General features: G+C 56.0%; 4 protein-coding genes across 14 annotated transcripts; 2 read left to right on the forward strand and 2 right to left on the reverse strand.

Moving 5' to 3' along the window:
- The first annotated feature begins 10,664 nt into the window (after positions 1 to 10,664).
- On the forward strand, positions 10,665 to 15,432 carry PLA2G3 (phospholipase A2 group III). The gene is made up of 7 exons (XM_007128695.3): positions 10,665 to 11,289; positions 12,311 to 12,443; positions 12,699 to 12,833; positions 13,127 to 13,434; positions 14,059 to 14,188; positions 14,297 to 14,413; positions 15,046 to 15,432. Exons 1-7 carry the CDS (start codon positions 10,776 to 10,778, stop codon positions 15,257 to 15,259), a joined length of 1,551 nt encoding a protein of 516 aa, XP_007128757.2. The 5' UTR covers positions 10,665 to 10,775; the 3' UTR covers positions 15,260 to 15,432.
- Positions 15,433 to 16,312: 880 nt separating this feature from the next.
- Positions 16,313 to 26,012, reverse strand: INPP5J (inositol polyphosphate-5-phosphatase J). 2 transcript variants are annotated; one of them, XM_007128693.4, is made up of 13 exons: positions 25,794 to 26,012; positions 23,058 to 24,145; positions 22,588 to 22,704; positions 22,358 to 22,466; positions 22,031 to 22,147; positions 21,522 to 21,697; positions 21,015 to 21,126; positions 20,765 to 20,874; positions 20,445 to 20,628; positions 17,721 to 17,858; positions 17,495 to 17,572; positions 17,264 to 17,368; positions 16,313 to 17,065 (listed from the first exon to the last, which is right to left on the reverse strand). In XM_007128693.4, the coding sequence occupies exons 1-13, from the start codon at positions 25,896 to 25,898 to the stop codon at positions 16,559 to 16,561; spliced, it is 2,946 nt and encodes a 981-aa protein (XP_007128755.2). In that variant the 5' UTR covers positions 25,899 to 26,012; the 3' UTR covers positions 16,313 to 16,558. The 2 variants fall into 2 exon arrangements, with proteins under 2 accessions (XP_007128755.2, XP_054938436.1); XM_055082461.1 differs by lacking the exon at positions 25,794 to 26,012 and having other exon boundaries at positions 23,058 to 24,230.
- Positions 26,013 to 32,831: 6,819 nt separating this feature from the next.
- Positions 32,832 to 35,715, forward strand: SELENOM (selenoprotein M). Of its 2 annotated transcripts, XM_007128692.4 has the most exons (5): positions 32,834 to 33,376; positions 34,576 to 34,611; positions 34,817 to 34,851; positions 35,212 to 35,290; positions 35,374 to 35,715. In XM_007128692.4, exons 1-5 carry the CDS (start codon positions 33,257 to 33,259, stop codon positions 35,530 to 35,532), a joined length of 429 nt encoding a protein of 142 aa, XP_007128754.2. In that variant the 5' UTR covers positions 32,834 to 33,256; the 3' UTR covers positions 35,533 to 35,715. The 2 variants fall into 2 exon arrangements, with proteins under 2 accessions (XP_023976905.1, XP_007128754.2); XM_024121137.3 differs by lacking the exon at positions 34,576 to 34,611 and having other exon boundaries at positions 32,832 to 33,376.
- Positions 35,716 to 35,885: 170 nt separating this feature from the next.
- On the reverse strand, positions 35,886 to 58,015 carry SMTN (smoothelin). 9 transcript variants are annotated; one of them, XM_007128687.4, is made up of 22 exons: positions 57,883 to 58,015; positions 56,016 to 56,146; positions 51,218 to 51,366; positions 50,751 to 50,844; positions 50,586 to 50,664; positions 50,381 to 50,478; positions 49,147 to 49,470; positions 48,986 to 49,058; positions 48,294 to 48,365; positions 47,692 to 48,213; positions 47,325 to 47,497; positions 45,315 to 45,407; positions 44,076 to 44,228; positions 43,914 to 43,989; positions 42,684 to 42,848; positions 42,522 to 42,584; positions 42,249 to 42,315; positions 41,178 to 41,351; positions 40,858 to 40,975; positions 40,027 to 40,178; positions 38,903 to 39,066; positions 36,052 to 36,190 (listed from the first exon to the last, which is right to left on the reverse strand). In XM_007128687.4, the coding sequence occupies exons 2-21, from the start codon at positions 56,064 to 56,066 to the stop codon at positions 38,922 to 38,924; spliced, it is 2,841 nt and encodes a 946-aa protein (XP_007128749.1). In that variant the 5' UTR covers positions 56,067 to 56,146; positions 57,883 to 58,015; the 3' UTR covers positions 36,052 to 36,190; positions 38,903 to 38,921. The 9 variants fall into 9 exon arrangements, with proteins under 9 accessions (XP_028339917.1, XP_028339916.1, XP_028339919.1 ...); XM_028484116.2 differs by lacking the exon at positions 38,903 to 39,066 and having other exon boundaries at positions 35,886 to 36,190; positions 40,858 to 40,972; XM_028484115.2 differs by lacking the exon at positions 38,903 to 39,066 and having other exon boundaries at positions 35,886 to 36,190.
- Between the last annotated feature and the right edge of the window lie 9,117 nt (positions 58,016 to 67,132).

Consider the following 67,132-nt stretch of genomic DNA (forward strand, 5'->3'; position numbering starts at 1 on the left):
GATTAGGAGCACAAGACAAGTAGGAGGCCATTGCAGAGCCTCAGAGAGAGTGGGGACTTGTGTCAAGGGTTTTAGGGGGCCAGGAAGGTTGAATAGTGGGAAAGGGCAAGTTATTGTGAAGGAGAAAAGTGTGATTAAGGACCTGAGGCCTCACAGGTGTATATCTGCCGGGTGAGGAGAGGCAAGGATTCTAGGGGACCTTCTGACCTATGTGATCTGTTAAGGCTCACAGATCCCTGCCGTTCTCTGGGCCTCAGTGTTTTCCTCTGTTCAATGCAGGGAGAGAAGATTCCAGGATCCCAGGAACCAGTCCAGCTTGGGTAGGTGGTGAGGAGATGGCATCACTTTTTCCTTTGGTCTCCTCACCTGACATGGGAGAGAAGGTTCCCTGAGCCTGTCCCATCCCCATCCCAACCCCAGGCTGGGGTTAGTCTCCCCAGGAGGCTCAGAGAGAAAGACCATGTATGCAAACAGAATGGAGAATAAGCCAGAGAAAGCACCCCCAGTCCTCCTCAACTCCAACTGTTCCTCGGAGGAGGTGGGCCTGTTAGAAGCGTGGCCTCATTGGTTACCCAACCCAGAGCAAATGTGCAAATCCTTGCTGTGTACCTTCAGGCATGTCACCTAACATTGAGCCTCAGGCTCCTCTCATTCTCTGTGCATGGGTTCTAAGGTTAGGCTGAAGTCCTCTGCACCCCTGCCATCAATCCTTCTGCTCCAGGGCAGCTCACGGTCCTTTTCTTCTGCCTTCTGCCAAGGCCTGGCCTAGGGCTCTGCCAACATGGCAGTCCTGCTGGCCGAGGACAGTGTCTCACTTGGGTCGAGGGCAGAGTGAACCAGCCTGACTTCTCAGGTTCAGGTCTGGATGGTATTATTTGTTTAGGGACATGGCCACTAGATGGTATCAGGGCTATATTCTGGACTCTTCTGAGAACTGGGCAAGGAGGACCCTATTCCTGGGAGTTAGGCTCTTCCCAGAGCATTCTGTAATATTCCCAACACAGATGAGGCTTGGAGAAAAGTCTAGAAAACCAAGGAAGGTTTCCTAGTGAAGGAGAGGAAAATCAAGAAGGCACCAAGAAATCATGGGGTCCAAACCCTGGGCAGTGTGGGGAGGGAGGTGGGGTACTCATCCGGCAGCCCATCTCTGCCCTGCACCTCTGGGAGCCCAGGAAGGAAGGGAGGAATATTTACTCAGGGTGTACCATGTGCCAGGCATTATGGGGAGATTTTTTTTCTTACATTTTTCTCAGTGAGTCCTGGTTTTTTTGTTTGTTTGTTTTGGTTTTTTTTGGCTGTGCCACATGGCTTGTGGGATCTTAGTTCCCCGACCAGGGATCGAACCCCAACCCCCCAGCAGTGAAAGCGCCGAGTCCTAACCACTGGACAGCCAGGGAATTCCCATCTCAGTGAGTCCTCTTAATAGTTAATTGAGGAAAGAATTATCGGCCATTTTACAGAGGAGGAAACTGAAGGAATATGACGAATGTCACGCAGCAAAGTAGAACTGTATTTTGCACTTCCGAGTCCTAGAGGATGAGCTAGAAGTTGGGTGACCAAATAAAATACAGGATGCTCAGTTAAATCTGAATTTTACATAAAGAATGAATGGTACATATTTATACTAAAAATTATTTGTCATTTATCTGAAATTCAAATTTAACATGATGACTTTTGTTTTTTGCTAATCAAGCAATCCTAGATAGAAGGGATGCCCATGGCCAGGACTGTGAGGTCTAGGAGAGAAGTTTGAGAGACACCATGACCCCCTCTCAGGTGTGGGGAGAAGGCCCAGGCACCAAGGTCAACAATTGCCTGACACCTGCTACCTGGCCACCAGGGGGCAGCCGAAGTTTGCACAGCTCCTGTTTGGGTGACTGGAAACTTTCCCAGGGCCCGGGAGCAGCAAAGACCTAAAGGGACCAAGATACTCAGACTCTCATTTTCCCCCACCCTGCACCCCATCTGTCACGTTGGCTCCCACACCCCAGGAAATCGCCCCGCCCTTTTTCCACCCACGATCAGGCCAGAAACCTGGGAATTATTTTTTTTTCTCAAGACTATATATAATTTGCATACAAAAAAAGTCAAAGTCTTAAGTGTTTCGCTGCACGAATGTTTACATATAAACACACTTGCGTAACCACCACACAGATCGAGACAGAGCCGTGCTGTCCAATTCAGAGCCCTCTAGCCTCATGTGGCTACTGAGCGCTTGAAATGTGGAATCCAAATTTACATGCGCTGTAAGTATAAAATACACACCGATTTCAAAGACTTAGTATGAACAAAGAATGTAAAATAGTTCGTTAATAATTTAAAAGTATTGATTACATGCTGAAATAATATTTTGCACATGAATTACATAAAATATATCATTAAAATTAAGCTCACCTGTTTCTTTTATTTTTTAAAACTGTGGCTAGAAAATTTTAAATTACATTTGTCGCTTGCATTAGAGTTTTATTGTTCAGCACTGGTGTAGACAGATCTGACTTATTCACCTGTAAAATTGGGACTCAGGGAATTCCCTGATGGTCTAGTGGTTAGGACTCCATGCTTCCACTGCAGGAAGCCCGGGGTTCAATCTCTGTTAGGGGAACTAAGATTCTGCAAGCTGCATGGCATGGCCAAAAAAGAAAATGCAACTCTTGGAGACTTACCTGGCTGTCCAGTGGTGTGCGGCGCAGCTCAGCCAATAAATAAATAAGATAAAATAAAATTGGGATTTGGAGAGGTGGAATCATTGGTTGATGTTTACACTGCCCAACCATGGCAGAGTGGGATGGGAAATCAGATCAGTTTGAACCCTGAGCCCATAGCTTCCACAGTGCCTGCTCCCCCAGTCCCCTGTCCTGAATGGGGGTGCTGCTGTTGGGTGTTGAGCAGTGTTTGGGTGCCCCAGACTCCAGCAGCACATCCCTTCTCTGCCGTGAGCCCATCCTGGGTTGCAGGAGTCAGGGAGGAGGGCTTCCTGGAGGAGGTGATTAAACCAACACTTGAAAGATGAGTAGGAACAAGCCCAGGTGAAGAAGAGGGAAGTATTTTAGGTAAAGGGAACAGCATGTGCAAAGGCCCTAAGAGGGCCTGGTGATTGAAGAAATGAAAGTAGTTCTGTGTGGCTGGAGCAGAGAAGTGGAGATCTGGTGAGGTCAGCCAGGCCCAGATTCTGCAGGTCATGACAAGCTTCAACCTGAAGGCCAGAGAGGGTCAGGGGACTGACCTGGCCAGGTTTGTGTGTGGTTGTGTGCGGTTTTTTTTTTTTTGGCCGTGCCCTTTCGGGATCTTAGTTCCCCAACTAGGGATTGAACCCGGGCCTGGGCAGTGAAAGCGCCAAGTCCTAACTAATGGAGACCCCCCCCAACCCCCCGCCTGGGGAATTCCAGGCTTGTGCTTTAGAAAGATTAGGCCTGCTGCCATTTGGGGAACCCTTATTCTAAGAGAGAAAATGAAACCCAGAGAGGCAAAGGGCTTTTCAGCTTCACACAGTGATTGTGACCAGGCAGGTACCAGAAGGGACGGGAAAGGCACAAAGACAGACTTCCTTGTTGAGGAGTTTTCCCTAGGAGGCACTGACTTTAGATGCCCACTAGGTGACAGCAGAGGAGGGACCAAAATCGGGGGGCTTCTGGGAAGGCCCTCCCTGCTGTCCCACAGGCCTTTCTGCTCCCATCTCTCTGGTCTGGGCGTGAGAGGGCTCCTCCCTGGGCCCTCTCGTCCAGATCCCAGACCAACAAAGAGAGCCTTGGTGTCAAGAAGCTCAAGGTCTGGTCCTACCTCTAACTCCCCTCTGCTGCTGTCCTTGGGCAAATTCACATATAAAACAGTGCTTGAGGGCTTCCCTGGTGGCGCAGTGGTTGAGAGTCCGCCTGCTGATGCAGGGGACACGGGTTCATGCCTCGGTCCAGGAAGATCCCACATGCGCGGAGTGGCTAGGCCCGTGAGCCATGGCCGCTGAGCCTGTGCGTCCGGAGCCTGTGCTCCGCAGCGGGAGAGGCCACAACAGTGAGAGGCCCGCGTACCAAAAAAACAAACAAAAAAAACCCGAAAAAAACCCCAGTGCTTGAGGACTTCCCTGGTGGCGCAGTGGTTAGGAACCCGCCTGCCAATGCAGGGCACACGGGTTCGAGCCCTGGTCCGGGAGGATCCCACATGCTGCGAAGTAACTAAGCCTGTGCACCACAACTACTGAGTCTGCGCTCTAGAGCCTGCGAGCCACAACTACTGAGCCTGCGTGCCACAACTGCTGAAGCCCACGTGCCTAGAGCCCGTGCTCTGCAACAAGAGAAGCCACCACAATGAGAAGCCCACGCACCTCAACAAAGAGCAGGCCCTGCTCACCGCAGCTAGAGAAAGCCTGCACGCAGCAACAGAGACCCAACGCAGCCAAAAATTTTAAATAAATAAATAAATAAATACACAAATAAATAGATAGATAGGTAAATAAATAAAACAGCGTTTGAGAACTTGGGTTCTTGGCTGGAGAAATGGAGATTTATTACTTAGTCTACCAGGGGCCAAATTCTTCTGTCAGACCTCCCTCTGGGCCTCTTGACCTGCCCTCTTCATCCTGTTGAGTGAGTTAGACTCCCAGGGCCTCCCCAGGCCCCACGGGCCAGGCCAGTCCCAAAAAGGAAGGAGGGGATGTGAGCTAAGTTCTCTGAGTTACAGCCAACAAACAACCCAGGTTTCAACCTCAGCCAAAGAGCCCTGGGTGGGATGGAAGGGTGGGTAATCAGCAGAGCCTCCCTGTGCCTCCAATGTGAAGTGGGGTGAAGAGTTGCTGCCCTGCTTCTCCTCACCCCACTGCTGGGTAGGGTTACCAGGTATAGTGAGTAAAAACACAAGACGCCCAGTTAAATTAGAATGCCAGATAACCAAAAAAAATAACTGCAGTGTTTGGGGCACATACTTACACTAAAAATGATTCCCTGATTTCTGAAATTCATATTTAACTGGGCATCTACATTTTATTAGGCAATTCTACCACTTGGGCTTGGTGAGAATGTAAATGTCAACTGCATTCTGAACGGGAAGGGTGTGAATCTTGCACTCAGCATCATTCCCTCATACCCCAAGGCCTGTTGTGGCCCCCATGTCTAGCTAGACAGGGCTTTCAGGGCCCATTCTGTCCCCTTGTTGCTGTTGGGTTTCCCTACAGTTCTGGAGATGGGGTCTCATGCTGCATGAAGGACTCATTTGGGCTATTTGCAGCCTATTGTGAGGTTTTCCCCTCAGTGAGCTCCTTTTCCATTCTCTGATCCTCACCACACCCCCTGAGAAGTAAGAAAGGTGAGTAAGTAGGGATGCATGAGCATTCCAATCAGTAGATGATGTCATGGGTATTCGGCCAAGGTAAGTGATTTGCCCAAAGATACCCAGTGAGGGGAAGTGGAGCCAGGCGTTGAACCCAGGGTGTGGATAAGGATCTGCTGAGGCTCTTAGGACCCTACTAGCAGGCTGGAGTCAGTTGGGGGAATGGAAAGAGCCAACATTCTGCAGCTTAAGAACTGGGCATCAAATCAATCACATTGCAATTCTGCCTGGCTCCTGCCTTCAAATCCCCTCCTAAATGGAGATCTCACTTATCAAAGGCTATTATATGTCAGTCCCTAAACACTTTATATACACTCACATTAATCCTCATGGCATAGGTACTACTCTTATCTCCATTTTACCAATCAGGCCAAAAGAGGCAAAAAGACTTACCCAAGATGACAGAGAAAGTAAGGGAAAAGCTAGGACTCCAGTCTGGGTCTGGCTTGGGCTTATTATATTCCACTACACTGCTTTCCCCAGGTATTGGATACACCTGGAATTTCTAGGTAGAAAAATCAATCTACAATCAACGACAGTTTTGTTTCTTCCTTTCCAAACTTGACAATTTGTATTTCTTTTTCTTGTGTTATTGCATTGGCTGGGACTTTCAGTAGCATTAATAGTAGTCATTCATGACATGTTCCTGAGTGCTTCTGTGTTAGTTATGTATTGCTGTGTAATAAATATCCCCAAACTTAGTGTCTCAAAACAACAAACATTTATTATCTCACATAATTTCTGAAGGTTAGAAATTCAAGAGTAGCTTATTAATTGAGTGGTTCTGGCTCAGGGTCTCACCAGGTTACAGCAAAAATGTCTGCCAACTTCTTCAAAGAAAATATGCAAATGACCAATAAGCCCATGAAAAGATGTTCAACATCATTAGCCATCAGGGAAATGCAAACAAAAACTGCAATATGGTACCAATTCACACCCACTAGGATGGCAAGGACGTGGAGAAATCAGAATTCTCATACACTGCTGGTGAGAATGTGAAATGGTGCAGCCACTTTGGAAACAGTCTGACAGTTCCTCAAATGGTTAGAGTCATCACATGACCCAGCAATTCCACTCCTAGGTATGTGCCCAAGAGAAATGAAAACATATGTCCACAGAAAAACTTTTACATGAATGTTTATAGAAGCATTATTCATCATAGCTAAAAAGTGGAAACAATACAAATGTCCATCAGCTTGAAGCATGGATAAACAAAATGTGGTCTATCCATACAATGGACTATTATCCAGTCATAAAAAGGAATGGAGTACTGATACATGCTACAACACAGATGAACCTTGAAAACATTATGCTAAGAGAAAGAAGCTAGTCACAAACAACCATATATTGCATAATCCCATTTATATGAAATGTACAGAATAGACAACTCTATAGAGACATAGAGTAGATGAGTGGCTACTTGGGGCTGGGGGAGGGAGGAAGATGGAATGACTGTTACTGGTTATAGGATCTCGTTTTGGAATGATCAAAATGTTTGGAATTAGGTAGTGGTGATGGTCGTACAACTATGAATGTACTTAAAGCCATTAAATTGTATGCTTTAAATGGGTGGATTATATGGCATGTGAATTATATCTCAATAAACTGTTACCAAAAAAAAAAAAAGGTCAGGTGGGGGTGTACTCATCCTAAGGCTTAACTAGGGCTTAAGGATCTGCTTCCAAGTGATTCACTCATACGGCTATTGACAGGAGGCCTCAGTTCCTCACCATGTAGGCCTCTTCATTAATGTCCTCATGACACGTCACCCACTTCCCCAGAGAGAGTGGTCCAGGAGAGAGCAAGGAGAGAGCCATAATGCCTTTTGTGACTTAGTCTAGGAAGTAATGTCACTTCTGCCACATTTTGTTAGAGACAAGTGACTAGGTACAGCTCACACCAGAGGGGCAGGGTGGTAGGCTCCACCATGAGAAGGGAAGAGTATCAAAGAAACTGTGCACATCTTCAAACCACCACAGCTTCTAATGTTGCTCGATTAGGTAGAATGGCTTCCATAGTGTCTCTGAGCCCCCACCTCTCCCCTCTCTCTTTTATTCATATTTTACTAAGTTGATTAAAAAACTAAAAATAGAGTTGCCATATGATCCAGCAATTCCACTCCTGGGCTTATATCTGGAGGGAACTCTAACTCAAAAAGATGCATGTACCCCAATGTTCATAGCAGCAATATTTACAATTGCCAAGACATGGAAGCAACCTAAATGTCCATGGACATAAATCCCTTGCACTTCTAACTCCGTCATGGTGGCAGCTTCCTAGAGGACACAACTGACACCCAGGCCCTGGCTCCTCCAAACTGCCAGACCCCTTACCCCCAGGGATGCCTTCCATCTCCATCTCATGACACTAGCATCCTCTGTGCCCCCTCCCCTCCTCTCTCTGTCCAGGGCCTTGCCCTGTGTCTGGCACATAGTAGACTCTCAGTTACTATTTGTTTTTGAATGAATACAGAATGCTCTGGAGCTAGGCACTGCCTGCACCATTCTCCTGGCACAGAGAGCTGCTGAGAGCCCTCCAGGTGGGGCCAGGAGGCCAGCTACACTGGGCAGAGGGAGGGTGCCCTCCAGGCAGTGGGGAGGAAGGCCCTGAGGTGGAGAGGCTCTTGTGGAGCTGGGTATCTCCCAGAGCCAGGGGAGGCCCTCTCCACAGGCTAGGGGACATCTGACCTGGCTTCTCCCCAATCTACTGTGTGACTATGGGCAAGTCACCTCTCTTCTGGGGCTTCACTCCATCCATCTGGACAATGGGATGAGAAGCCCTGCCCTGCCTGTCTCCCCAGGGAGGGGCAGGGGTTGTGAGCATCAGATGAGATCATGGCTGGGAAAATGTGAACAGGAAAGAGTGGGGTTCGCTGGGTCTCACACACACACACACACACACACACACACAGGAACACAGAACAGAAAAATGCGAGAGACAGAGAAAGAGGCAATGAGTGAGAGAGAGAGAGAGACGATAAAAGGGGGCTTCAGTGAAAAACTGTAAAGAGAGACAGAGGAGAGAAAGACAGAGAAAGAAATGGAGAGAGAAAGTAAGATGGGGAGGTAGAGAGAAAGATGGAAGAGGGGGATGGAGGAGACAGAAAGAAATTATGAGAATCAGAGTCAGAGAGGGAAAGCAACTAACAGCCAGAGAGGGATGGGTGAGGAGCCAGGAGACAAAGGGTTATGGGGATGGATGGAGACAGACAGGGAAAAACAGTCTGACAGGGAGGGAGGGAGGAGGGAACACCTTCTCCCACGGACCCCCATTGTCACCCACTGTGTACCCTGCCCCACCCCAGACGGGTGGGGACCCAGAGAAAAGCCTAGGCCCTTCTGTCTGTAGGGCTCAGGTGGCCCTGTCCTGTCCTGCTGGTTTGGTTCCCGACATCCTCCGTTCCGAGGCCGCTGAGGGGCACCCCACTGGGAGGCAGGGCTCTGGAGCCTGTCCTGTAGGCTCACTGACGTGGCCACTGGTTAATCTGAAGGGAAACCCCAGTGACACCCTCCCCTGAGGCCCGGGCAGGCCCAGTCTGCCTCCCTTTGGGGCCAAGGCAGGAACAGACCTCAAAGGTCAGCTCCACTGTACCCCTCACTGTACAGAGGAGGAAACTGTGCTCCGAGAAAGGCAGGGACAAACCTGCAGTCACATAGCCAGGCAGTGGCCTAACCAGGACTCACTGTCACAGATGCTGTGGCCCCAAAACCTTTGAGAATTGCTTTCTTCTGGTTAAATTGCTTCCTGCCCAGGGGTGTCCTGAGCCGTCAGTAACAAGTGTTTCGAATGCCAGGCACTGTGCTGAGAGGCCTGTGAAGTGGCTGCTGTGAATATGCCCATCATACAGATGAGGAGACTGAGGCTCAGAGAAGTTGAGACTTCTAAGCCTGAAGTCACACTGTGCCATGACCCAAGCTAGGTCCATCTGACCTTGAAAGTTGGGTGCCTGCTGTGGCACCTCCCAGCCTCCCTGGGTTGTTCACCAGCAGGAAAGGGCCTTGTAATATGGAAAAGGAGGGCAGAGGTGGGAAGTTGAGTTGTGTTTTAAGTACCCAGCTTCCCCAGATGGTTGGAAGTTGAATAATACATCAGCTTTGAGACACAGGAACATCTGCTGGGTGTAACCCCTCCCTGTTGAACAGACCACCCCTGTCTCTTGAGGTACACACGATGCCTGCTGTGTCCCCCAGGTGACTGCAGTCCAAGGATGGAGGTGGCTGCAGACACAGCCCCCTAGGCCACCTCTGCTCCTCTGGGGACCACAGTCCCTTCACGCCCAGAGCATCAGCCCTGCCCAGTGTTGCTTTCTTTTTTAAAAATTAATTAATTAATTAATTAATTAATTTTATTTTTGGCTGCGTTGGGTCTTCGTTGCTGTGCGCGGTTGCGGCGAGCGGGGGCTACTCTTCGTTGCAGTGTGCAGGCTTCTCATTGCGGTGGTTTCTCTTGTTGCGGAGCACAGGCTCTAGGTGCACAGGCTTCAGTACCTGCAGCACGCGGGCTCAGTAGTTGCAGCACGCGGGCTCTAGAGCGCAGGCTCAGTAGTTGTAGTGCACAGGCTTAGTTGCTCCACGGGATCTTAGTTGCTCCATGTGGGATCTTCCTGGACCAGGGATCAAACCCATGTCCTCTGCATTGGCAGGCAGATTCTTAACCACTGCACCACCAGGGAAGCCCCAGTCTTGCTTTCAAAGTTTGCTCTGGCTGTGTCTACACCATCTATCAGACCAGGAGGGCTGCTGCTGGGCCATGCCTGTGCTTGGAGTCCCAGGAAGTGGGGAGCCCTGGGGCACTGTCCCCTGAATATGCTGAGTGCCTTTCTTAGAACCAGGACTGGGCAGGGGGAGCACCCCAGGTGGCGGGGGGATGGATGCTCCCTTTCCCAGAAGCCTCAGAGCCTCCCGGGGCGGGGGGGAAGGGTGTGGCCACAGAGGCCCAGCCCTACCCTTACCTCCTTTACCCAGCTTTGGCAGAAGCCCATGGCTCTCTGCCAGCTTCATGGAGGTGGGCTTGGCGGCCATCCCTGGGATGGGGGGATGACCAATTCTAGGAGCCTCCTCTGAGCCCCCAAACCCTCTTCTCTCCCCAGGGAGACACAGATCCCCCTTCTGGCCCCTGCCCCCAGGGCCCAGGGCTTTGGCTCCTACCGTCCCCATCCAGGCGGGGCTGGTGGCAGGTGACTGGAAGGCGTGGAGAAAGGCAGGACAAGTGGGGGCGTGGGCCCCGGCCAGTGTACTCCTCAGCCAATCAGCGGCCTGCCCAGCCGGTGGATTCAGTTACAAGTCCCAGATCACCCCATACTCCAGCCTCCTTCCTACTCCTCCCAGAGCTCCATTCATTGGCCCCGCAGCACCGGGTCGGCTGGGCTCGCTTCCGCTCAGCTACAGAGCTGCTGCCTCGTGGGCCCACCAGGGTAGGATTCCCGGGGGCTTTGTCTGACTGGGCTGGGCCAGGGCAGAATGGGGGTTCTGGTGGTGCTCTTGGGGGTGCTGAACTTCCTGGGGGCAGTTCTGGGGGGCTCCCCTGCCCTCCACTTGCACAGCACCTCCTGCCACTTGGCCAGACCCATCTCTGGCAGCCCTTTGGGGTCCCTTAGCTTCTTGGGCAAGTCTGCCCAGGGACTAGCCCTGTTCCATGCCCGCTGGGATGGGCACGGGAGGCTGCAGGTGTGCAGCCGGCAGGATGAGCCAGTGCTCACCACAGCCTTCAGTACCCTCTGTGCTGGTGAGATCACCCGGGACTCCTTCATCCACACCCCTGGACCTGAGCTGCAGAGAGCCTTGGCCACCCTTAAGAGTCAGTGGGAGGCCTGCAGATGGCCTGCCGAGAGTCCAGCAGGGACCAGGGAGAAGCGAGCAGCAGGGCAGAGTGGAGCGCCTGGCATGGGGAACCAGCGGGTGAAGAGAGGCTGGACCATGCCTGGCACACTGTGGTGTGGAGTCGGGGATTCTGCCGGGAACTCCTCGGAGCTGGGTGAGCCATCGGTGTGGGCACAGGGGGGTTGGTGGGGAAGGAAATGCAACCTTTAGCCCTGGTACCCACTCTCCCAGGCTGTGTGTCCTGAGGAAGTGACTTAGCCACTCTGACCCTCAATTTCCTTATCTGTAAAATGGGTTTACCATAAATCTCATCATGGGATGCTTAAATGTGGTTATAGATGGGAAAGGTCCTACTCACACCTGGGAGGCCTCATTAATTACCATCTGAGGGAGGGGGCTGGCTGGAGTGGATCCAGGGGCGGCTGAGCCAAAAAACCATTACCCAAGAGGAGGCTTTATGGGCGGGCACAGGATGCCCAGTGGAGGGGACACCGAGACCCAAAGGCCTGGGTTCAAATCCCAGCTCAGCCCTTCCGAGCTGAACAAGTCACCTCCCCTCTCTGAATCTGTTTCCTCACCTGTACAATAAACGTGACACCTCCTTCCCAGGGCTGCTGTGTGCTTGGGTGTGGGAAGTGCCAGGCATTTGGGAGATGCTCAGTAAAGGGCATCATTGCTCAGGTGGTGAAAAACATGCATGGCTTTTTGCACTCTTGGTACAGCTGTCTGTGCATACGCGTGGAGGGCTGGGAGGAGGACTTGGCACTTGAGTTGGAGCAGGTTGGCATCTTGACAATGCCTCATTGTGCCAGCGAGACTGCACCCTGCTGTTTACCATTCCATTCCACACACATTCATAACTTTGGAGTTTCATTTGGGGTGTGAGCCCGAGAACTCTGGAGGCAGACACCAGGCCACCTGAGGAAGATCTTTCCATGGGCAAGGGTTCCTGGGTGGGCTGCCTGGCACTTGAAGTTGCGCAACAGAGGCTGTACCTGGGTGTTCTTTTCAAGCTTTGGAACTGTGAGTCCCACAGCGGGAGGCCTGAGGCCACCCAGGTCATCTGTATCAGGGCTGGGATGAGAACCAGGTCTCTGCTCCCAACACCACGCGGGCATAGCCGGCATGTGGTGCCCACGACGCTGCTGAGCTGGTGCCCCCTCCGCTCCCTGCAGGGGTCTTCCAGGGCCCCGATCTCTGCTGCCAGGAACATGACCGCTGCCCACAGACTGTCTCGCCCTTCCAGTACAACTATGGCATCCGAAACTACCGACTCCACACCATCTCCCACTGCAACTGTGATGCCAGGTTGGTGGTGGGCAGGGAGGGCTGGGAGCTCGGGGTGGGATTATCCACCGGGATCACCCGGTGCAGAGTCTGGGATTCCAGAGAATCCTTAAGGATCAGCCAGCCAGAGTCCATTGTGCAGTGGGAAAGCTGAGGCCTAACAGGAGAGGGGACACTTGGACCCCAAATCACCTGGCTGGTAGTGACCAGGTGGCCTGGGAGAGAAGCCAGGTAGCTCTCTGTGGTCCAGGGACCTGAGTGCTGGCTCTGGGACAGGTTCCAGCAGTGCCTGCAAAACCAGCGGGACTCCATGTCCGACATCGTGGGCGTGGCCTTCTTCAACGTGCTGGCGATCCCCTGCTTCGTGCTGGAGGACCAGGAGGCCTGTGTGGAGTGGTACTGGTGGGGCGGGTATGTGGCTGCCCCTTTCGAGCCCCTTCCCAGCCAGTGGGGAGCTCGGGCTCCAAGCCTGGGAGGGAAGCCTTTCTGTATGTCTGTCCTCCAGGGAATGATGCCTCGTCCTCCCTGTCTTCTCCTCAGGGTTGGGCCCAGGATGCAGACGCTCCCTGGGTGCCCTGCAGAACCCAGTGGGATGTGGGATGAGGGGTGGGACTGCAGAGCCCTGATCTCCATGGAGATGAACCTGGGGACTTCTGGGAGGGGGGATTCTGGGTTACCAATTGCCACCATGTGCTACCTCCCAGGTGTAGAACATATGGCTCTGTATCCCTCGCCCGTCTCCAGCCCAGGACCTTCTACAATGCCTCCTGGAGCTCCCTTGCCATCCCCCTGACTCCCAGTCCTCAGAACCCAGTGCCCAGCAAGCCTCGGTGGATTCAGCACCCTCAGAAGTGGCCAGCACAGCAGAAAGAGTCCGAATACCCCAGCCAAGCCAACGCCACAGCCCTCCAGGCCGCTGTGGCCTCCCCTGGGCCTGATGTGGGCTCCATAGTCCAGCTGGAGGTCACTGATTCAGGCCTCCAGGGACCATGGCGTGGCCTAAAACCTCAAGGTGAGCTCAGAACCTAGCCTTGGGGGCTCCTGATGTAAGGAGGTGTCCCTGACTCTGTTCAGGGTGGGGGGCCCCTGTGTTGCTTCCTTTCCTGCTCTGAACTCCTTCTGGGGTCTCCCAACCTCTCTCGTGCTGCAGCCAGAGGGATTTTTGTAAGCTCCAAACTTGTCCATGGCACTCCTCGCTGAGGCCCCACCTTGATGTCCCAACACCCAGGGGTTGTCGAGTCTGGTCCTGCAGATCCTACTCCCCAGTTGAAACTCCAGTTCCACAAACTTCATTTAGTTCTTCTAAAGCCACTTGCTCTCTCCCACTGCTGGGCCTTTGCACATGCTGTTCTTGCTGCCTGGAGAATTCTTCCTGACTCTTCCCCTCTTCCAGCCTCAGCTTAGCAGCCTCTGCCTCCAGGAAACCTTTTCTGACCACTCTCGACTCTCTGGGCTTCCCCATGGCAGCACTGCTCTGTGTGTGTGTGCGCACGCGCGCGCGTCTCCTATGTGTGAGGCACTCTGAAGGCACAAAGGGCATGAGATAGAGGGACACTGTGTGTGTGGCACTGAGCATGTGTGCCGGATGGCAGTGGGCATTGGACAGGGCTCCTCTCACCACCACACCTGCCACCAGGTGCCCGCCAGGCCTGCCGCAGCTTCCACCGCCTGGACCAGTGTGAGCACCAGATCGGGCCCCAGAAGACCAAGTTCCAGCTGTTCAACAATGCCCGTGAACCCCTCTTCCACTGCAACTGCACGCGCCGGTGAGGCCTGCTTGGACCCTTGGGGGTGGGCTGCCTGTTGCCAGGCACTGGGAAGGGACACCTGGCTGACGAGGCCCCGCCCCAGCCTGAGCCTGCCTCTGCCCTCAGTCTGGCACGCTTCCTGAGGCTCCACAGCCCACCTGTGGGCGCCAACATACTTTGGGAGCTGCTGGGCATGACCTGCTTCAAACTGGCCCCTCCACTGGACTGTGCTGAGGGCAAAGGGTAAGTGACATCAGGGCCAGGAGGGATGGGGGACTTCCCAAGGGGTGGGTTGCCTCTGCTCCCTTTGTGCACCTGGGCTGAGAGGGTGATGGAGGGGTCAGGGGACCTCTGAGCTCTACTGTCATCATCCCTGGGTTCGGCTCTGCAGTTGGCCCATGTAGGTGGCATCTCAACTCTGTCACTTACTTCCTATGTGACCTAGCAAGCTGAATAACCTCTCCACACCTCTGTTTCCTTACCTATAAAATGGAGGTAGAAGCCAAGGAAGTGGCGTGTGTGACGTACATAGGCCAAGGCCTGCGGGACACATAGTAAAACACCTGCTTAACACTTACCCCATAGTCCACAATTTCATTTCAATTCTGATTCTCAAAACTAACTCTGTTACTTTTCCTGTTTCACAGGTAGGGAAACTGAGGCCCAGACTGACCCAGGTTTCTGCAGCCAGCTAGTGGCAGAACCTGGGCCTCTGGGTGCCAACCCAGGTTTATTCTGCCCCCTGCTAGGTGTAACAGCCCCCCACCCTCCCGGCCCCAGCCCTGCTCCTCTCTGGGCCTTGGTCACCCTCTCTGCAGAGTAGGGTGGGATTCTTGGCAGTTATGACCGCCTGCCCCACTTTTCTCTCCTCACAGCTGTTCCAGAGACCCCAGGGCCATCAAGGTGTCAGCTCGGCACCTGAGGCGACTTCAGCAGAGGCAACTCCAGCTCCAGGGGACAGGCACAGACAACAGGCAGGCATGGACTTCAGAGCACCCAAAGGCCCCCATGTCATTCTATGATCGGTGCCTGCAGCTGACCCAGGGAGCCGGAGGACCTGAAGGACAGCAGAAATCCTGGAACCAGTGACCTCAGTTCCAGCTCTCCTGGACACAAGACTGGACCTCGTCCCTGGCTTTGCTAGGCCCTGGGGGTCTCAGCTTCCCCTCCACATGTTAGACTGAAGCATGGACGGGCTCTTGTGGATAGCCAGAGGGCTGCATGGGTAGGGTGGGGGGGGCCAAGGCCCAAATGCTGGACCACGTCTCCTGGTGTGCTGGGTGATCTTGGGCTGGTGACACAACCCCTCTGTGCTTGGATGTGGTATTCAGGAGGCTCATTCTGCTGCCCCAGGCTTGGGCCTTCCCAGAGGAATTAACATTCAGATGGGAATGGGGAGAAGGTAACATTGCAACAGCCCCAGGAGGTACCAGGAGGAGATACATATATGTCTATTTTGCAAAATTAATGCATGTCTCAAGAACTTGCCCAGGGAAGCCCCAGCGTCTGCCTGCTGAGGTCTAGGGCAGCAGGTGGGGAATGAGGGATGTCACAGAAGTGCCTGTGTCTGAATCCAGGGTGGCGGAAGCTAGAAAGGGGCTTCCCAACTCCCCTTCCCAGGGGACCCCTTCTCTTAACAGCTGCTATGCTCTTCCTGGCCCAGCCCTGGCCCATTCTTTCTGCCCTAAACCTAAATTCAGATCTCCCCTGTGCCCTTAAGCAAGAGACCTCCTTCATTCTGATCCTTAGTTTCCTCGTCTGAAAAAGGGGAGTGTAAACAGGACCTACCTCACAGGGTTGTTGAGGATTAAGCGAACCAACTCACGGACAGCACTCAGCACCTAGTAAATGTTCCCTCCCTCCAGCACAGAGCCAAACTGTGCTTAGGCGTCTGATTTTTAAAGGTTCACATAACCTCTTGGAAGCCTCAGTTTGCTCACCTGTGAAATGGAGCTAAGAAATACACTGAAGTCAACACCACAACTTGTGGTGCAGCTTAAAGGACATGGCATGTGTAATGTATACAGCTGGTGCCTGGTAATTGTCAGATCTGTCATCCTCTCATCTCTTTAGTCCCTTCCTCTGACTGCCCCCAACCCCAGACTGCTAACAAGTTAAGAAGTCAGGAGTGAGGCTGGAGAATTTAATTCCTAATTGATGACCTCTAGGTTTGCTCCCCCATCCCAGATGGGGGCTGGGATAGGGGTTTGCTGATTGTCACAGTTGAGGTGCCAGGACCAAGTTTGGGGGACCCCAGTTGGCCACCCCTGGCCAGAACAGAGTGGCAGGTGTACATAAAGCTGGAGCAGCAGCAGGAGGGAGGCAGGTGGGTCTGCAGAAAATTGGGGCAGAGTGGGGGCCACCTGGGCCTGCCTGCCCACCTCACCCTCAGGGCCCCAGGCCCCCTTCCTCCAGGCCCTGCTGACCCTGGGGGCTGGGAGACAGGCTGTCGGGGGCTGGGGCCTCCCGATCGGGTCCCCAGGAGCTGCCACCGCCGGGGTCTACGGTCTCTAGGCGCAAGGCAGGCAGCAACCCCAGGCTTTGAGGCACAGATGGTGGGAAGGCCCAGGACCCAGGCAGCCCAGGGGGCCCCTCCTCACTGTTGCCCCGGCTGCCACCATCACTGCCCCTGTTGGGGGCTACCCGAGGCAGGCGGCGGCTCTGGGGCGAGGGGCTTCGGCTGGTGCCACGGCGTTCACAGGACGAGGGCTGCAGGGCGAGGCCGGGGAAGCGGGCCAGACCTGGGCTTCGGCTACGGTGCCGCTTGGACTTGCCAGGGCTTGGGCTGCGGGACTTGGACGCAAGCAGCTCCAGGGTGCTGTCATCCTCATCCTCCGAGCTGGCACCCGAGCTGTCTGTGCTACTGCTGGCCAGCTCTGAGGTAGGCAGCGAGATCTGGGGGGAAGGCTGGTCACTGGGGTGCCCCTCTCCCCAACCGGCCACTGAGGCCTCTGGGGACCACTCCCGCCCGTCCCCTTGGCAGACCCAGGAAGGTCAGGATACTTGTAGGAGGTCACAGAACAGAATATAGAAGCTGTAGAGGCATTTGAATACTCCTTTGGCGCCCCTGACCCTGCAGCCTGGCCTACGTACCTGGAAGGGCTCAGTGACCCCGATGAGGATGCTGTGGGTGTGGCTATAATAGCCCAGGATGAAGTCTCCGTGACCCTTGGGCAGTGACTCCTCACTGAATGTCACCTGGTCGGCCGGGGGGTTTAGGCCCAGGTTGGGGTGAGGGAGGCAGCCTCAGGACCCTTCAAGCTGAATCCTGAGCCCCCAAGGGCAATGGGGACTTCCTCCCATTCTCCCCCTCCCCTTAAGTACCTGGTAGATGTTCCCGTCCACATCCTCATGTTTGGCCCAGACATAAGCCACGTAGTCCTTGCAGTGGCGGAAACCCACCTGGGGCAAGAGCAATCAGGGTCATGACCCCTAAGGTCTGACCCCAGCAGCCTCAAACTCTGGGGAAGCCAGGGACCCCATGTGGGTCCCTGGCTGCCCCTTCAGGCCCTTCCTTCCCCGATGTACCGACCACCCCTGCCCGTCTCACCCGGTACAAGCCGATCCAGTCCCAGGAGCTACGGGCGAACACCGTCTCTATGCGGTACCTCACCACAGCCTGCTCCGGCCGCACCCACTCGTCTGCCACATCCAGCCGCACAAGCGGCACGTCGTCTCTGAAGGCAAACTGCCCAGGGGCAGGGGGCAACATCAGGGGAGACCCTCTAGTATTCTATACACCTAGAGCCCTTGGGCCTGAGTCGGCACAAATTGGCTGAGATGAAGGGCCTTTGAAGCCACTGCACAGGCTGGGAAACTGAGGAAGAACAGGTCTAGGATGAATGCCAGGTTTCCTGCCTCCCAGCTCAGGGCTCTTTTTGTCCTTAGCCTCCTTAGGGAGTGAGTGAGAACACAGCTTTGAAACTTAGTAGACCGTGGGTTTGGCCCTGGCTCTGCCATTTTTATGCAGTGTGACCCAAGGTGAGTTTCTTGACCTCTGAATAGAAGGGCTCCTGTCCTTAAACTCTGATGATCTTATTTAACTCTTGGGGTTGCTCTGCAGATTCAATGAGATACCATATAAAGCATTCTATAAACTTCTCAGTATACAGTAGGTGCTCAATGAATGACTTGCCTATAAGCTAACAAAGGAGTCCCATGATGCACTGGATATTCTGGAGTAAAGTGAACACCCATGAACAGGCAAGAAGAGCTCTGGGTAGATGGCTGGAGACCGTCCAGGCTCTGCTACTAACCTGCTTCATGACCTCAGGTAATCCCCTCATCAGGCTAAGTAAAACTCAGTTTCCCCACCTGTATTAAGGAACCACTATTAACCTTGTTTGTCATCAGTCCATGGAGACAAAAGAATCTTCTCTTCCCAGGGTCACCCCAGGCTGAGCAGGGGGTCACCAAGTGGATGGGGTTGCTGGGGTGGCAGGTGGCCAAGGTATTGGCTTCACCTCTGTCCCTCAGGGAAAGACTCGGTGGTGCCAGCCTCAGGCTTTGTCTGCTCCCCTGTTTATCTGGTTTCAACTTTCTCTCCCTCCTCAGCTTCTAAGCCAAGCTGCTCCAGAAGAAACCAGCACATCCTCTCCCTGCCCGTGGGTTCCTAACAGCAGGTCTGGCCAGGTTGCACTCTTGGAAATACCATTTAGGGCCTTGTGGGGTCAAAACTCCTGCTGAGCCCTGTGCTGTGTTGCTTTGGATAAGAGATTTAAGTTCTCTGAGCCTCTGTTTCCCTCATCAGTAAAACTGGGAGGAGAATTTGGACATCCTCAGGGCCTACCACAGTATTCAAAGGGATGACATACATGAAGTAGGCTACACAGGCTCTGGCATATAGTAGGTGCTCAACAGGTAATGTTTTACAAGGGACAGGGTTCTAGATAAGGAGGGAAGGATAGGGCGCCCATAAGGAGTGGTTCTCAAGGTGAGGTCCCTGATTGGGGGTTAAACCTCACACCCAAGGCTTTTACCAAAGGTCATAGGAGGCCTGACATGGGCAGATTTCCATTCCCAGCTGAAGACATTGGCCACTGTCCCCCTGACTGACCATATGACAAAGTTAGCAGGGAAAACATTATCTGGTCTGCTGGGCTCCCTCTTATCAGATCAAGAGAATCGGAGAGCCCAGAGTTGGGTTTCAGGACTGGAAATTGGGCTCCACCCCACTCTGCTGCTGAGCCTGTGTGCGACTTGGGGCGCATGCCTACCCCACTAACAGAAAGTTGGACTACATGGTCTCTAAGATCCAATTCTGACATTCTTGGATTTCCCCTTTTTCCTTTGGCAGCTAGGAGCCCCAATCCTAAACACAGGGGCTTCCCTGGTGGCGCAGTGGTTAAGAATCCACCTGCCAAAGCGGGGGACACGGGTTCGAGCCCTGGTCTGGGAAGATCTCACATGCCGTGGAGCAACCAAGCCCATGCGCCACAACTACTGAAGCCTGCGTGCCTAGAGCCCGAGCTCCGCAACAAGAGAAGCCACCACAATAAGAAACCCGCGCACCACAACGAAGAGTAGCCCCAGCTCGCCGCAACTAGAGAAAGCCTGCGCGCAGCAAGGAAGACCCAATGCAACCAAAAATAAATACATAAATCAATAAAAATTTATAATAAAAAAATCCTAAACACAATGCTAAATTTTATAGTAACTATTTAGGGTTTAGCTTTGTATTTTTTTGTATCTCTACTCCCCCTCCCCATCACATATGGTAAGATGGTAAATAAATAATAAATGAATGTGAATGAATGCTACATGGGATTTGAGTAAATATTTTGGTGGCTGGTCTTATTACATATGTGAATTTTAACATAAGTTGCCCTAAGCCTTTCTCAGAAAAGGGGAGTTAGAGATTAATGGAAAAGGTATACCCTTTGAAATCAGACTAGCCAGGGTTCAAATCCTAACCTTCCCATTAGTAGCCATGTGACCCGGGGCAAGGGGTGCTGTGTCTCTGGGCCTCAGTTTTTTCACCTGAAAATGGAGATCATAGGACTTCCCTGGCGGTCCAGTGGTTAAGACTCTGAGCTCCCAATGCAGGGGGCATGGGTTCGATCCCTGATCTGGGAACTAAGGTCCCACATGCCGCATGGCATGGCCAAGAATAAATAAATAAGTAAATAAATAAATAATGGAGGTCACAGTCCCACTCCCAGTCTGCTGTGACAAGCGGCTGCTGCTGAGGGCAGGTATAAGGGATACCGGTGGGCAGTGGGATGCCGAGCTGGGCCTGGGGATGTCATGCGGGGAGGATGAGGTCAGGACTCACGTGCAGGACGAACTGGGCAGCCACGGGCTTGTGGTCGCTGACAGTGTATTCCATGTGGCTGTGGTAGCTGTGCTGGGTCACCTGGAGCCGGTGGCTCTCCTGTCCCGAAGGGCTGGGACCTCCACCTGGAGCCTTGACCTTCCACAGGATACGGTCTGTCCAGGCTGGCTTCCGCTTCTTGGCACTTCGGTGGGCAAGGGTAGGCTGAGTATCAGGGGTTGGGGGTCAAGGCACCTCTGCCTCCTGTCTCTCTTTCCTGTCTCCCTTATCGAGAAGACCTCAGCCCACATCCCCACCTCTCATCCCAGTTCTGAGCTCACCTGGTATCATATTTGTTAGTACCCACGTCAAACTTGAAGGTGGGCGCAAAGTTGAGGGGCCCCTCCTGGAAGCCCCTCAGGATGGGCCAGGTGTTCTTGGCCATGTTGAGCTGTGAGGGTCCAGAAGCACAGAATTGGACAAGAGCTTGGGCAGGGCAGGTGAGGGCAAGGACCATAGCCTAGGGTACAGGTGGTCCTAGGGCATGTTCTGTGTGCTTGGGGTTTTGGAGTCCAGGCTGGGATTCCCCACCTGGTCTTTCCCCCAGAGCTGGTGGAGCTGCTCGCTGTCGATGGCAAATTTGACGAAGTGCAGGTCGTAGCTCTCGATGCGGAAGTTCAGGTCCCCGAACCAGAACACCAGGCTGTTCGAAGGTGGGGGTCAGCGGGGTCCATGGGGTGAAGAGCCCAACCCAGATCCTTCTCTGCCCCCATCCAACCCGACAGCTGCTCCTAGTGATGACGCAGAGGGTGGGTGGGTTGCGCAGAGCCGCCAGCCCACCACGGAGCAGAAGGGGGTGTAGACCTAGAAGTTAGGCTCCGAACCCCAGCAAGGCCTTGCCCCTCAGCAAAGCTCCACCCTGCAGGCTCCACCTCCCCATCAAACTTACCAGCTTTCTTGTTCCTAGCTATAGTGCGGGTGGTCTCCACCCCCATAGGCCCCGCCTCTCCCCACAAGGCGCACCGGCCTCGCCCCTGAGGCCCGCCCCTCCTTCACTAGCCCCGCCTAAGCTCCATTAGGTCCCGCCCCGGCCCATACTCGTGATCCAAGATGCCTTGAGCGCCAGGCCCCTGGAACTGCTGGAGGCTGAGGATGGTCTGGAAGTTGTCCTTGCGCTGCTCCGCTTTGTCCATGTGGGCCGGCAGGTGGCAGTTCAGGAAGCACAGCATGTGCCCGAAGGCGGCCAGTCGCACACTCACTCCACCCTTGTTGCCCTTGGGAAATAAGGTTGGGTGGGTCATGGGCGGGGCGTAGGCTAGGAGGTGAGGCCCGCGGGGTTTAGGGTGGGTGGGGCCAGCGGGTGAGGCCCAGGACCCGTGGAGGCGTGGAGAGGGGTGGGTTCTAGGGAAAGGAGTGGAACACTAGGAGGGGCGGGGACAGAAAGGGGCGGGGTCTAGAAAACCAGGGGTGGGGGTGGGTGGGGAGAGGCAGGCCTCAGAGTAAGGGGTGTAGCTTGGGGAGGGGATATTGCCAGTACGCGGGGGTCCGGGGACCAATCTACGGATCCCTTAGGGCCCTGTCTCCTCCCAGGCCGCTTCCACGCTCACCCAATAGCCACCCAGGCCAGTGCGCGTGCAATCAGTCTGCACATCCCTCAGGAAGGGCAGATGGTAGTACTTGGCGAACAGCAGCAGGATGACGCCCTGCATCCGCACAGTACTCACCTGCAGCAGAGGCGTGAGGAGGCTGAGGGACAGGACACAACTCCCCCGCCCCCGCCCTCGCCTTTTCCGGTTCTTAAAGGTCTGCTCCTCCATCCTCCCATTTCATGGACCCGGCCACCGAGGCCCAGCGGGCCCCAAGGTGAATCAAGGCAGAGCTAGGGCCGAGAATCCAGGGGGCTCCACCTGCCCGGGGGTTGAGGGAGGAGTTACCAGCACGAAGTTGAAGGGCCCCAGTGCGTCCATGAAGAGCTCGCTCCACTGGTCGGTGAAGAGCGCGTCCTTGAGCCGCTTGTTGATCATAGAGTTCACTTCCTGCAACCTGTGGGGGACTGTGAGGCGGCCTTCGGATTGGGGGGGGCGCCCTAGAAACCCCTACCACGGAAGAGGGTCTGGGAGGCAGGAGGGGCTCAGGAGGGAGTCTACTTGCCCTGCCCCCTCACCCTATGGCGATCATGTCTGCCCTGTCACTGTCATCGCTGCTGCTGCCCAGGTGGAGGAGGGATGTGACATCATCGGGGGGCATGGCGGTGCCCACGTTCCATGTGACCACAGTGATCCTGGGGAGGTGGGGGTACAGAAGGGGTTACTACTGGGGACCACTCTCTTACCCTCAACCTCCCTCCCACAGGGCTTTTTCTGGGGAAATAAGCTTGAGTATATGCCCTCAGAAGGACCCACAGTGGGCCCAGGGTCCCTTCCACCAGACTCTTCCAGGGGAGATCAACTGAGGCGGGGTAGGCAAATCCCTTAGGAGAGGATGCTGTCTTCCGAGGGCCCCAGAGTGGGCCTAACACCCACAGGGAATCTTCCTCAGGGAGGTCAGCTGGGGCGGAGTAGGGTAAGCCACCCTAGAAGGATGTCTAGTCTTAGAGTTCAAGCCCCAGCAATGTCTTGGGAGAGGGCCCCTCACCAGAAGCCAGGGTCGCTCTTGCAGGTGGGCTGAGCTGACCAAGAGGAGGATGACGAGGTGGATGTAGAAGAGGAGGTGGTGAGAGGGGCTGGGATTTCTCTGGGATGAAGGTTGGGGCTCAGATGCCCACCAGGCCTGGCACCCTGAGTGCCAGGTCTGGGGAGGGCCATCTCAGGAGCTGGGGGGACACATGGGGAGAGGTTTGGGGAGCGGCTGGGGGAGCGGCTGGGAGATCGGGGTGGCTTGGGCAGAGGTGGGGGCATAGTCTGGGCTAAGGGGGCCCCTGGCCGGAAGGTGGGGTAGAGAAGTCCAGGGGAGCAAGTGCCAGGCTCTGGAGGACCCTGGCCCACATCCAGGGGCAGGGTCTGTGGTGGCCGGGGCAAGACAGGCTCCTCAGGGCTGCTGCGGGGGGCCTCAGGCCGGGCTCTGAAGGAGGGGGAGATCCGAGCGTCTGGGGGGGCTTGAATCAAGGATGGGGAGCCCACAGGACCCGATGTCTGAGTCGGGGGCTGGAGATGCCCTTCTGAAGGGGAGAGAGGTCTAGGGGCTGGGGCATCCCTCTGTTTAGCTGGTGTCCATCCCACAGAGGCCGGGGCTGATGTCATGGATGCTGGAGTCAGGGCCTGTTCCTGAGAGGGTGACAGAACTGGACTGGGCACTGGGGAAGAGCTGGAGGGGGGCTGTGGGGGCTGTTTCTCAGGTGCCACGGCCAGGCTCAGGCCTGAAGCAGCCAGGGCTGGCTTGGGTCCCATGGAGGCAGGTGGCACCTGCTTCTGGTCCCTGGACAGTGGAGCCAGCCTGGGCCCCAGGGTAGCTGGAGGAGGCTTCGGCCCAGCTGAGGCAGACATCACCAACTGGCCCACAGATGTTGGAGCCAGGCTGGAGCTGCGGTGGGCAGGAGCTGTTTTCTGCCCTCCAGGGGTAGACATTGGAGCCAGGATGGGTCGGGGAGACACCAGAGCCAGCCTTGGCCCCTTCGAGGAAGGTGGCATTGCTGCTGGTGGCCCCACAGGTGTCAGGGCCAACCTTGGTTCCAAGTGTACTGGTGCTGCATTCTCCTTCGCTGGGAGCTGAAAACATGAGTCCATCTTGGATAGGACAAGTCAGAGACTCAGAGTCAACCCTAACCAGGCCTCCACTTCCATATAGACCCCAGCAGACTCTGTCTAGCTAAGAAAGGCACATCTTTCTGAGGAAGTTCTTCCTAATTTCTCACCTCAATCCATTCCGCTGTGAATCAGCTTCTCTCTTGGAGGAAACAGGACATGGAAACCTATCCCCTCCGTCACCTGTGACACCTCTTTCATAGATGGGGAAACTAAGACCCCCAACTCAAAAGAGGCAGAGTGTGAGCCTGGACCCGAGGGTTCTCCTTGCCTTCCTGGCTGGCACCCACTCCCTGGCCACCCTGGAGTGTTGGGTGGCTGGAGTCAGCTTTCCTGAGCACCGCCCACCCCTGCAGTCCCTGCTGCTCCCCTAGCCAAGGGCTACTGATCTGAACCCCCTAGATCTGCCCACTCAGGACACCCTGGGGCCAGCCTGTTAAACACAACCCCCTTTCCTCCACAGTACACAGGAACCCTCAGGATCCCCCCGCCAAACGTCCCCAGTTCCTTGGTCACAGCCCTCTCTGTCCTCATCACCCATTCCCAGAGCTCCGTGCAGGAACAAGAGCCTGGGTTGGGACTGGCCATGTCAATTCTCAGCCCAGCTCTGTGTGACCTTAGACAAGCACTTCCCTGCCCAGGGCCTCAGTTTTCCTGTCTTAAAATGAAGGAACCTGGTGAAGGATCCCTGGCCACACCTGATCCTGGGAAGCCTAGGTCTCATATCCTCTGCATGTATGAGCCCAACATTTGCTAGGCTTCCATTTAAGCTCCATGGAATAGTCCATCCTCCCAAGTGTGATTCTAACACCCAGAGCAAGTCCAGGATTCTGTTGATCCTGGCGCTGCACCACTGTGCACAAGTTGTACCCTCTTACCCTTGTCACCCCACCTGTGAGGACAGGCAAGCAGGTATCCTCTTTATGTCCAGCAGGTGGAGAGGGGGGTGTGGGGCCCTGCAGGGACCTCCTCTTCCTTTCCCATCTGTCCCTGTCTGATGCCCCTGTCTCCAGAAGTCAGGATAAAGTGTCCCTTGGCAGGGAGGGTAGACGAAGGTTTACACTCACCCTGGGGTGGCCCAATCCCTGCCTCCAGAGATGCAGTTCTGTCTGCATCCCGTGTCCTGTTTGGTTCAGAGAATCTGAAACTCTGCCTCCACCTCTGTCCCCAAACTCAGTTCTTTGAGGCTTGCATTTTGGGCATCCTCCTTGGTTCCTAGTGTCCCACTCCAAACCCCCACCCCAAACACCACACCGCCTCCAGCACTAACAACTTAGACATCCCAGATGTCACAGTTTCAGTCTTCAGGGACAAGCCTCCTCATTTTGCATTGGCTCAGAGAGGACAAGCAACTTGCCCAAGGTCACATAGCAAAGCTGGAGCACAGCTGGGTCCCCTGATACGTGGTCCAGGGCTTTCCCAGGAGGTCCTGGAGACAGCTAACTCCATCTCGCTCTGAGTGTCCCATCACTACCCTCTCAGCCCCTAGGGTACCCTGTTTGCCCAGTCCCTGCTTGGTGGGCAGAGGAGAGTGCCAGCCCCTCAGCTGGGGCACCAGGGTGCCTGCAGTATGTGGGGTGGTGTGGGACTAAGGATCAGGAATGGGGGAACTAGGATTTAGGGGTCTTACCTTGGAGGGTGCCCCAGTTTGGGAAATCCCATGGGGCATGGGCAAGGGGCCCAGGCCAGCCTGGGTCCCCGGCCTCCCGCTGCCACTGATGCCCTGGCCCTCCATGTCTTCAGCCCCCAGCACCGGGTTCCCTTGGGCTCCAGCTCCTCCGCTAGCTCCCGGGAACCAGTGATGTCATCAGCCGTTTCAACCTGCTGAGAATTTAAAGACACAGGCACCGACTTCCCAACATAGAGGTGGCCAGGGTAAGGTGGCCTACCCGCTGGGGACTGGCTGCTGAGCCTGGAATGGTCATGGTGGGGGAGGAAGCCGGGGGAGTGGGTCCATTGGCCTGGCACAGGTCCCAGCTGGCAGCATAGTGGAAGCTGTCTTTCTGTTTTCACCCTCCAGCCGGTAGGCCTGGCCAGCCCTTGCTCAAGGGAGGGGAATTGACACACCTGAGGGTAAGGTAGCTCAGAGGTCAGCCCCCTCTCCAGGGCTTCAGAGACACCTGAGTCCCTGCTCTGATCCTGTGACCTTCTTGACTCCCTGCCAGCTCAGGGCTTGCCTTGGCCCCCACCCTTGCCCCATTTTCAGGCCTTGGTGCCCGCCCCTCACCTGGCTCTATCCTTCCCATCCCAGAGCCAGACACTCAGGCTCCAGCAACTGGAGTGTTTCCCATCTCAACCTCAGCACTGGCCCCTCCTCTTCTGCAGACACCTCGCGCCTGCCCTTGGATGTCCCCACAGCCAGGCCCAGCCCAGCTCCTCTAAGCTTTCCTCCTCCAAGACTCACTGGGTGTGGCTTGGGAGAGGGACTTGCTCAAGGTCACCTGGTGAGCTGGGGAGGTCCCCTGAGTCTCAGTGAGGAAAGGGAGCTGCCTCAGTGACCCAGGAACCACAAGAGTCAATTGGGATGTCTGGAGGAAGGGAGCTGGGGTGGAGAAAGGCCCAGCAGTGGGGGAACAGACTGGCAGGAGGGTCAAAAACAGGTCTGGGAACTTCCTTGGCCAGGATTCAGCATAGGGCCTGGTCTCCAACAGACCTAGGGAAGTGTTTGTTGAATGAATCAATCAATCAGTGAGAAGAGTGAATGAGTGACAGGTTCAGATACGGCTGGAGATGACTGTGGGCTCTGCTTCTGCCTCTTCCCCACTCTCACTCTTACCTGCTAAGCAGTCCCTGAAACCCTGATTCCTTCAGAGCTGCTTGATTGCTTACAGAGGAGTGATCTCACTCACTTTAGGCAGAAAATGATCAGAGTTTTGTGCCCAGAGCTCCCTGCTGATCAACAGTCACCTCTGTATCCTCATGGACCGGTGTGGTCCCCTGCATGAGAGTCACATGGACAGATACCTCATTCCCTCTCCTGGATGGGCTTCCCACCTCTGCTTGACTGTCTCTGGGTCTAGTCTGTGTTTCTGGGCTAGCACCTTTGTGAGGCTGGAATTTTCAGGGGCAGAGACCCAGGCCATATTAGGGTCCTAGTGTAGAAAGATGGTGATGGTGGAAGTGATGACGTTGGTGATGGGGGAGGTAACGACAGTGGTGATCTGGTGATCGAAGGGGTGGAGATGATAATGTATGTAATTATGATAATGGAAGTGAGGACTGACAGTGCTGGTGGTGGTGGTGAGGTGACAGTGCTGGCAAAGTGGAGGTGATAGTGGTGGGATGGGTGTGATAGAAGAGGTAGTGGAGGTAATGGTGAAGGCAATAGTAGAGACGATAACAAAGGTTGGTGATGGTGGAGGTGGTAGAATGAAGAGATGAGGGTTATAGTAACAGGAGGAGAGATGGGGGCAGATGAGGTGGTGGGGGTGTTATGTTGACAGAAGAAGAGGTGGTGGTGGAGTTGGAGGTGAAGATGCAGGTGGTGGTGAGGGAGGAAGTGAGTGTGAACAGGGTGGTGGCGCTCAGGCCACCAGAGATGGAAGGAAATTTTTTTTTTTTTTTTTTGCTGTACGCGGGCCTCTCACTGTTGTGGCCTCTCCCGTTGCGGAGCACAGGCTCCGGACGCGCAGGCTCAGCCATGGCTCATGGGCCCAGCCGCTCCACGGCATGTGGGATCTTTCCAGACCGGGGCATGAACCTGCGTCCCCTTCATCGGCAGGTGGACTCTCACCAGGGAAGCCCAGGAAGGAAATTTTGAACTTACCCTGCCTAGCCCTCTGACTCCTATTTTACAGATGAGAAAACTGAGGCCCCCAAGAGTACTTGGCTTCTGTTGCAATCCTGGAAGTGATGGGAGACAGATCCAGGTCCCTGGAACCAGTCCTAGGGCTCAGCCACCCGGGCTGAGACAAGGGCATCAATGTCTTTGAGAAACCAGGCAAATGTCATGCAAATAAGTATGCAAAGGGCTCCTCTGCCCCAGTGGGGCAGCCAGGATCTCCACCATGTCCCCTCCCTGAGCTCAGATCCTGCAGGGGACTTTGTTTCTGTCTCTGCCACTGACTTAATTGGAGAGTCACTCAGATTCCTGGTCTGTGTAAGGCAGATAAAAACAGTAGATACCTCCTAAGATTGCTGTGAGAATTCAACAAGATAATACATCTGAAGAGTTTAGCACAGAGCCTGGCACAAGCAAGCTCTCAGTAAGGGCAGCTGCCCTGGAGTTACTACCATCACCACCACCACCACCACCACAATCATCATCATCAATTCCAACCTGCCCATTTGGAGGGTGCTGAAACTGAGGCCCAGCATAGTTGCATTTCTGGGTCGTGGGGAAGGAAAAGGGGCTCTGAGACCCAGACCTGGCCTTGCTAGGGGAAGGGGGCAGGGGACGGACCTCGGCTGAGAAGAAAACAGGGTAAGAGCTATATTTGAGCTCCTGGTGTGATGACTAAGGAGGTTGATAACAGGCTCTGGGGCTCAGGGTGGCAGGCTGGGGGCAGCTGCCAGGGAGAACTGCCCCCCTGGAGATGGCTGTCTCCAGAGACACCTCCTGGCTCCCTCTCTTCCCTCGCTCCTGGGGGTAGGGGGTGGTGTACTGAGGCAGAGAGTACATCTTGTCCTGCCCCATCCTAGAAATCTTAGTGCTACCCTCCAGGCTGTTTGGGTCAGGGATAGGAAAGGAGGTGGTTGATGGATTATTTCAGTTACACTCCATAGTAACCCTGGGATGTTGGTAATAAGATCCCCATTTGACAGAGGAAGAAACTGAGGCCTAGGGATTACCCAGCCAGCAGGGGACAGAGCATGGGGTTCCCAGGGAGATGGTGGATAATTCTCCCCAGCAGAGGTTCCTGTTGAACCTATTCTTTGAAGGAGAATCTGTATTGCCAAACTGAAAAGAGAAGAAACACTCCGGGAAAGCAGAGGGAGCAGCAGGTGAAAAGTATGGAGTATGAAAGGTTCCGGCTGTGAAAGGATGCAGACTCTGGACACGTGCCCTCATGGCCCTTTGGCTCAGAGTAAATCCCCCAGAAGTAGGGAAGGGAGAGAGAGACGTGCTTCTTCCTCTTTCCTCTTCCTCTGCCTCGATCCACCTCCCAGGGGCACCTGAGGATGGTAATGGTACAGAAGGGTCTGTCCTCTTCGTTTTGCTCGCCGGTCACCTGTGAGGGAGGTCACACTGTGGCCACTAGTTGAGAAATGTTTTGAGACATAGAGGGTGCTACAGGGTAGTGCGGGAAGGTGGAAGAGGTAAGCATCAGGGAGGGCTTCCTGGAGGAGAAAGTATACAGGACCTGGAGGAGCATTTCTCCTCCCAAGGCTTCACTCCAGAGTTCCTTATTGGTACCAACTGCCACATGTTATATCACTCTTCCCTCGTTCTCCCCCTCTGGGGCAGGTGTCATCCTCACCTCCCATTCTGCTCCTCAGGAATGGGTTCAAGGAGGAGGAGTGACTTTCCCAAGGTCACACAGCTGGGGCCTGAGCTCAAACATCCTTCCTTCCTCTCCTCAGCTCCCCCTCCTCCCAGGCAGCCTGGCACCCACTGTCAGCTGCTCTGAAGTGAATGGCTATTTTTATTCTGGTTTGAGGGGATCTCGGGCAGCAGAGCCATGTAGGTTAGAAGGCTCTAGGACAACTGGCTTCAGCAGGCAAAGAGAGGTTTACTGCAGGGACAGAAGCTTGCCTGGGGGCTCTCCTTTCTTGCATGATGACCTGCCCTTGGCACCCAGGTCTCCAGAAACTTCTATATTGGAGCTCAGAACAGAGCACAGAGCCAGACTAAACCCTAGCCCTGATCCCAGATCCATCCAACTTGAGCCCTAATCTTGGTGTTAACTGATCCCACACTAAGACTGAGCCTCTACCCCAGCTCTAGATTGAGCCTTGGTTCTGGTCAAGTACTGAGCCTGATCCAAGCCTCACCTAGCCTGATTCCAACTGGAGACCTCAATTCTGGACCCAGATCAAGTCCTGATCCTAGCTTAAGACTGAGCCACAGTCACAGACTGAACTTTAACCCTGGTTTGGACTAACCATTGATTTTAGACTGAGCCCCAAGCCCAGGTCTAGACTGAGATCCAAGTCTGGTCATTAACTGAACCTGGTGGCAGACTGAGCCCTGATCTTGGTCACAGACTGAGCCCTGAATCTAATCATTGACTGAACGCTGGTCTCAAACTGAGCTCTGACCCTGGGTCACACAACTCTGGTCACATACTAGTCCCTGACCTCAGACTGTGTACTGATTCTGGTCAAAGGCTGAGCCCTGAACGTAGTCACAGACGGAGACCAAATCCCAATCACTGACCGATCTCTGACTCCAGCCCCAGACTCAGTTCTGAACCTGGTCATAGGCTAAGGACTGACCCTGACCTTGTCTGAGCCTGGCTTTATCACAGACTAAACCCCAAACCCAGCCCCACCTGAGGAGGGCTGCTGGCCTAGATTACAAACTGCCCCATAAAGGCATGGATTATGAGCAGAGATCTGTTCTGGGAGATCCTGGGCCTCCCATGACTGCTGATGCTGGAATGTTCCCGGTACTGTTGTGGCCAGTCTCTACCATCAGTTCCACCAGCTGGCTAGTCAACACTCAGCAGCCCAGGCTATGGCCCCTCCAGGACACAGAGTCCAGGTTAATGCAATGAGGGTGGTTTGGTGGCACCTGTCCAGTGAACAGAGTGGGCCCATGGGGTGCTGAGGTTTGGCTTTGTCAGCAGAAAAGCCACGGGCTCCACGGGGCCTCTGGCTTCAGCCAATCTGAGGCCCTTGCTGGGGTGTGGTAGAGGGAACCCATGGCATATGACCCATTCTTTTTGTAAACAAATGTTACTGTTTGTGTTTAGGTAATACATGTTTATTATAGAAAACACAGAAAAATATTGTAAAGGAGAAAAAAAATTCACCTATAATTCCATCTACCAAGAGATGACCATTTTGACTTTTTGGGTTGTTTCCTTCTAGATTATGGTTTTTGGTGAAGGCATATGTATTTATATATATATATTTTATAAAATCCATTGGCTATTCTGTTGATGCCACACATCCATTGCAGCTCATATCCTTGACAATCTTCAGGAATGGGTCCCAACTGGTTAAGCCAGGGAGACTTTGCATTCCCCAGCCACTTGATTAGATCACGGATGGACCTAGTGAGATATAAGGAGACTTTTGCTGGGGGTTTTGGGAAAGAAAGCTTGTTTTCTCTCCTGAGAAGTTTACAAAAAAAAAAAAAAGAAAGATTTCCTCTTGGTTAGATATGAATGAAGAAGTCTGTGGTGGTACTGGTTACTACTGGCAGCCATCTTGACACCACGTAGGTAATTGGGCTAATGATAAGCTGATGTTATGGAAGCAGAATGGAAAGAGATCAGGTCTTGGTGACTTTACCAACCAGATCAAACCTCACCTGAAGCCTTCCCTGCCTGGACTATTTTGTTATTTGAGCCAACAGATTCCTTTCATTGTTTAAGCCAGTTAAACTTGAGGTTTCTGTGACTTGCAGCCCAGAGCATCGCAACTCCCAGCTGATATTACTGTTTCATAGCTTTTTAAAAAAATTTAATACCATAACTATGAACATTCTCCATGTCATTCAACAGTATGCTGCATCATTTTAAACAATTGCTTGGTTCTCTACCCTAAGGAGGTATCACCATTTATTTAACTCATCCCCTGCTGTGACATGCTTCTGTCTTCTCTCCAGTTTTTCACCATGATAAACAGTGTCTTGATAAACATCTTGACCTAACAATTGATTCCCTCTCTGAAGATTACTTTGGGTCAAATTCTGAGAAGTGGAATACTGGGTAGAAGAAATATTTTTAGGGTTTTGATTTATTGTGTCAAATTGCCTTTCAGAAAGCTTGGATGAATTCCCACTTCCACAGCAGTAAATAGAGCGTTAGACATAGCCTGTCATTTCAATAATCTGGATAGAACCAATTATATTTACTGTGTCCTCAAGTATTTATAGAGAATGGATATTAAATAACAGCCCTAAGCCTATTATTATTATATCTTCACAATCAAGTCAGTGAATGGGAGGTAGCACGGTATGAACAAAGGGCAGAACTGACTTTTCCATTAGGCTCAGTGTCTAGGGCCCATCATACTTTTCGGGGTCCACAAAAATATTTTAACTTCTTTTAAAATCGGAAGAAAAAAATGAATAAGCAATCATGAATCCAGCCTGGATTACATTCATTTTTTTAAATCAAAGCAGTTGTAAAATCTAATTTTTAATATATGTTTTTTAATAAAGGAAGGGGCCCAGGAAGGCAAAACTGGTCATAATGCAGCCTTGGTTTGATGTTGAGGAGAATTCTGAGTCCCAGGCTAGATTCGGTGGGAAAGAGCATTGTGATCAATGTGCTGTGTCTGCCCTAGGCTTGAAGAGGGGAAGTAGCATCCTGATCTAGTCATCTTTGTCTTGGTGAGATGAACACAGGCATGTTTTGGGTTCAAATCCCAGATCCACACCTTAATTGTTTTACCTTTCTGAGTCTGTTACCTAACTTGTAAAACGGAGTTCATGGGGCCTTTCTGAGGTACTGTGCCAGGTACTGTTCTAAAGAGCTTTCTAATATGTATTAACTTATCCTCCCAGCCCCGACGTAATATTCCCACCGCCACACGTGTGCTCAGGAAATTGAAATCCAGATCGGAATTTCATCCAGAGAAATAAAAAACACAAAAAAGGATTCCCCAGGCCTCAGTTTCCCCATCTTCAAATAGGGTGTGTGACCCAGAAACTCGCGTGTCCGTCCGCATCCCGCCCGCGCCCCCTGCAGGCATGAGGGGGCACTGCCTGGCCGCATCCTGTCGGAGCGTCCATGCTTTCGGTCAGCAGAGGGAGGGTGGACACTCTCGGGGCTGGGAAAGTAAAGGGCTGAGGGCCGGAGAGGAGCCCAAACCCCGCCAGGAGAGCGCGGGCGGCCCCCACGCAGGCCCTGGGCGGAGACCGAGAGCTGGGGGCGTGGTCCCTAGCGGGGTGGGACCTGGCCAGCTCGAGGGCCCAGACGTGGCGCAGTGGCCGGACGGTTCACCTCTAGTTTGCGGATCATCTTCTGCCGGGTTTCAATGCGCCTCCCGCTGCTTTCGCCGCCCCTGCTGCTGCTCCTCGCGGCAGTCACGGCCGCCACCACCACCTTCCGGCCCGACTGGAACCGTCTACACGGCCTGGCCCGAGGCCGGGTAGAGGTGAGTGCGGCGGCCCCCAGGCTAGGGACCACCGACCCCTAACCCCGTGGCCCCTTGGCTTTGGAATCACCGCCCGTTCTGACCCAGGACCCTCCCGACTCCCATGTCCCCCTCGGCACCAGGACTGTCCCTCCCACTCCCCAGTCCCAGAACGCCCCAGCACCCACCGTGGAAGCCCGAGACAACCGATCTTGAGGCCTGGAAATCTGAACCCCTCCCCAGTTCCCCATCCGGCCGGACATCGGGCTCCAGACACATTGGCCCTGTCCCCTAACTTCTTCCGGCCTATGACTTTCCCAACTCTGTCCTCTGGAGCCCAACCTCCCATCCCCCCATCACTTCTCTTTTTCCTGGAATTCCTCCCCACCCCAGTTCCGGTTGGTCTCGCTCTCTTTGCCTGGGGGACAGAAGACTTTCTGGGAGCCTCCCTGCCACCTGGGGAAGGGGGCTGGGAACTGCCTTACCAACTCTTACTCTGCAGCAATCCCCCCACCCTCCCCTGCCATGAAATGCCCCACCAAAGTCCCTGTGTGACTTGGATCATCACAGACCCTCTCTGGGCCTTAGTTTTCTGCCTGAGAAAAGTTGGGGGGGGCGGGGGCGGGGAGGAGGGAGGACTAGAATGAGTAATCCTGGGGTCTGGACTCCCCTTCAGGGAGTATAGGGAGGGGCCCTCCCAGCCTCCTTTGTTGGGGAAGCAACCAGATGGTCTGTAGGGCTAGGCTGCAGGTGGCAGGGAGAGCCAGCTCTGCACCGGATGAGGTAGGGACCAGATGGTAGGTGTCTCTAATAGGGTCTCTCAGGGAAGTTCTGGGCTGTTTCCTTCTGGTCTGCCTCCACTCTGAGGTTCTAGGGACCAAAGACCAGGTCCAGGTCTCTATGGCCTGAGGGGGTAGGGTGATCATTTCTCTTGAGCATTGGGCGTGGGTCAACAGTCAGTAAGTTGTGCAGGCAAGAGCCCCAAGGCTGGTAAGTGCCCTTTGGGTTTCTGGTCTTGCTCCTCTTTTTCTCTAGTGTGGGTGGGCCTCGGCTTCCCCATCTGTAGAGTTTCTCCTTCTACCCACAAGGGGCCTCCATTTCCACATCTTAGGAACTGCTGTTCCAGGGAGTAATTCACAGCTCGATCCAATGCCCAGCTGGGGAATGAGGGTGAGGGTAGATGTGTCACTCCTGACCTATGCCATTTTGTTCCCCTCAAGACATGTGGGGGATGACAGCTTAATCGCCTGAAGGAGGTGAGTCTGAAGGAAAGGATCCCCAGTTCTGTCCCCCTTGAGCCTCTTTGGGGGTGGGCAACATGGTCCCAATGACCGGGTGGGGGAGGTTCCCTGGGCTGGGAGTCAGGAACCTGCACCTGACTTGCTGTGTGACCTCACTGGGCTTCAGTTTCCTGTTGGTACCTGGAGATGGTTGGGGTCTGATGCTCTGGTTCCTCCCCAGGTGAAGGCCTTCGTCACCCAGGACATCCCACTCTAGTATCCTCCTTCTGTTCTGGGGGAGGGAGAAAGGGGAGGGTATCTGCAAGAATCTCCTTCCACTTAACTTCACAGATAGGGATGACAAACGGTCTTCAACTGACAAGTGGGATTGATTGATAGTGGCTGCCCAGCGAATTCTGAGATGGTCTTGGATTGGCAAGAGAAATTGACTAGTGATGACTGCCGCAGAACCGGCACAGAGAGGAGGCCCCCTTACTTCTTTGACCCCTAATTTCCTCACGTGTAAATGGGTATCCCTACCCTGCTTGGGCAGACGAGGTAGTGTTCACATCGACAAGTCCCCGGGAGACCCCACCTGCCTCCGCCCACCACTACCCACCTTAACACCATCTCCAGTCACAACCTGGTAATGAAACACCTCCCGGGGGCTGACCCGGAGCTCGTGCTGCTGGGCCAACGCTTTGAGGAACTGGAGGTGAGGCCTGGGGAGGTGGACAGGGGGGAGGCGGGGCGAGAGGCGGGGCCCGGCGCGCTGACCCCGCCCCTCTTCTGCTTCAGCGAATCCCACTCAGCGACATGACCCGCGAGGAGATCAACGCGCTGGTGCAGGAGCTCGGCTTCTACCGCAAGGCGTCGCCCGACGAGCCTGTGCCCCCAGAGTACCTGCGGGCGCCCGCTAGGCCCGCCGAAGGCGCTCCTGACCGCGCTGACCTGTAGGTCTGGGGACGCGGCACCACCCTGCCTGAGCCCTGGGGACAGAATGAAGCGCTCAGCGGCCCGGGAGCACCACCCTCGCTGAGGGCCGACGCCCAGTCCCGAGCCAGCAGGGATGGAGTTGGGGGGTCCCTCCTAACCCTCTTTCTTCCCTCCCCAGCTCCACTAAATCCCCTTCCGCCTTCAGCGAGACTCGACTCCTTTTTTGCTGCGGGCGGGTGAGGAATAAGAGCTCCCCGAATACCCATGGGAGACCCCGCATCCCCAGCTGCCTGGCTGCCAGAGTGGGGACGTGGGCACACCTTGCCCAGCTGCCCTCCATTCAGCCCCCCAAGGGAGGCAGAGAGGAATCAGGGTCGTTGAAAACCAATAATTTATCAAAACACTGCGTGTGTATGCGTGGGAAGGTGTCGCGACAGACAGGGCAGCGGTGGCCAGGCGCACAGGGAGGGGACGGTGCCTGGATGGTGGGGGCAGCTTGCCACTGCGGCCTTGCGGGCGGCGGGGAAGCTAGACATTCTTGCCGCGCAGGCGCAGCTCGTGGCGCCTCAGGTGGTTGTAGAGCGACTGCACGTAGGTGAAAACGCACTTGGGGTCGGGCTTCTTGCCCATGATCATCATGTCCTCCACCTCCACGAGGGGTACGCAGTCCACCAGCATCCTGCGGGGAGGGGGGCACGGGGGTGGTTGTCAGTGCCGGCCCCGACTCTTGCAGCGACCCTCTACCCAGAGGTCTTTACAACGCCGCAGCCCGCTGGTCTTCCATAAACTCGACTCCTGATCGATTGAATGGGGGAAAAGCCTTCTACGAAGGCAGAAGCCCCAGGCCCCAGCCACCCAAGCCTGGAGGCACCTCTGTGGGGAGCAAGGCCAAGGCATGTGGAGGTGAAGGAGGAGATCCCTGCCCCATCCCATGGCCCAGGCGCAGCAGACCCAGCGCAGGGTTGGGGTCTCAACCCCTAGCCCTGGGGAGGTCCTCACTCCAGACCCCGCCCACTTCTCTCTGGAGGGCCACCTCCTTCTCACCCTCAATGGCACACTCTAGCTGGCACAAGCCTCTCAGTTGGGCCGTTGTACCCAAGGGGCCTCAAATCTTTCCCTGCACCCAGGACCCGCTCCAGTGACCCTCTGGGCCCAGGATTATCTGCCAGCTCCCTGGCTTGGTACCTCCTGTAGAGCAGCCTGAGAACCCCCATCTGCCTCAAGGGACATCCCTGCTGTGTGAGATGGTGGCCAGGGAGGTGTGTGTGTGTATGTCTGAGAGACAGTTCTTTAACCCTTATTACCCAGTTGGGTAGAGCAGGGGAAGCAGATGAGTGTCCCAATCAATACAAACTGGACCAACTGCATCACATTCAGGGGCAGGACTTGCTCCCTCCCATGTGCCATGCCTGGCATATAGTTAGCACTCTCAATGTTGTTAAGTGAGTTTCCTTTGGCAGGGAAGGCATGAGGGCAGGAATTGCTCCTGTTCCCAAAACACCCAAGGGCCCAGGACTACCTCCCATCTTGTGCCTTCAAGGTCAGACCTTCAAGGTCACACAATGTAAGGGCTGGGGCCTACTCTCAGCTCATCAGGACTCCTTTGGGGAAGAAGCCTGGGAAGCAGGAGACCTGTTTCTGTCAAGGCTCTACTCCTGGCCAGCTGTGGAAGCTAGAGAAAACCCTGCCCTGTGACTCAGTTTCCCCATTTTCCACAATAGTATAGTCATTCTTTGCTTCATTTGGGTCCTTGGAAGCACCTAGGATGAGTGAGAGGTTTCTGACTCTCTTGTTGAGGTGCTATGTGCCCTTGAGGTCGTCTCTGCCCCAGCTTGTTTCAGCTGTACTATGGTGAAGAGGCGGCCTCTCTCTGCAGCTTCTTCCAGCTGTGGCTATCTCCCCAGGGATCCTGGCCTCTCCCAAAGTGGAGCTCCCTCCCATCTCTGGTGTCTTCCCTGGAGACCTTATAAAGCCATTGTTTACACCGGGGCTCATGGCTCAGGGCTCCAGCTGCCCCAGTGACAGGCCAAACACTAGGCAATTCGAGCAACAGCACTGCTGAGTCACACTTTCCAACTGGAACTGGGCCGGATTGGGCCCCTCTCCCTCCAGGCTGGCCTGCTGGGCAGCAGCTCCTAAGTCCATATATGACCTGGAGACAGCACCATGCCCATCTTTCCCTCACCTGCACAGCTTCTCTGAGTATATGTGTGCACGTGTGGGCTGCCCCCCACAATGGCTCCAGGCCCCTACGGGCATCTGAGTGCACTGCTAGCTCTGTCCCTGATTCACATTACTTTAGGCAATCCCCTTTCTCCCTCTGGGCCTTCGTCTTTTCTTCTCCCTACAAAATGGGTGGGAAAAGTGATGGGGCAAGGAAAACAGCCACAAGGGGGGGAGTCTGGAGTTCCAGTTTTTGGCCCTAGCTCTGACCTTACAACCCCTGGCACGCTCTGAGCCCACCTCTCTCCTCTGAGCTCCTGGTCTGTAATGGGCAGTTAGCTCAGGATCTGAATTCTCTACTGTGGCCCTGAGGTGAGATGACCAGACAGGAAATGCCACAGCTGGCTTGGGGATCCAGGACCCCCACCAGAAATAACTTCCTGTTAAACTGGCCTCGCTCCTGAGCTCCTCAACTTGGAGCATGGCACCCCCAACTTCCCAGTGCACAAACTGGAGGCCTGGGAGGCTTCCCTGACCCTCCTTCTCCCTCCCTAATGGGTCCATCAAAAAGCCCATCCCTCTGCTTAAGCTTCTCTAGCTGTCTAGTCCATCCCCTCCCTCTCCATCCCTCATCCAGGCCTCACTCAAGGATTGTTCTTCAATGCTACCAGACCACATACATCCCTTCTCTGTTTGCAAACCTTTTATGACTCTTGTCCTCAGAAGGAAGTTCAGACTCCTGACTGTGACCCCTTTCTCCCCCTCACATCCAGACTAAATAAATGTCCTTCCCTTCCTGGGTGTGCCATGCCCTCCACCTCCCTCGACCCCACCCCTGTGCACTGGCTGATTCCTCTGCCCGGGACTCCCTCTCCCTCCTTTAGCCTGAACTTGTCATTCAGATGCCAGCTTAGTTTGCACTTTTCTGAGAGCTGTCCTGGACCTGCCAGCTGGGTCGGGTGTCTCCCCGGGGATCCCATGGCCTCCTGGGCTTCCTCTATCTCAGTCCTGCCCACCTGGCTCATCACTGCCCATTGAGGAGAATAGTCTTGCCTGTGAGGTCCTGAACAGAAGATAAGGCCGTGCCTGGCTCCTTCTGGCTCTTCTCAGGGTCCCCCTGCTTCCCCACCCCCACTCCCGCCATTTCCCTGGCTTTTCTTTGTGCCCCACTGAGCAGATTCCGGCGGGGCAGCATAATGGGACAGGGGAGCAAGGCGGCATTCCTCACCGTGGGACCCCAGCAGGGGTTAGGACTTTTTGGTTTTTACCAGCCCCTTCTGGACCAGACAGCGGTAGAACTCCTGGATGTACGTGTACACGCACTTCCAGTCAGGCTCTCGAAGCCGCACCATGTCCTCTGTGTCCAGGAGCTGCGGGCAGTCCGCATGGGTCCTGGGGAGGGTAGGGGGCCGGGAAGGGGCAGGGGGGCGGGGCCCGAGTGGGGCAGCAGGGGTAGAGGCAGAGAAGAGAGAGGGGAGGAGAACAGAGAGACACACACATACACACACAGAGACATGAGTTCAGTTACGTTCTCAGTGCTGCAGTCTGCCAGCCCCCCGCATGCCCCCTCCCCATTGTGGACGTGCCGCTCACTACCCATCACTAATGGTGTGCAATGCAGACAGGGGTGGGGGGCCAGATCAGTCACAGGTGCAGAGAACTCTCGGGGCAAGCGGGAGGGAACAAGGGGTGGGGGCGATGGTGTTGGCGCTGAGGTTGGAGAGGAGGGCTGTGCCCCAGGGAGGGGGGTGAGGGAGGCGTGAGAGGAGGTGGAGGGAGGAGAAAGAGGAAGAAATCCGGGGGGGGAAACCAGAAAGAGAAAGATAGAGAAAGACAGAAGGAGGAGGGTGCTGAGGGTGAGGTGAGCAGATGGGGCAACGATTCCAAAGTGGAGGGCTTGCTGATGTCCTATATAAGCCTCTGGCAACACCTATATAGGCTGGGCGGGCACGGTGCCCGGGCCAGGATCCTCCTTTTGGAATCTCCAGCCGGGATCCCGTGGGAGCAGGAAGCTCTGGTGATAGTGGGAGGAGAGCAGGACAGAGAAAGGGAGAGATAGAGGGAGAAGGGGGCAGAGGGAGGATGGAGGGGATATGGACAGGGCCACCTGATGGGCCTTGGCCCGGGCTGGTAGGCGGGCCTCAGGCTCCTTCGTTCCGGCGGGCACCTGGCACGCTCAGCAACAGGTGGGTGGGGTGGAAGAGGATGGGGGCTTTCTGGGGAAGGGGGTCTCAGCCGCTGAATGACAGTGCAGCTGACCAGCTCCAGGGGGCCTCGGGGCAGCTGGGCCCGGCCCAGATGCCCAGCCCCAGACACCCAGCTGACACCAGCAGGGCTGGGACCCACACTTACTCGGCGGATGAGAAGGCCATCTCGAAGTTCTGGCGCCGGTTGTGTGGGCTGAGCTGCCCATAATCGAAGGCTTCAGGGAAGAAGTTGTGCACCAGGGCACAGAAGGCCATCCCGTCACTCCAACTCGAGGAGAAGTTCTGGATGTCCACATGCTATGGGTAGTGGGAAGACTGGTCAGCTCCCCTATGTCCTCCACCTTCCAGTGTTTTGTTTGTTTTGTTTTGTTTTTTAACCACACCATGAGGCATGCATGCAGAACTCCCCCAATCAGGGATCAAACCCATGCTCCCTGCAGTGGAAGTATGAGTCTTAACCACTGGACCACTGGGGAAGTCCTCACCCTCCAGTGTTTTGGTAATCCAGATCTAGGGCAACCGAGCTCAGAGAGGCCCTGTAGCTTGCTCAAGGTTGCACAGTAGGTAGCCTCCTCCAACTCAGTTTGTTAACTCCCATGTCTGTTGCTAAGGGGGACAGAGTGACCAAGAGGCCCAGCACCACCCAGCTAAGGCCATGGTCATACCCTCAACACTCCTTCCCTTATGTACAGAAATTTACCCAGTGCCTCCGACAGAGCAATGAGGAGGGGACTCTAAGGGTGGGGTCTGGCCCTGAACCGTGCCCACCATCCAAGGGCCCTCATTAGGCCCTGCCACTTAATCACTTATCCTGAATCTAGGGCATGTTATGTGTCCTCTTTGAGCCTGTTTCATCCCAGAAGAGGAATTCCCATATTCCCTGCCAGACGTGGTGGCTGTGAAGGGTACAGCTGCAGTTGGGGCCTTGTGAGGGTGGGGAGGCCCTCGCCTGGCCACCTGGTCTCACAGAGCTCACCTCGTAGCCACGCGTCTTGGCTCGGCACCAGTCCAGCAACATCTGCTTGATGCTGTTGGCACTGGGGACACCGAAGCTGCTGGAGCGCTGCACAGCTGCGCGGGGTCCACCAGAGCTGCTGCGGGGGAGGTGTCGGGAGCCGGGTTACAAGGGACGCCTCTTCCATCCGCCCACGGAGTAGGCCCCAGCCCCGCCTTCTTTACCTTCAGGCCCCGCCCCCACAGCTTCAGCCGCGCCCTTCTCGTCTCTGGCCCCGCCCACCCCCGCCCAGACCCCGCCCCGTGCGGTCATTAGGCCCCGCCCCGCCCACTGCTGCTCACCACGTGGCGCCTTCTTTCTCCAGCTTCTCAATCATGGCCTTGCGCGCCTGGGAGGCCGAGGTCTTGGGCAGGCTCTGCGCCTTCATCAGCTCTTTCTTCTTCTCTGCCTGGAGTTTCTCCAGCGCCGCTAGGCTGCCGGGCCGCGGGCTGGCCTCATCCTCTCGGTCGAAGATACTGAGGGGTGAGCATGCCACTGTCAGGGCCGGGGAGGGCCGCTCCTGAGCCTCGATCCCCACGAGTCAAGGGAGGGGTCTTGTCACACTCCAGACCCTACACTCTTGTGGTATCTTCACCACCGGCAACGCCGGCCAGCAAGGGAGGTGCTCTCATCACACCCAATTTACAGAAGAGTAGACTGAGGCTCAAACGACAAGAAAATGGAAGCCAAGCTCTTTTCAACAGACTTGGACCCTGGGAGTTTTCTGCGAAGGCTCATTGTATCATCAGGTTACAGGTGAGCTTAGATTCTGGGCCCTATCAACTAATAATGACAACCAATGTGATAATAGTAATGGTAATAATAATAATAGCTAGTGTTTATTGAGCTTTTTCTGTGTCATTTTAAACTTCACAAGAGTATGGAGGGACTCTTACCACTTCCACTGAAGATGAGGAAACAGAGGCCTTTGGCCTTAGATTTCAGAGAGCATGGGGGGCAGTGCAAGGACTTGAACATAAGTCTCTGACTCAGAGTTCCTCGACCCCTCTGGTTCCCAGTCTGAATTCTGATCCTACCTGCCCCAAAATGCTCTATAACATAGGGTGTATCCCACCTTCATGGGGCTAAGATGTAAAGATGCTCTGTGACGTGGGATGTGGTCTGCAGACACTGGGAAGTGGCAGTGGCATCAGCAGCTCAGTGTGGTGGGGAGGCTTCTCTAAGACCCCGAGCAAATCTCTGGCCCCCCCATGGTGCGGTTGAGAATTAGGTGAGATGGCAAGGCAAGCAGGAGTGGATTGACTCCCACTCTGCCCCTCCCTGGCTGTGTCCCCTCTTGTAGAATGGGTGTGCAGTGAGGTCCCCTGAGACACTGACTCCTCCATGGTCTGGGAGTGGGTACCTGTGCTCACCTGCCCATCTTCTTGGATGATGAAGAGGAAAAGGTCTTAGTTTGCATCATGGTGCTGCCACCACCATCTGCAAGAAAGGGGAAGGGGATCAGGGTGAGGTCCTGGGCTGGATGTGGGAGATGGGGCAGGAGGCTGGTAGAGGGATGGAGGTAGCCACAGGCAGAGAAGAGAAAGTGACGGATGGACAGAGAGACACACAGACGGAAGTTCGGAGAGAGAGTTTGAGGAAGGTGGGCTGGCAGGCAGGCATGAGAAGACGCTGGGCGGCCTTACTCTCTGAGCGCCTCACAAAACTCGACTCCACCGTGGTGGTGCGGGCCGTCCGTCTGCCATCATCTGCGGGGGCAGGGATGAGAGGAAGGGTGTGAGGGGCACAGGGGCCAGCAAGGTAGACATGTTCTCTCCCTGAGCCCTGAGCCCTGCTCAGCCCCTTACTGGAGTGGACGAGCCGCTCGGTCTTGGTGACAGTGCTAACAGCTGAGCCGTCGGCTGTCTGTTGGCTGTGTCGCGTGGTGGTCTTGGTGGCCGTGTTGCCACGGCCCTCCCCTGGCCGGGCCCGTGTCTCTTGCAGCCGCCGTTCCCGTTCCTTGTCCCGCTGGTCTGGGCGGGGAATGCCCCACGCATGCCCAGAAGGCCACCGTCGCCCACAAAGCACATATGCATGGGCACACGGGGCACACAGATGGGGTGGAGGGCAACTTGTTAGCAATACTGAAGACACAGGGGACAACGGACCTCTCTAGGAGTAGCTGGGGGTGAGGGGGTAGCTATAACTTGGGAGGGAATGGCAGGGTGTGGTGCACTCAGAAACAAGGGGACATGGAATAGTTGAACTCAAAGGGAGAGTATTTGGATCCAAGAAGGGAGTTTCTGTGGGAATGAGTAGCTGAGTCCGGAGGGAGTATCTCCATCTAGGAGGAAGCAGCAGAGGCCAGGGAAGGAGAAGCTGAGTGACGGCAGTAGCTGAGCGGGCCTTCAAATAGGTCTTAGCAGGGAGAAGAGCAGCTAGAGGAAGAAATATCTAAATCCACGGATGGAGTGATTGTAGGTATCTGGGAAGCAATTCGATCCAGGGAAAGGGTAGTTGGGAGAGAAGCTGACAAAGGGGGTAACTGGGCCTAAAGAAGAAGCAGGTGGGTGGGCATAGAGGCTGGGTGGCCATCCGTGGGCCCTGCAGGAAGCAGAGGGAGTAATTGAGAGTATCTGGAGAAGCAAATGAATCTAGAATCTGGAAGAAGGAATAAATAGCTGAGTCCGGGGAGGAAGTAGCTGTGTTCAGGGAAGGGGAAGCAGGGAGGAAGCAGAGGCTAAGGTGGTCATCAGTGGACCTTGAGGAGAGAGAAGCAGCTGGGAGGAGTATCTGGATTCAGGGAAGGAGTACTTGACAAAACTTGGAGAAGCAAGGAGGAGTAGCTGGGGGAGAGAGTAACTGGGTCTAGGAAGGAGAAGAGAAGCTGGTTCTGGGTCTAGGAAGCGGGAGAGAAGCAGCTAGGGAACGGAGCAGCTGGATCTGGGGGAAGGAGGCAAGGGAAGAGCTGGGTCTAGAAAAGGAGAAGCTGAGTCTAGAGAAGAAGCTGGGGAGGGCGTTACTGAGCTGGAGTGTCCACGAATGGACCCCAGTGAGGGGAGCAGCTGGATCTAGGGGCAGGGCATCGGGCTCTCTACCTCTCTTCCTTTGTCGGAGCTCACGTAGCGCAGCCCGGATGAGCTTCCGCTCCTCAAAGTCCATAGTCTGATCCAGCTGCAGACAGAGTCCCTGTCATTGCCTATCTGGTGCCCGCTGGCCCCAGCCCCTGCCAACCCCCAGGCCACCAGATCTGGCCATACCATCTTGTCCAGGACACTCTCATCCTCAATGGCCATCAGCTCCTCGGCGCTCAGAGGGCTCCGCCTCTCTGCTGCTTTGTCCATGCGTGTCTGCTCGGCGCCATTGGCCACCTCCACTGCTGCAGAGGGGGACTCTGCCGGTTCTGGCTCCATCTGTGTGGTGGGGAGAGGGTATGGACTTTAAGCAGGGGTGTAAATGAAACCAACCATGCCCCAAAGGACAGGGGGCCAGGCCCTGGGGCTTCTGGCACAACCTTTGAAATACCACTAGCCAGCTGGACTGCCTGCCCAAGGATGACCATGTTGATGTCAGGCTCACAGAAGAGGCACTGAGAGCCTTGTTGTAGGGCTTCCCATGTACCCAGAACTGTCTTAATACAATTAAGGGAGGCAATAATGGTGATTTCCATTCAGTGGTTAGCACTGTATGAACACTAGGTATTTTACTGTCCCTATTTAACAGAAGGGAAAACTGAGGCTCAAGGTAGCTGCATGACTTGCCCACAGTCCTTCTATAAGTGTGATGCAGACTGGGATCTGAGCTGATGCTAGCCTAACTCCTGAATCTGAGTTCCTTCTGCTGCTTCATTCCCAGCCCCCTCCCAGGCAGGCTGTGCTCCGTCCTGCCTGTTCCCAAAGCCTGGGTCCTCCTGGGCCAGTGCCCAGGCAGCAAGCACATGCCCACCCTCAACACACCAAGGGAGCTGGACCAAGGCCCATAGGCTCCTGACCAGGTGTCTGACTGGGGCTGCCCAGAGCCAAGTCCTCTCTGAAGCTCGCCCCTGCTCCCCACACCCCCTAGCATGAATCAGCCCCTAAGGGGCCACCAACCCCAAACTAGCCCCACACCCCTCCCAGGGCATCTTCCCAGCCCCTTGCAGACAAGCCCCCAGCCCAACTATCAGAGCCCCTCCCCTCCTGGCAGGGCCTCTCTGCTGTAAGGGTAAGGAGAGCCGAGGTGGCAGCTGCTTCAGGGAGGCTCGGCCTGGCAGGGGCAGGGAGTGGGGGTGGGGCTAGAGGCTGGGCCCCGGCCAGGGGCTGCCAGGGCAGCCGCCACGTGTGCCTCAGGGCCAGGAGCCTGGCACCATCTCGCCTCAGTCTTGGAGTGCTAGTGCCCCAGTCCCCTGTACAGATAGATAAACTGAGGCTCAGAGAAGGTGGTAGGCCACCTAGGGTCACTGAGCAGAGGCAGAGCCTGGCTCAAAACCACCCGCCTCCCTGCAGCCCGTAAGGACTTACGAGACTGCCGCTGTGGGCAAGGCTTGCAGAGGAGTGGCGGCAGGTGCTGAAGGCAGGCGGGTGGGCCACAGGGGTCCCAGCATCCTCGGCCGCCTGGAAGAGGGCCTCAGGGTCGGCAGCGGCCAGGAGCAGCTCACTGGGCTCCAGCTTGGGCTCAAGGTCAGGCACAAGCGGGACCCCCAGCCGCAGGCTCAGCACCTCCACCTGCCTGCCCAACGCATCCAGCCGCCGGCTCAGCGCTGCTGTCTCCGCCCGCAGCTCTTCAGCTGCCCGGGCCACTGGCTCCACGGCTGAGGCAGCTGCCTCAGCTGCCTGGGTCACTGCCGCCCGGCCTGTCTCCGCCACTGCCCGCAGCTCCTCCAACGCCCGGCCCAATCTCTCCTCGAGGGCTGTGGCCAGCTCAGACCTGGGCCCTGGTACCCCCGGCATGGTGATGGTGGGGGCTCTACGGTGGGGTGACGAAGGGGGCAGTGGTAGGGACTGCTGCTTCTGTCTGGCAGAGTCAGTCTTTGCAGCTGGCCTGAGGGCGAAGGCAAGGGCAGTGGGCCTGCCCCGCCCCTGCTGGCCTCCCAGCCCGCCACCTGCCAGCTGGGGCTGTAGCCCAAATAGAAACCTATTCTGGGCTCCCTCTGGAGGGGGCAGTGGGGGAGGGGTGGCCTGCCCAAGCAGGCGGACCGCCAGACCTGGCCCTGGCCCTGCAGAGATCACAGACTGGCAGTACAGCAAGTCTGCACAGGTTCTGAAGGACTGCTGAGGCCGGGACCCCATGCCCCATAGGTGGGGAAACTGAGGCAGGGAGCAAGGCATGGGTCTGTCTGGGCCACCATGTGCATTAGCCCTGAGGACCCAGTCTGCCAGACTCCAGAGCCTGCGTCCTCTGCCCTCATGCCATGCTGTCTTAGAAAGCCTTGAACCGATGGGGGCAATGGAGGCACAGAGAGGCAGGACTTCAAGCAATCTGCAGTAGCAAGTGCCTTGTCCCTGAGATAAATGTCCTCTGCCTGCCTCTGGTGCTCAGATCCAACCACAGACTCTGAGCAAGTGCATTACAGGCACACGATCTGCCTCCTCTTGGTTCTGGATGGCGAAACTGAGGCAAGTAGGTGGTCCTACCTGGCGCTCCCTGTGGCACCTCCCATCCACCCCAAGGGCCTCAGCCACCCTCTCCTCACTCCCTTGGCAGAGAGCAGTTAGGTCCTGCTCTGTGAGGGGAAGGGTGCTTTCCTGCCCCCACCCTCTCCCTGTCACCCTTGAGAAAGCCCAAAGCTGGCTCTAACCATTTCACCTCAAAGTCCCATTCAGCCCCTGGAACAGCACAGAGGCCATTACCTGGGCAGCTGGGTGGCCCGCTGGGGATCCCTTCCCAGGCTGAGCTCCCAGCCAGCTGATCCCGGGCTCCAGAATGAATAATGGAAGGGTGCGGCAGATTCAGTTCCCGTGGCACCTGCTAGGCTGCTGCCTCACTTGACTGGCACCCCTTTGCCTGTCCCCCCTCAGTGCTTCTGCCTAGCTCCCCCACCCCGAGATGTTGACAGAGATGGTAATCACTAATCTCCAATCTCCTAAGGGGCCAGGCTGATCTTGGATGAGCAGATGAGCGGCTCTGCACCTTGGGGCTGAGGTTCAGTATAGGCTGGGAGCAGGGCCACTGGGGCTGCTACAGGAAGAGGGGGGCAAGCCCTTATTACCCTTCTCTGAGCCTCAGTTTTCCCATCTGTTCACGAGGAATGAACCGACCAATTCTGGAATAAGGATCAGAGATCATCATGTGGGAAGCTTAAGGCCAGTAAAGAGTGAGCTTCTGACATGTCTAGTGGCTGATAGGCGAGGGTCTGGCCTTAGCTCTGCCACCAACTGGCTGTGGACTGGTCACCTTCTCTCTGTGGGCCTCAGTTTCCCGTGTGTGCAGTAGGGGAAGAGCAGAGCAGAGGAGCCCTGAGAGCCCTGCACCCTGAAGCAGTCTACATGAGGTGGCTGATGGTGAGGCTGGTGGGGTGAGGAAGGGCTCACCTTAATGCTGCAGCCTCCTTGGCTACCAGGGGCGGCATGGCTGAAGCTGGTGATGTGAGTGACACTGCCCAGCCGAGCCAGGTTCCCAGGGCTGCTGATATGCGTGATGGTGCTCTTGCCCCCACTGCTGGTGCTAAGGAGGGTGGGGGGCGCCCGCAGCCCCAGCGTCAGTTCTGGATAGGGAGAAGGACTACGGTCAGGATCAGGTGGGGTGAGGGTAATGCCAGTCCAGGTTGATGGTGCCCGTCGCTCCCAGTGCACCCTTTGGAGACACCCTGAGCCCTGACCACAGCACCTGTCCTATGTGCAGAGCTGGGTGGCTGCAGGCAGTCATCCCCAGCAGTGGGGAGGCAGTGGGGAGGCCTACCTGCCCTCTGGTTGCCTGTAGGCAGCAGCACCCGGCCCGTGGAGGCCTGGCCCCGGCCATCCTTGATCTCGATGGTGAATGTGGTCTTCATACTGGCCCCTGGCTCAGCAGTGCCCACGGCCACGGCTAGCGGGGCACTGGGCGCCTCTGAGCGGGCCATGGGCCCCCCTGCTCTGTTTTCAAGGGGCCTGACAGCCAAGCCCCGCCCCCTGGGGCCCTCCTCCCTGGGGCAGCTCTGAAGCTGGGCCAGGGGCCGGGCTGTTCTTCGCTGATCCTTGTTGAACTGGGAGGAGGTGTCACTGGTGCCCTGTGAGGAGGGGCCCCTGGAGGAGGAGGCAGGGGTGGTGCTGATGCGGGAGGAGCCTGGGAGCCTCGCAGGGGTCGAGGGACCTAGGGCTGCCCGGAGTGGGCCTTCCTGGGGCCCAGCAGCCATAGGAGAATCGGATGTGAACTTGCGCACACGGTCCCGTACGGAGCCAGGCCACTGGAACGGGGAAGGTCCGCTGGCAAGTGGGGTGGGCTCTAGAAGGGACAGGAGGGCTGTCAGTGGTTGGATGGGACAGGGACGGCCCAGAGCCCAGGGTTGTGGGAACTGGCAGTACCTCGGTTCTGGACTGGCTGGCGGGGGCTCAGCATGGACAGGGAGCTTTGGCAGGGGCGAGGGCCAGCCAGGTCTGGCAGCATGGGAAGGCGGTGGCGGCCATGTGGGAGCAGAGAGAGGAGAGTGGATGGTGGGGTCCACCTCTCATAGTCCTCTCTTCCACACCTCCTCAGCCTCCCAACCCCTTCCTGCACCTCAACCTCCCCAGCCTCCCCAGCCCATCCTGCACCTCCCACAGCTCCTGGCCTCCCCACTCAGCTGCGTCTCTCTTACAGGCCCCTCCTTCCCCGACCCCGGGATAACTTGGACACTCCTGGGGGCTTGGGCTAGGCTTGGGCTGGAGGAAGGGTGCCCAGATTCTCCCTGCTGATGGGGATGGTGGACACCCCCGCTGGCCAGCACTGCCCACGGCTCCAGCTGGGAGATGGGCGCACTCCCTTATTGGGGAAAAGAATGTGCCTGAGGCCTGTTGCCTTTCAAGGCTGCAGGGAGGCCTCTGGCCATGGGTGGGGGAGTGGGCAGGAGGGGGGAGGGGGGGCAGGGGCGGGGACACCTCAGGAGCAGTGGGAGGAGTGTCAGAGCCTGCCTGGACCTGAGGGTACTGGAGCCATCTAGGCACAAGAACCCATTTTCCAGGCAGGGAAGGGAGGCCCAGGGACGCAGATGCCCCTGCTATCTCTGCTGGAACCCTACCTGCTCTCTTTGTGTCAGAGGGACCTTTGGTAGGGCTGTGGGCAGCAGGGGGCTCTGTGGGGCCAGGCAGGAGCTGCAGGGGAGACACGGCATGGGCAGGGCCTGACTCCCAGACTGGGGAGCTCACCTGCCTGGCATCCCTGACCCTCATCTAGACTCACCTTGTTGACCACCTGCCCCTCTGTGCTGGGGGTGGCTGGAGGCTCCTGGGGCTCAGGGCTGACAGCCCTGGGCGGGCTGGGAGGTGGCTCGGGGCCACCCAGAGCCTCAGTGGCAGGGCATGGGGCCTCGGCAGGCTCCGGTGGAGGCTCAGGAGAGGTAGTGGTGGGTGAACTGTCGGCTGAGGCAGGTGAGCTGGGTGTGCCCCCAGGTGGGGCCCGAAGCAGTAGTGTCACTGTGGTCATCACATCATGGCTGGTGCCACTGGGGGTCGGGGTTGGCTCTGGGACCTCTGCCTGTTGCTCCTGTTCCTCTGGTTTCGGCACCTGCGGGAGACCCGTGGGAGACCCACAGGATGTGGCCAAGGCTCTCCAGGCTGGCAGGCACCCAGGGCAGGGCATGCAAAGCAGAGGGGCTGGACACGGTTTCCTGCAGGCACACCTGCACAAGCACGGTCACTGGCACACAATGGGCGGTCTTTGATCCCCACTTCCCAACCTCTTGGCACTGCCTAGTCAAGGGCAGTTCAGAGATGACCAGATCCTAATGGCAGGGGTTGGGGACAGCAGGAGATCTGCTGGGGACTCCCAGACTTAATCGATTTCTGGCGTGGAGGCCCCTGACCCCTGGCCTCTGCCTGGTTAATTACGGGGTTAGTGGGTAGTCCTGCCAGGACCAGGGACCCAGCGGCCTCTGCTGGCCACTTAGGGAACCTGCACGACCCGACCTCTCACCCACACTCCCTGGAGACCAGAGCCCACTGGCCCTTGACAGCAGGACGTGATAAGCCAAGGTAAGGATGTGGGCTGTACGGAGGGGGAGAGGCAGCCTCGGATGGTTTAAGCTGGGCAAGTACCAGGGTCTGATTTTCATTTCAGGGAGATCCCTCTGTCTGCTGAGTGGAGACTGGATGGCCAGCGTGGGGGTGGAAGGTAGGCGTGGAGGCGGGGAGGCCAGCAGGGAGGTCAACAGGGTGGTAATGAGAGACAGTCAGGAACCTGGGAGCAGTGTAGACAAGCTGGCTTTGCGGGGGAGGCCTGGGTAGAGACAAACTCTGGAGTGGAGACATGTGACCAGAAGTTGCCTGGGAGAGTGGGCAGAGGCCTGACATAGAGTCCCACTGTCCCCCAAACACACGCTGGGGGCCCCCTCAGTTAAGTACCCATCTAGCAAAGACACACAGGCGCTCTGTGCTGCTGGCGTCCGTGGGCACAGGACCTTGCCCACACCCCTTACCTCACACCGGTCCAGCCTGCGTGCTAACCGCCCCTTGCTGTCCTCTCTTGAGCCACTGTTGGGACGCCCGCTGCACAACCTTCCAGCCAATGTGGCGGCTGGAGGGAAAGGGAAAAGTGTCAGGTGAGTGACAGGGGGTCAGGGTGGGGGGTTGCTGGGGGCAGCATGCAGCAGGGCAGGGGTGGGGCCAGGGCAGGGTGCGTACCCTCAATCTCCTGTGCCCGTACGCGGCGGATGGCGGCTCGGATCAGCTTGCGTTCCTCGTACTCAGCAGCGCCTCGCAGCTGTAGGTGAGGTGTGGGCCACGGGTATGTGGAGTCCAGGTCTTCACCTGCCCTGCCCCCATCCCCTGCCCTGGCCCAGGCCTCACCAGTGTGGTCAGCTCCTCCACATCACTCATGGACTCCAGCCGTCCTGCCAGCCGTGCCAGAGCAGCCTGCTGCTCAGCCTCCCGCTGCTGAGAGCTGCAGGGACACCATGACTATAACCTCCATTGCCAGGGCCAGGTCATGGAGGATGTGGGCTGAGGGCAGAGGCCAGGACAGGGTACCTAGAACCTTGGCAGAGGGGCAGGTAGCTGTGCACACCCTCTGGCTACACGCTGGCACATGCACGCCCATGGACCTGAGCGCTAATATCACATGGGCGTGGCCAGGACACCATGACTGGCACGTGGTCCGTGCCCACCAACATCCCTGTGTACTCCAAATGCATGCCTGTGCTGCCATTTGCACACCCAGATGGGCAGCAGACACCTGGATCATGCCTGCCTACACAACACGAGCTGAGCCCTGGCACATTCAGCCCCACCTGCACATCCAACCACTCGCCACTCACTGCAGCCAGTTCTCCTTGTTGTCCTGCCGCTCGGCACGGAAGCGCTTGGATGCCAGGGCCTCCTCCTCGCGCTCCAGCTCCTGCCGCTGCAGCTCCCGGATGGCTGAGCGGATGCGCCGCCGCTCTGCCAGATCTGCTGTGACCTCCAGCTGCAGGGCAAGGGGTGGTGAGGGGCAGGTCATTTTGGCTGCCAGGGACAGAGGGCGGGCACTGGCCGCCCACGGCTCGGCCTGGGGCACAATGAGTGGTCTGTTTCCACTCCCTCTGCCCCAAGCCCGTCATGTGCCTGCCTGCCCGCCCAAACTTGGTCTCAGGGGGAGACTCAGATCATGCAGCGAGGGCTTCTGGACAGCCCACCGTGGACTAAGATTCACTAAGAGTGGGCAGCCAACAACCACCCACCTGTGCCAGGTGCCAAGTCAGGCGCTCATTCCTGTGACTCGACTCCTGCCTCTCAGAGCCCTTCATCAAACCCCCAAGAGCCAGGGAGTCGTGGCAGGAGGAGGGAGGCCATCCTATGGGCCCCTAACAGTGTCCCTGGGGAGGGAAGGGTGATTGGGCTGCTGGAATCCAACTGTGAGCACAAGAGACTCCCAGAGTACCACAGCCCTGCTGATGGGTGGCAGCCTCGTCCACATTGGACAGATGGGGAAACTGAGGCAGGGGCAGGCCCTCAGGAGTCATAGCTCCCTGCCTGGCTGGGGGCTATTATTCTCCCTGCACTGGTCCTGCTCTAGCCACCACTGAAGGGGCAAAGGGCCGGGGCTCAGAGTGGGAGGGCCAACACCTCAGACAGATAAGGCAGCTGCACTAGGGTCCACCCAGGGCCCTAGAGAGGGCATCATGGGGGACAGGTGCTCCCACCAGCTTCTTAGCCTGTCACTCCCTGGGAGATTGGGGGTGGCTGGTCTAACCAGGTCCAGGAAAGGGCACCTTCTCTGGGCAGTCAGCCAATCCTGTTGCCCCCCTCACTCCTCTACCCCCTACAGAGCCTCTGTGGCCCAAGGGAGAGAGGACAGGCCCAGAGCCCCCAGGAAGATAATGGCAGAGATAAGCCTCCAGTGTGGGTGTGCGCCAGGTGGGAGCAAGTATAGGCAAAGTGATTTCCTCTGCCCCCACCCCCAAATCATTCAGGGGTAGGCCCAGGAACCCTCTACTCCCTTCCTTTTTAGCCTCCTCTCCCATCATTCCTTCTTGCTCCACGGGGGAGCATGGTGGGAGGGGGAAAGATTTCAGCAGGGAGCATGGGCTGGGCCAGCTTAGCCATGAGCTCACTTGTCCCAGTCTGAAGAGGGTAGAGACAAGTGACAGAGCCCTCCAGGGAGCCTTCAGTCTCCACATTCCTGAGGAGATATGGGAGGGCCCCCGGAAGGCTCAAGCCAGGACTCCCAGCAGCTGGCTCCAGCCCCAATCCAGTCCTGGCTGGGTGGTCAGGATCATATCCTTAACATCCCTGGTCTTGGTTAACATCTCATTTGTCAGACGGGACAATGGCTTCCCTTTAGGGCAGTGGGTGAGGATGGGGGCAGTGACTTGGGGTCCCCCCCCACCTTGCGGAGCTATGTATGGTTGGTTCCAGCCAGTCAGGAGGGGAGAGAGAGAAGTGAGGGCAAGTGAGGACAAGATACCCAGAGGCATCTGTAACATTTACTGAGAAACCATGTGCCGGATCCTGTGCTGAGCCCCTTACTTGTCCTAACTTCACAGAAACCCTAGGCAATTTATTACTCCCATTTGACAGGTGAGGAAACTGAGGCTCAGGGGGACGTGATTTGCTTATGGTCAAGTGACCTGAGCCAGGATTTGAACCCAGGTTTCCATGACTCCGGGGCCTTCCCTGGGCTGAGGATATCTCTGTGGCTGGGGTCTGTCTGCTATGGTGGGTACCTTGAAGATCCTTGTACTATATTGGGGACCCTTCCAGCCTGGACTAGAGATGCCCTGGGGCTTAAGGGGGCCTATCATGTGGCGGGGTGGAGAAGGCTCACCTTCCCACCCTCAGTCCTGGCCTTGACTCAGGCCCAGAGCCCTCCGTGGTACACTAGAAGATTCCGGGCCTGAGGGGACAGCTGGTCCAGCCCCTCCTGTGCAGAGGGTAAAGAGGCTCAGAGATGCAATGACTAGCCCTTTGTCTCCTGTGTGTCCCTTCCCAGCCCCCTGGGCTCTAGAAATGGGGTTCTCCTCCCTGGAAAAAGCCTGATGTGGGAACTTGGTCACTTCTGCAACCCCTGGGAGCTTCAGTGTCCCCCTCTGGAAAATGGGAGCCTCTGTCTGATCCCCCGAGTGGGTGGGGCAGGGTTGTGGAATGGACAACCTCATCCCACTGGTCACCCTCCCGCATGACCCTTCCCTTTGGGCCTTGAGACAAAGGTCCGCCCACAGTGTCCCTGATGTGTGTCCTGCGTTCCCCGTCCTCTCAGGCCCCACCATCCTGAGTGGAGGGGGCTGTTGTTGGGAGGGAAGGAAGTACAAAGCGCCATTGTCCACTGGGGGAAAGGGAAGGAGATGGGGGGGTTTCCGAAACTGCCCAGTGAAATTCTCCTGGGAGGAAAGAGGGTGCTTCCTCTTCCCGGGGGCCGGGCCTCCGGGTACTTTGTACCCTCGCTGCTGGGGGCGTCTGACAGGCCCTGGCGTCTTCCTGGGCCTCAGACTCCCCACTAGCACTACGGAGGAGACTTTCCAGGCATTCGCTCAGTCCCAGCTCCTCCAGTTGACCGATGGAGGACCGGCCGGCAGTGAAGCGTGGCCTAGGCAGGGGGCGCTGAAGGCCTGCGGGCCCCGCGATCGCAGCCGCCTGCACCGCCCACGCCTCTCCCACGCAGCCCCGTGCAAGGCGCCCAGCCAGGAGCCAGCAGGACAGGAAACCGCCCAGGTTCCGCCTGCTTTAATATCCCCGGCTACAGAGAGGAAACCCAGGTTCAAAGACTTAAGCAGCTTCCGCAGGTCACCCAGCTAGTGAGTGTCGGAGCCCGATCTCGAACCCGGGACCGAGGCGGAGGGCGTCCGGATATGTGGCGGAGGAGCACGTGGTGCTCGTGTCCCCAGGTGTCCACATCCCGCACAGCCCCCCTCCCTGTTCGCAGAAATGTGCAGGAGCCGAGGTTGGGAGCGGGTCCCCAAATCGGCCGGACGCTGGGGCTCGGGTCAGCTTTCCCTTATAAGGCCCGGCCCCGCGGGGAGGAACCCGGCTCCGGACGCCCCAGTGTCTGCCAGGAGGCCGGCGCGCGGGGCGGGACCCTCGGCAGCGCTGGGGCGCAGTAATGGCGGGCGCCCGGCGGTGGAGGACCCTGGTCCCGAAATGGGAAAGACCTCCGGGGTCCCGAGACGAGGGGCGGGGTCTTGCTAGTCCTTTCCCAGGGAGGGGGCCAGGGTTGGGGGGGCGGACTACAGCCAATGCTCCGGCTTCTCTGAAGCCAGCACCCAAACCCGCATGGGGTGGGGGGTGGTGGCTGGGGAACCCTGAGCCTCAGAGTGGACCCCAAGAGAAGGGGATGAGCAAAGACCTGGCTTTATCTCCACTACCCGCATTAAGATTCTGACTTCCGGATGGGAGGTCGAGCTGACGTGGTGGGACCCTTTGGAAACCCATCTCCCTCAGGCTGCACACAGCGCCTGTGGCGGTGGCAGACATCCAAAGTCTAAGGTGCTGTCCGAGGACACAGAGGTCGAGTGCCTTGGGTAGATGATGGCAGTGGCTGGGCACTGCCCAGTGACTGGGTTGAGCTAGCTGGCTCCAGCCCCTGCCTCTAGAGGAATGGTATGGGGGTGGGGTGGGTCATTTGCCTTCTCCCAGGGAAGGTAAATCTTTAATTTACCCCCTGGACAAGGGTCAGGGGCTGGGGGGTGGAGCTCTGGCCCCTCTTCCAGTTCCAGTGCACCCTGCCCTTGCTGGTGGGCACATGCCTGCCCTGCTATATTGCCCCACATCCTCTCTGTGCATGGTATGTGTGTTGCGGGGGAGGGCGGGCTTCAAGAAGAAGCTGGGGAAAGGGGATAGAGTGGGCCCATCCTTCTTCCATGCCAAGATCTGGGCCCACGCCTCATTCCATCCCCATGCCAACTGTAGGACCTAGATATTATGTTCACACACATTCCCCCACCTCCCATTTTACAGATAAAGAAACTGAGGCTCAGAGTGGGAAAAATGACAGATTAGAAGTCACAGTGTTCATAAGGGTCCCCAAGGCCTGTCTCTCTCTATGGGCTCTTCTGGACTTGACTTATCCAGGTCTCTTGGTCCCCCATGACCCCTTTTGGGGTTTGTTTGGATCCTGGCACACCCTTTTCCGAGCTGGGTGCCCTTGGGCAGGTGACTTCACCTCTCTGAGCCACAGTGTCCTCCTGGCTCTTGGAGCTACTGTAACCATTCTGTGAGATGGTGTGCTTAGCGCCCAGACTGCTCCCTGCTGTGACCTGGCTTATTAATCATTGCTGCTACTGTTATCATTGGGCCAGCCTCCAGGGGTGGGTACTGCCCAGGCTGTTGCTTGAGAGAGGCAAATCCAGCCTCCCCACACCTGTGACTGCCCATGGGTGAGTCCTCACCAGTTACTATTTAAACAGGTGGTAGCAGTGGGGGGCTGGGAAGAACAAGGCCTCAGCACCTGGCATGGACAAGCACATGCCACCAGGGCCTCTGCATCGGCCACGCGGAACAGGCCTAGCCCTGTTCCCCAGAGCCCTTCTCCTGTGCCCTCCCCCATCACCTCCTCTTGTCAGCTGAGAGGTATCCTGGACAGGCCCTGCCTCTCTGGCCTGTCTTGTCTGTCCTCATAGTAGGGATAATGGAACTACTTACCAGCTTCCGCAAGGCTCCCTCATCCAGCCCAGCTAATGTTTCGTCCGCCATCTTGCTGGCCCCTAGCTCCGTCCGTCCCCTCCTGGTGAGTTCCCCAGTGCCTTTGGCAGCTGACACCAGCTCAGGGAATTCTGCAGGGGACAGACATGAATCAGGCCTTCTGGGGCCTCTAGAAACCACAGGCACTTGGGCTTTGTGCCTCAGTTTCCCCCTCTAACCCATGACTATCCATTGGTGTCTGATCCTTATCTGTGATGTGACTCCTGGCCGGGAGGTGCCCTCTGCCCTAGGGTAGTGTGCTGGAAAACTCAACAAACCAAGAGTAGGAGTCCCTGGTTCCAGTCCAGCCAGCTGGACTGCTAGCTTGCTGTGTGGCCTAAGCTGGGCCCTTGCCATATCTAAGCATCAAACAGGGAGGGTAGGGACCTGGATTGTGAAGCCAGGGCCCAGCAAGGCCCACCCAAGCTGTGCTCACCACCAGGGGGTGCCCACCACACTCCACAGCTTCCTGCCCCACCCACCCATCCCCAGGGCCTGCCCAGCCCCCACTCACCCCAAAAGCTCAGCCTCTGGCTATGGGCTAAACCCATATCCAAGTCCTTGCTGCCTTTGCCACTCTCATTCCCCCAGGTAACTTAAGCCATTGGAGGTAACATTCTATCTTCTAATTCTTGAGGACAGCCCTCTGTACACACCCCTCTCCACTCCTCCCTTTCCCGCCCTCCCCCTGGTGCCAACTGCCCTGACCTCATGAAGCCAGGTGTCCAGGCACCCCACTCCTCCTGCCAGTTCACACACTTAGAATTCAGTTCCCCAGCTGGAAGAGCCTTCAGAAACTGATCCGTCCAGCTTCTGGATTTAGGCAAACAGGATTGGAGAGGACCAGAGGATTGTCATGGGGGAAGGAGGAGAAGACAATCATGGGGGAAGGGGGAAGACCCAGAGGGCAGGGAATGGATTTAATCTTGGCCACCTCTAGCTTCTGAAGTCCCCTTCCAAAGTGCCCTCAGGGGCTCAGGACACTCCCTCTTGCTCTATCACTGCCTATCAAAATGGCCCCCTAAATCCTGGCCCAGCCTTCCAGTGTAGCTCTTTCCTTCCCCCTGCAGCCCTAATATCTTTCTGGAATTTGAGGGCCCACAGCATGACACACCGTAGGTGCTTAGTTAATGTATGGTGACTGACATGGCCCCTGGATTGCCCCCGCTTCTGTTGATTCATCACTCAGTCATCCCTTCCCCCTCCCCAGAACAGTCACTTGTCGAGTCACCCCATCCGGTGAATGGGTCTGGGGGAAGTCCTAGTCCACACAGTTGGGGTTCTTCGGACTCTGCCCGTTCAAGTCGCTGCTTGCTTTTCCCATCCCTGTAGGCTCGGACAGGTAGCAACCTCCCAGCCGCCCTCTGCTGGGGTCCTTCACTTAGCAATCACTAGACTTGGGTTCTGTGGACACTCTTGAGTTCCCCCATGTCTTCTGAGGGGCAGGGGTCCTTAACGCAGAATCTAGGACTCCCAGGGAAGTCTCTTTCTCCTCAGGGATTCCCGCCGCTGCTCCACTCCAGTTCCATGGCTCCCTGTCACACAGTGTGAGGTCCCCGAAGATTGCGAGGGGTCTCAGAGGAACGTAGGAGCTTCCTCAGGGTTTCTGCCCCCACAGACTAGCACCCCTGGGGGTCGTAGAGCCTCCTGGAGGTCCATGACCGTCCTTCCCCCAGGTCTCAGAACTTTATCGCATGGGTTAGAGCCCCTGTGGATGGGTGGGGGCTCCCAGGTTAAGGAGTCCCAGAACCCTGGGAGTCCACCTATCCGGGTTCCACCCTCGGATCCGTCGGGGGTCCTGCTGCCGCCCGAAGGTCCGCACACCCACCTCTTAGTCCGGCCTGCCCGTCCGGCACGGGCTCAGCTTAGGTCGTTCGGGATCCAACAGATGGACTAGGAGCGGTCAGGCGGAAGGCGCCGCGACCGGGATGCGAAGCCCGCTCAGCAACCGTCCCCGGGATTCTGCAAGCGCCGCCCGTCCAGCCGCGCCAGCAGCCCCGCGGGTCCCGCCCCGCGCCATGGAGCCAACCAATCCTGGGGGGGGTCCCGCCCACCCTCGTGCCCCATTGGGGAAATTCAATTTGACGGCCACGCCCCTAGTAGAGGCCCCGCCCCTCACGGGCGTAGGTTGTAAGGGTTTGCAGTCTTGGGGCCTCTGTTCAAGCGGCCTTCGCTGGTCGGGTGGGCGTCACCAGGAGGATGCAGCTTTGCGCCAAAGTCAGGGAGGGCGCCCAAAGCTGCGGTAAGTGGCCCGGGATAGTACTATTCGCGGAGCCTTCAGGACTGTCCCTCTCCGCCCTCCTCTTTGTTCGTGAGACCTTGTCCCCTCCCTCGACTCCGCCCCCTCCTCGCTTCAGTGCCCTGGCTTGGCCGCTGCCCCCAGGCTGCTTTCGGGACACCTGGTCCGGGTCACCTCAGAGCAGGGACCAAGTGGCCGGCAGCACCTTGACCCTACGTTGAAGTACCTCAGGGACCACTTCAGATGGAGCAGGGTCAATCACACAACTCCCCTTCCCCAGCCGACACACCTTTGCACAGATATTGACCTTATCTGTCATGCTTCTCGCTTCCAAGCCCCTCAGCGTCGGCCTCTTGCAGCGCTGTGGAGTTAAATAGGGAACAGGAAGTCCAGAATTCAACAAAGGGAGGAAACTGAGACCCAGAGAGAGCCAACATGCCCAAGACAACATAAGGAATCAGCCAGGGGACCCAAGAGCTCAGACCCACTGGGGAAAACCACACTGTCCCCTGTGATAGAGGTCAGGGTGCCTCCCACAGGTCTCCATGGACATCAAAGGGAGTTGGAGCCTGGGAGGTGGGGTCTGGAATCCTGTCTGTCAAATAATAACAATAATAATATAGACTCATTTTTTTGTACTTGCCATGTACCAGGCATATAGTCCCTATAACGACCATTTCAGCCCAGGATTACTGTCCCATTTTACAGTTGAGGACAACAGCTGGTAGGTAGTGGAACTGTGGTTCCTACCAGCACCTTCTGAGTATAGAATCTGTGCTTTTAACCACTGTGATACAGGGTTGTGGGGAAGTGGTTTCAGCCTGTTGCTCCAGCAGAGCCCCTCAGCCCCACTGTCCAGATCCTCTGTGACCACCCACTACCACACCTTGCCCCCATCTAGAGTGAGGGCCAGTATCCACTCTGAGACTCTTTTAAAGGTGTCATCTTACTGCATCCCCACATCCCTGAGAGGTGGTCCCGTTTTACACATGGGAAAACCACGGCTCTGAGAGGGAAGAAGCTTGTTAAGGTCACACGGGAGGAGGAGCAAACAGAGTCCAATTTGGGGCTTTAGTTCGAGGTCCCCTTCTCCTGAGCAGGTCCCATGTAGGCCCTCTCTGGTTAACCTAGATGTCTTTTTTTTTAAAAATAAACTTTATTTTTTAATTTTTTTCTTATTTTTGGCCACGTGGCTTGTGGGATCTTAGTTCCCCGACCAGGGATTAAACCTGGGCACTTGGCAGTGAGAGCTCAGAGTCCTAACCACTGGACCGCCAGGGAATTCCCAACTTAGGTGTCATCTTATTCTCCAGAACAAGTTTCAGCGCCCTCCAAAGCCAACTCGGTCTTATTCAAACCTTGCGCGCCCATTGGAACAGCCCCCTGGGGCGGGACATATGTAGGCCACCTGAGTGGCAGCTCTTGGCTCCAGTGAATGGCCTGCTTCGCGCTAGCTCTGCCCCCACCCCCCAGGAGGGAGGAACGGCACAGGTGAGTTTCTGAGAGCGGACTTTGTGTCACACACGCGCTCACTAGTTCCTGGTAGTACTGAAGACAAGCATGGGTCCCGCCCCTCCATCAAGCCCTCAGGGCTGGGGTCCTCCTCCAGACCTACTTGCTTTCCCTTCCTATCTGAAAGGGGTGGGACGAGATGGTGAAACAAAGATCAAAGGGCAGCCCGGTGCGGTTCTGGAGAAGCTTGCAGCCACAGCACAGGAAGGAGTAAACGTCCCATGAGGAGGGTCCTGGTGTTTACTGAGCACCGGTTGCATGCCTGACACGGGGTTTGCCCCGTTGCAAATTGACCACTGTGCAAGATAAGTATTACCCGGATTCTACAGAGGTAGAAGCTGAAGCTCAGGGAGGTGAAGGCACCTTGGCTGGTAATGGCATTCAAACTTGAGTGGAATTCTGCCCCATGCCAAAGCCCCTTTCCTCCACCTTGCTGCCTCTAGGGTGGAGGAAATCCTGGAAGACTTTTTAGAGGAGGAGCAAACTGATCGTTGAGGAAGGGTGCAAAGAAATCCATCCCACAGAGAAGAGGGGGAAAGACATGAAAGAGTATCAGTGGCAGGGGGACAGTGTGAATAAAGGCCAGGAGGTTTGTAAGTGGGAAAAGGAGGAGAGATGGGCTGTGGATGGAGCAGGAAATGGGGATGGAAGACCTTGCATCTGTGAAAGACCCTGAGTGACAGGTGAGTAGGGTGAACATGTCTTATGGGCACTGGGGAGGCCTGGGCCTCAGTCTGTCCATTTATAAAATGAGGAGCTTGGACTGGCTCACTTCAGGCCCTCCCAGAAAGGGTCCAGATTCCTCCAGGTCCAACCCTGGACTGGCAGAGTGGGGAGTGGCTGGAGCAGGTCAGGGGCCAAGGGTAATATTTTGCTCCAGTCTCTCAGTCTGAGAATAAATATTTTTACCAAGCTGGCAGTGCCAGATCCCTGAATCTCCCTGGCTTCCCCTCCCCCTCCCTGGGGTCCTGCAGAGAAAGTCCAGTCCTGGGGTCAGGAGGCAAGAGGAGTGATGGGTCTTAGGCCTGGCTCCAGCCCAGGCAAAGTTTTGTTCCCCTTGGAGCCTCAGTTTCCTCATCTGCAAGATGGGGGAGTTGTGGCCTGAGCTTTCTAAGCCCTCTCCCCACCAGACTAGACAACATAAAATTCCAAGACTTTCAGGGAGGCCCCACCTTGGGATGTGCTCACAAGTGGCTGTGAGGCCAGCCAAGGCCAAGACCTTGGGCCTATGAGGGGTCCAGAGCCTGCTGGGCAGTGGGAGGGGTGGAGGGGTTAGAGCTGGATCGGAGTTGGGCCTGCTGTTGGGGTCTCACAGCCTGGTGAGGGTAGGGGGAGAGATGGTATCTGGACTCTAAAAGTTGTGGAGAAAAAGCCCTCACTTGCTGTTTGGCATGTGGAAGGGGTGGGGAAAGGCAACCTGGAGAGGGCCCAGCATGAGAGCAGAGGAAGTCAGGTAGGACTCTGAGGACTTTGCTGGGGAAAAGTCAGGTAGGCGAGGCTGGAGCATGGGGACCCTGGAGGAGAAGAACTGGTTCTTGCTGGGGTTGGCTGGATCCAAGGGCTGTGACCCTCTCCCTCGTGGGCAGAACTGGAGGACCCCAAGGTCAGCAGCCACAGGAGTGGGGCTGGGGATCTGTTTGGCAAACCAGTTTGGCAAGGCTGTCTCCTCCATGATGTCATCCAGCTGCTGTGTTCTCTGAGCGACAGTGTCAGATAAACTTCCAGCCTTGGAGGAAAAGGGGGCCCGGCCCCAGGTGCTGAAGGATGGGAAAGGAGTGACTCTTCAATGTAGGAAACTTGGAGGCAAGTGAGCCCTGGGAAGGAGAAGGGGATCTGAGATGCCCAATGGGCTGTGAGGAACCCCAGGAGACCAGCCTCATGGAAAAAGGAGAGGGTTCTGGATGGGCCGACCTGGACTTCTTATCACTTCTGGGAGTTCCCTGATGCCTGGCATAATCTAGGCTTATGGCAGCGGCCCTGTATAATTGCTGCTCAGTGGGTTGGAACCATAAAAACACATGAGTGGCAGTTTTGTTATTATCATGAACCTCACAGCTTGAACGTTGTGAGGTAGAACCATCATTATACAGAAGAGGAGACAGGCTCAGCAAGGCCAAGCCACACCAGCACCTCACACAGGATTAGAACCCAGAACCTTTGATTTTTTTTTTTTTTTTTTTTTTTTTTTTTGCTGCATGGCATGGCTTGCGGGATCTTAGTTCCCCTACCAGGGATTGAACCTGGGCTCCAGCAGTGAAAGCGTGGAGTCCTAACCACTGGACTGCCTGGGAATTCCCTAGAACCCTTGCTCCTAACCATGGTACCCTGCCATTTGGGATCTCTGCCCACATGGGGCCTTGTCATATTTCTTAACTACTTGTGAGCACAGCAGCTGAATTGTGGCATCATAGAGTCCTAGATGCCCGCCTCATGGTAATCTGAGTTCCAGAGAGGGCAAGGAACAGGCTTCAGGTCACACAGCAATTGGAGGTGGAGCCACTTGGTACCCCAGATCCCCAGCCTCCCCAAATCCTTGTTTCCCCCTCCACACCAGCACCTCACACAGGATTAGAACCCAGAACCTTTGATTTTTTTTTTTTTTTTTTTTTTTTTTTTTTGCTGCATGGCATGGCTTGCGGGATCTTAGTTCCCCTACCAGGGATTGAACCTGGGCTCCAGCAGTGAAAGCGTGGAGTCCTAACCACTGGACTGCCTGGGAATTCCCTAGAACCCTTGCTCCTAACCATGGTACCCTGCCATTTGGGATCTCTGCCCACATGGGGCCTTGTCATATTTCTTAACTACTTGTGAGCACAGCAGCTGAATTGTGGCATCATAGAGTCCTAGATGCCCGCCTCATGGTAATCTGAGTTCCAGAGAGGGCAAGGAACAGGCTTCAGGTCACACAGCAATTGGAGGTGGAGCCACTTGGTACCCCAGATCCCCAGCCTCCCCAAATCCTTGTTTCCCCCTCAGGGCCTGGCACACTCAAGCATGAAATAACAATAACTAGCACATACTGAGTCCCTACTATGTGCCATTCATTCATTTGTACATCACCACAGCCATGTGAGGTAGGTGCTAAGATTATACCCATTTTATAGATAAAGAAACTGAGGCTCAGGGGGAAGACACTTGTCCACGTTGACGCTGCATATTGGTGGTAGGGCTGGGATTTGAACCCAGTTGTGTGGACCCTTTCCCCTTGGTGGACCCAATAGGCCTCACTGTAGGTATGAAGACCTCTAGACAGGAGGGTGGTTGACCCCTTTGCAGGCTCCAGAGGCAAGCAGTGTCCAATTCATAGTTTCTACACAGGCCTGGCCTCCCTGGGGCGGGCAGAAAATTGCTGAGGCCGTGAAATGCTCTGAACCTTCCCAGAGGAGGCGGCCACGGTGGGAGGGAGTGTTTGGTGCAGACCTCAGAGCCAAGTGTAGACGTGGCGGCTGGACCCACTGCAGGCGAGGGAGGGCAGGCGGGGTGGGGCCCAAACCCAAACCGGCCTCCCAGCAGTGTTCCCAGCCATCCGCCAGCCAGGCCCAGCCCTGCCCACCCTTCTAGCTCCCCATCTGGATTTGAGATGAGGACGCTGGGCCTAATAATAGCTGAATGGTAGCAAAGGCAGTGCCTGGAACCTCAGCCAGTGGGGCGCTGGGATCCCCATCATCTCATGCTGGCTTGGAACAGGTTTCTGAACTTTTAAAATAATAGCAAGTGCTTATGAAGTGCATACATGTGCCAGGCATCGTGCTGAGGTTAGCCCACAGTAACTCATTTATTCCTCACAACAACCCAATGAGATAAGTCTTTCATTAGCTCTATTTGACAGATAGAGAAACCAAGGCACAGAGAGTTAAGCAACTTACCCCTGACTGTTACAGCAGCCTCTCATTGCTGAGCACACAAGTCTGTCCCAGGCACTGTGCTAAGCACTTTCCATGTATTTTCCCACTTGAGGAAAATGCACAAGACATCATAGGCAGATCATCATTTATTTAGATGATGAAAAAAATGAGACCGAGAGAGAAAAGGGACTTGCCCAAGGTCACATGGCTGCAAGAGGTGACTCAAACCCAGGACTCTAGAGAGGGTAAGACCTTGGCTTCTGGAATCAGATAGACCTGAGTACATCACTGGTGACATCACTGCTCCTTAGCTGTGTGGCCTTGGCAAGTCACATCACCTGCCTGAGCTTCTGTTTTCTCCTCTGTAAAATGAGGGTTTGGTTGACATGATGCTGACACCACCTTCCAGCTATTAAGTCCACCTTGGGGGTAGTAGGTCATTTACATCATGCATTTATGTTGTGCATTCTCTCATTCAGTTCTCACAACAGCGCCCAAGATGGGGACTCCTCTTCTCTCACACCTGTTTTTTTATTTGTTTGTTTTGGTTTTTTTTGCGGTACGTGGGCCTCTCACTGTTGTGGCCTCTCCCGTTGTGGAGCACAGGCTCCGGACGCGCAGGCTCAGTGGCCATGGCTCACGGGCCCAGCTGCTCCACGGCATGTGGGATCTTCCCGGACGGGGCACGAACCCGTGTCCCCTGCATCGGCAGGCGGACTCTCAACCACTGCGCCACCAGGGAAGCCCCTCTCACACCTGTTTTATAGAAGAGAATGTGAGGCTCAGAGAGTGGAAGGGCCTTGCCCAGGACCGACAGCAAGTGAGTCAGGATTTGAGCCCAGTGCTGTGATTCCAGAGGCTGAGCACTTTACTCTTTACACTTTGCATCCTTATACTGAGGCACAGAGAGGGTGTGGGCTCTGCCTGGGTCACAGAACGTAGTAGGTCTCTAGGGCCATCTGATGTGTAAAGGCCAGGAGGGGAAGGCCTTTCCGCCAGCCCCAGGTCACTGCAGTCACAGCTTCTCCAGGCTTGAAGCTCAAGGTGTTTCCTAGACTCAAATATCTGAAAAGATGCCCTGTTCTTCCAAAGGCCAGAGTGAGATCCAGATTTGGTGGCCCCTTCCCTGGGAGGCCACGGTGCTGGATTCCTGGTTCAGCTGGCACAGGTGGGGAGGTTCCTTCTGGCCAAAGAGGACCAGTCTTCGGAGTCATACGGGAAGCTTGGGGTGTGAAGAGAGCTTCGGGTTTTGCTTAAATCCTGATTCTTCCATTCACTAGCCACTTCATCTTCCAGAACCTGGGAAGGAAGTTTCAGATGGGGGCACTAATACCTCCTGTAGTAGTTTGGTTGCAAAATAACTTCAGTGCTTTGCTTCCCTGTATGCAAGCCCCTTTGCAGTGTGACTTTGGAACTCCTCCCATCAGGAGATAGAGCCTATTTCCTCATTCCTTGAACCTGGGCTCAGCCATATGACCTATTTAGGCCAATAGAATACAGCAGAGGTGACATTGCCTGTTCCGAGTCTGGACTGTAAGAAGTCCTGTAGCCTCTGCCCATTCTCTTGGAACCCTCCCAGCTGTCATGTGAACAGGCCTGAGCTATCCTGCTCCGGGATGAGAGACCACTGGAACAGGAATAAGCTGTCCTGGCTGAGGCTGTGCTAATCAGCCAGTTAAGACTAGAAGAACCTTTAGCTGAGCCCAGACCAAATTGCCAGTCCATGAAATCATGAGCTAACTAAATGGTTGCTGTTTTTTGTGGGTTTTTTTTTTTTTTTTTTTTTTTTTGTGGTATGCGGGCCTCCCTCTGTTGTGGCCTCTCCCGTTGCAGAGCACAGGCTCCGGACGCGCAGGCTCAGCGGCCATGGCTCACGGGCCCAGCCGCTCCGCGGCGTGTGGGACCCTTCCAGACCGGGGCGCGAACCCGGTTCCCCTGCATCGGCAGGCGGACGCGCAACCACTGCGCCACCAGGGAAGCCCCTGTGGGGTTTTTTTGTTTTGTTTTTTTTGGCCACGCCATGCAGCATGCGAGATCTTAGTTCCCCAACCTGGGATCGAACCTGTGCCCCCTGCAGTGGAAGCATGGAGTCCTAACCACTGGACCACTACAGAAGTCCCTGGTTGCTGTTTTAAGGCACTAAGTTTCGGGGTGATTTGTTATGCAGCATTATTATGGAAATTAATAACTGATACAGTTTCATTCAGTGCAATTAATGGTAACTGCTGTAACAAAACAAAAATCTCAGTGGCTTAACCCAATGATAGTTTATTCCGCACTCATGCAAAGTCTGATATAGGTCAGGGGTCTCCTAACCCATCTGCCTTGGAAGGCAGCTCTCTTCCAGGCAGTGACTCCCCAAGGCCCTCCCTGGAATCCATTCCTGAATCCTCTGCATGTGGAAAGGGAGACTAAAAATCAAAAGAGACACCCATTCTTAATTGCCTTGGCCCGGGGATGACATGTAATTTTCACTGGCCAGAATGTAGTCACATGACTCTGCTAACTGTAGGGCCCAGGAAGAGGAAACAGGCTGACGAACACAAATCATTGGCTCTGCCACATTCCCTCCCTCACCAGGTGCCGTGAGGAGTCAGGCAGTACCTAGCACAGAGTGGCTTAAATAAGGGGCAACTTATAGGTGAAGAATCTGAGGCTTGGGACTTCCCTGGCAGTCCAGGGGTTAAGACTCCGTGCTTTGGGCTTCTTAACCACTGGTGGCACAGTGGTTAAGAGTCCGCCTGCCAAAGCAGGGGACATGGGTTCGAGCCCTGGTCCCGGAAAATCCCACATGCCATGGAGCAACTAAGCTCATGGGCCACAACTACTGAGCCTGCGCTCTAGAGTCTGTGAGCCACAACTACTGCGGGTTCGTGCCCTGGTCTGGGAGGATCCCACATGCCGCGGAGCGGCTGGGCCCGTGAGCCACGGCCGCTGGGCCTGCGTGTCCGGAGCCTGTGCCCCTCAATGGGAGAGGCCACAACAGTGAGAGGCCCGCGTACCGCAAAAAAAAAGAAAAGAAAAAGCTTTTCCAACTCATCATTAACGTTTAAAAATCAAGAAATTTCACATGGCAATCTGCATTGTTGTTTCTCTGCAGAGTCCTGGGCCTGGATTCCTCAGGGGATGCTGCGTGCTCCCTAACTGGACCCTCCGAGGGGTTCCGCTCTAAGTCCGAAGTAAGACTGTGGAGTTTGGAACCTTGAAGAAAGAGCGCCCTAGTTACCACCAAAGGCCAATCAGGATCCTGAAATCTGACCAATCAGATGATTGGCGGTGGGGCTATGTGGAGTAAGCCTCACCCCCAGCCTCTGCAAAAGAGGAGAGGAAAGGTTTTGCTCCAATTCTTACAACCAGCTCCAACCTGCTGGTTGACTCCTGAATCCCTGGGGGCTGAAAGGATGCAGTGAGTGTTCCTCAGACAGGCCAAGCTGGTCCCTCCCACCCAGCCTTTGATCTTGCCAGTGCTTTCTGCTTGGACA

This window comes from Physeter macrocephalus, unplaced genomic scaffold, assembly GCF_002837175.3.
Source record: "Physeter macrocephalus isolate SW-GA unplaced genomic scaffold, ASM283717v5 random_129, whole genome shotgun sequence".
Lineage (NCBI taxonomy): Eukaryota > Metazoa > Chordata > Mammalia > Artiodactyla > Physeteridae > Physeter > Physeter macrocephalus.

Excerpts from the sequence above, each read along its gene's own strand:
- PLA2G3 (XM_007128695.3), top strand. The coding sequence starts at position 10,776 with ATGGGGGTTCTGGTGGTGCTCTTGGGGGTGCTGAACTTCCTGGGGGCA. Across the intron at positions 12,834-13,126 it reads GAGTGGTACTGGTGGGGCGG|GTGTAGAACATATGGCTCTG; the intron begins GTATGTGGCTGC and ends GCTACCTCCCAG. Across the intron at positions 13,435-14,058 it reads GCGTGGCCTAAAACCTCAAG|GTGCCCGCCAGGCCTGCCGC; the intron begins GTGAGCTCAGAA and ends ACCTGCCACCAG.
- SELENOM (XM_024121137.3), top strand. The coding sequence starts at position 33,257 with ATGCGCCTCCCGCTGCTTTCGCCGCCCCTGCTGCTGCTCCTCGCGGCA. Across the intron at positions 33,377-34,816 it reads TGGCCCGAGGCCGGGTAGAG|GTGAAGGCCTTCGTCACCCA; the intron begins GTGAGTGCGGCG and ends GTTCCTCCCCAG. Across the intron at positions 35,291-35,373 it reads AACGCTTTGAGGAACTGGAG|CGAATCCCACTCAGCGACAT; the intron begins GTGAGGCCTGGG and ends CTTCTGCTTCAG.
- SMTN (XM_028484115.2), bottom strand. The coding sequence starts at position 56,066 with ATGGCGGACGAAACATTAGCTGGGCTGGATGAGGGAGCCTTGCGGAAG. Across the intron at positions 48,214-48,293 it reads CCAGCCAGTCCAGAACCGAG|AGCCCACCCCACTTGCCAGC; the intron begins GTACTGCCAGTT and ends TGTCCCTTCTAG. Across the intron at positions 41,352-42,248 it reads TCATCCAAGAAGATGGGCAG|TATCTTCGACCGAGAGGATG; the intron begins GTGAGCACAGGT and ends CTCACCCCTCAG.
- INPP5J (XM_007128693.4), bottom strand. The coding sequence starts at position 25,898 with ATGGAGGGCCAGGGCATCAGTGGCAGCGGGAGGCCGGGGACCCAGGCT. Across the intron at positions 22,705-23,057 it reads AAGAGCGACCCTGGCTTCTG|GATCACTGTGGTCACATGGA; the intron begins GTGAGGGGCCCT and ends CCACCTCCCCAG. Across the intron at positions 17,573-17,720 it reads ACTGGATCGGCTTGTACCGG|GTGGGTTTCCGCCACTGCAA; the intron begins GTGAGACGGGCA and ends CTCTTGCCCCAG.